This window comes from Anopheles nili, chromosome 3, assembly GCF_943737925.1.
Source record: "Anopheles nili chromosome 3, idAnoNiliSN_F5_01, whole genome shotgun sequence".
In the NCBI taxonomy this organism is placed as follows: Eukaryota; Metazoa; Arthropoda; class Insecta; order Diptera; family Culicidae; genus Anopheles; species Anopheles nili.
In genome coordinates, this window is record NC_071292.1 from 398,836 (window position 1) to 469,448 (window position 70,613).

At 45.9% G+C, this 70,613-nt stretch overlaps 5 protein-coding genes across 7 annotated transcripts; 3 read left to right on the forward strand and 2 right to left on the reverse strand.

Annotated features, from left to right (window-relative positions):
• Positions 1–922: 922 nt before the first annotated feature.
• On the reverse strand, positions 923–8,314 carry LOC128727371 (ral GTPase-activating protein subunit beta). Of its 3 annotated transcripts, none has more exons than XM_053821280.1 (16): positions 8,123–8,314; positions 7,829–8,048; positions 7,586–7,615; positions 7,100–7,498; positions 6,777–7,037; positions 6,264–6,698; positions 5,985–6,152; positions 5,539–5,643; positions 5,334–5,474; positions 4,721–5,258; positions 4,438–4,652; positions 3,962–4,123; positions 3,484–3,624; positions 2,865–3,422; positions 1,256–2,702; positions 923–1,187 (listed from the first exon to the last, which is right to left on the reverse strand). In XM_053821280.1, exons 1-16 carry the CDS (start codon positions 8,312–8,314, stop codon positions 1,073–1,075), a joined length of 5,127 nt encoding a protein of 1,708 aa, XP_053677255.1. In that variant the 3' UTR covers positions 923–1,072. The 3 variants fall into 3 exon arrangements, with proteins under 3 accessions (XP_053677255.1, XP_053677256.1, XP_053677257.1); XM_053821281.1 differs by having other exon boundaries at positions 5,985–6,142; positions 6,260–6,698; XM_053821282.1 differs by having other exon boundaries at positions 6,375–6,698; positions 7,586–7,659; positions 7,810–8,048.
• Positions 8,315–9,229: 915 nt separating this feature from the next.
• Positions 9,230–11,870, reverse strand: LOC128722447 (putative lipid scramblase CLPTM1). Its single transcript, XM_053816110.1, has 3 exons — positions 11,683–11,870; positions 9,965–11,603; positions 9,230–9,894 (listed from the first exon to the last, which is right to left on the reverse strand). The coding sequence occupies exons 1-3, from the start codon at positions 11,755–11,757 to the stop codon at positions 9,614–9,616; spliced, it is 1,995 nt and encodes a 664-aa protein (XP_053672085.1). The 5' UTR covers positions 11,758–11,870; the 3' UTR covers positions 9,230–9,613.
• A 551-nt stretch (positions 11,871–12,421) lies between these two features.
• Positions 12,422–13,295, forward strand: LOC128725203 (ubiquitin-60S ribosomal protein L40). Its single transcript, XM_053818927.1, has 3 exons — positions 12,422–12,452; positions 12,684–12,913; positions 13,007–13,295. The coding sequence occupies exons 2-3, from the start codon at positions 12,688–12,690 to the stop codon at positions 13,165–13,167; spliced, it is 387 nt and encodes a 128-aa protein (XP_053674902.1). The 5' UTR covers positions 12,422–12,452; positions 12,684–12,687; the 3' UTR covers positions 13,168–13,295.
• Positions 13,296–19,157: 5,862 nt separating this feature from the next.
• On the forward strand, positions 19,158–29,804 carry LOC128725677 (protein turtle). The gene is made up of 10 exons (XM_053819437.1): positions 19,158–19,626; positions 19,717–19,841; positions 20,806–21,088; positions 21,163–21,404; positions 22,122–22,392; positions 22,522–23,376; positions 23,479–23,559; positions 24,047–24,460; positions 24,933–24,999; positions 25,227–29,804. The coding sequence occupies exons 1-10, from the start codon at positions 19,158–19,160 to the stop codon at positions 26,953–26,955; spliced, it is 4,536 nt and encodes a 1,511-aa protein (XP_053675412.1). The 3' UTR covers positions 26,956–29,804.
• Positions 29,805–30,351: 547 nt separating this feature from the next.
• LOC128727638 (probable RNA methyltransferase CG11342) lies at positions 30,352–31,101 on the forward strand. The gene has a single exon (XM_053821568.1). The coding sequence runs from the start codon at positions 30,352–30,354 to the stop codon at positions 31,099–31,101; it is 750 nt and encodes a 249-aa protein (XP_053677543.1).
• The last annotated feature ends 39,512 nt before the right edge of the window (positions 31,102–70,613 follow it).

Sequence of the window (70,613 nt, forward strand, 5' to 3'; positions counted from 1 at the left end):
ACACACCAACACACACATGCACGTATATACGCACGAACACACATACTCATTCGATAAGCTTTTCTACATAATGTGGGCGAACAGCGTTGTACACTCTCTTCTGGAATTTTCGTAAAATCTAAGCGTCGGGAACGAAATACGGTTGATAGAACTTGAGCAAACAGAAATGTGCCAATAGTTAGGAAAATTTGTGTTTATCGTCCTTTGCATGAAAACGCAAGTTTCTTGCGTGCATCACTATATAGCAATATATGAACCACTTCACTTTCAATACATTTTTTAAAATCTTAATTGAATCTCACTCACCACCGCTGCACGAGCTAGGCACTTTTTGCCTTTCCTATTTACAACAATCTCATAGGTCGAAAGCTGATGCTGGTTGTAAGAGACACCGAAATCAAAGAATGATCAGCTCTTAAAGCTACGGACACTGGTTTATGCATCATTTAATTCTGGCACATTCCGGAAGCTGCATCATGAAATAGGAGCAACTGCTCTGTAACTCGTGAAGAGTGGCTTCACAAATAGCACGTAGATTCGTTAAATTTCAAGTCTCAGTTGCTGCAGACTCCCTTGTTGGTTGCCTACGTGGTTCCCTCTGTGACCGTTATATAGCGCGAACGAATTGGTACTAGTCCTGTCTTACAGCGAGAGCGGCTCAGAGACCCACACTCTTGATGCAACTTAACCTCTCGGGAAACGTTTTCTCACCACGACGTCTCAAAGCAAGAGAAGAAAATGTTAACTCACCAAAAGCGGTGTAACAACAGTACATCAAATACCCCCATGAAACTGTTGTAATAGGTACTTTTGTTGATTTTTTTAACGAACATTTTGCATTACAAAATTTATTTTATTGATCAATAAACCACAACTTAGTAAAGTCTTTAAATTTTAAATTGTTTTAAACAAGTTGGTAGTTTTAGAAAAGTCTAATATTGTGAGTTTTATTGAAGAAATTAAATAAAATACATATACCGAAGACAGCTATCACTTAACTTGGAACGGATCAGTTTTCATTTTAACAATTGAAAATTAACGCAAAAGCTGTTTTTACGCCGTATCTGGCAGCTTACATTGACGGTCTAAATAAATCGGCGAGCATTTCCGGTTCGGTCAAATCTTTTTTGTACTTTTGCATAATTTCTTGTATCTTTATGCGACGCCGAACATGCGGTGGTTGATATCTGGAATAGATGATTGAAAATATTATTAGGCAATAACCTACCAACAAGGAATCACGAGTGTATCTTACGAATCGTTGTCCAGTCGTTTCCTTTTCGCCATGTTGCATGCAGTTTGGCGAATCAACGATCCAATCACACGTTTGCTTACTACCATGCCGTCTATCAGAGGGATAGCAAAATTCATGCGACCAGCAGGTCCTTGCAATTTAACTCGCAATAGGCTTGACGAAAGTGCATGCAAATAAATGATAAAACACTCATTGGAGCTGATTGCACTGATGGGACCGTGCTGTGTTGAGTAGCCGGCTCGAGTGTAATGTAACAGATCATCTATCGGGAAGGTTAGGTGATCTTCGAAACTTTCCAACCATACGAGCAATATTTTCGCCGTCGGTGCCGTGTAAAGGGAACTGGGTTTAGAGGCACCCGTACGTCGACGTACAGGCGGAATCGGGTCGGCAGATTTACTCATCGAGCCAAATCGAGACGTTTCACTGTCCAGGGAGTACTGCCGAGATTGGTTGGATGAGACGGATGACGAGCGGGGTTGTATTTCACTTACACTGCGCTCATATGTCGTGGAAGGACAATTGTTAGCTTCATTTGTATCTTCGATGAAAACGTCCACCTTATTGCTGCGATTTGGCACAACGATCGCTATCTCCGAAGAAACATCCGCCCAATAGAGCACCTTGTTTTCGCCGTTAAGTTGCCATTCTTCAGAAGCATCGTTTTTGGCATAGCTCTGCTGAGGGCATGAATTGCTGTCACGTGGAATTTTCCAGCTGCTTCCAATAAAACCAGTCCATCCAGCGTGCTCCTGAATTATTACTGGCCATCCGATGGTGTACAACATTTTCCAGAAATGAGGATCAATTGATGACAAATTTTCGGGATCCATATTACCGATTATCTCTGTTTCAGTGGTTTGGCTGGCTTTGACGTAAAACACATGTATTGTGTCGCAAGTTCGAGGGGACATTTTGTCCAACAATTTTAGATCTAGACAAAAGTCCGGTTTGGATGTGTCGAGCGTTGTCAGCAGGGGAGTTGTGCCATCCAGTTTCTGCCCGCCGGTGTTATTTTGACCAATCGTGAGGAACCCGAAATGGGACAGAAAAAGTCGCGCTGCATGAAACTCGTGGCAAACGCTCGGTGGTGAAGCCTCTTGTGCGTGTCCTAGCCCGTCGACGGAACATTCTGTTTCAGCCCAAGAAAGCTTTTCGTACCCAACCTGTTGCTCGACCAATCTACCCAACTGCTTTGTGGACCGATTTCCAATTTTTTGCTCAGCCGAATCTAGCGTCGGTATTGAATAATCCACGATGCAGGGCGGTATGCGCTCGACGGAATCAGGAAAGCACTTATATTCCACTTCTTGGCGCATCATAATGTCATTCATCGGAACTGGCCGGCCTGGATTTGGTGCATGATATTTTGTTCCAGATTTGCTACGCGACAGATGCCGTAACTGCATTGTCCAGGCATGGCGCCCAAATGGTCCCCTAATAAGAACTGAAATTAAACACGGTAAAAATATTATAAATATATAAAAAATACGGTAACATATATAAAATATTTTCTAATATTTATAATAATAATATTATAAAATATAAAATAATACACGGTAAAATATATAAAATATTTTCGATCGACCATACATGTACTTTCACTTACTAGTAACAGTTGGTTGCGGATCTTGGTCGTTTCCGAGAGGCTCTTCAAAAAGTGCCAGTACAGTAGAATTTTCCGTGACAAAATATTTGAACTTTTTGATAGCCTGCTCCTGTGACAATTCACCCACATACTCTCCCGATGTGTTGGAATGTTTGGCCAGAACCACTTCATCGAGCAATGATGAGAGCGATTGTTTGCCACACTCATTTGGAAAATAGTCTATCTGCTCAAGAATCATGGTCAGCATATTCTCAGCCGCATCCCGCACCCGCATGCTGGCTGGCTTGAGCTCCTTCTCGTCTTTAAATTTCAGCGGTTCTCCCGGTTTGCCAGCACTTTTAGATCCTGATATACCTAACTCAACCACTTCCAAAACAGTGGTGAGACACTCCTTATCCTGCAACAAGTATGGATGGTTCATCAACCACGCAGAAGTGCACTGGAACGCTGCCACAATCATGCTGTGCAGATCTTTAACGTGTGCTGGTGGTGGTCTTGAGCACTGATAGCAAATGTAATCACAGATCCATTTAACAGCACGTTTGCACTCCAAGGTATCTAAAAAATAATATCCGAATTGTCAGACCCGACTTATATGTATACACACAAACTTGTTTACCTGAATCTTTTACGTGCATTCCTGCCAAACCAGATAATAATTCCAATGCTGCTAAAGATACATTGAGATCTGTTTTCCACGATGATATCAACCGATGACAAACCAGATAAGTTGCTCGTACAAACAACGCATGTGCGCTATCTGAAGAGGGATGTAATATACATCTTTGTTAGTAAGTTCAAACTTATAACGAATGAAAGGGGCGTTGCGGGTTACACGTAGGGTCTCATTGTTTTTTTTTCTGTCAAACAGTTGAACATGAGTGATGTTGAATGAGTAAAATGTAATACATCAATTGAAAGTTAAGTGATTACAAAGGAGCAAATAAAATAAATACATATTAAGGGAGTCAAGCAAAGCCTTATTACAAGCATAAGGAAAATCATTATACAACAAAAATGCTACAGAACGGCTCTGAATATTTGAAATATAAGGCAGGACGGGATTAAAGGGTATACGAGGATAACTAACTAATTACCATAAATTGCAGATGAACTCAATTCTAACTCATGAATAATATCGGATGAAAAATCATCAAAAGCCGGCAAACTAGAAGGTTCATTGCTAAGTGTTGCGGTACTGTGTCCACCGATGCTGGAATTGGCGCTGTTCATGGAGTAGGCACTCTTCTCGGAGCAGGCTAGCGCAGCGATATAAAGGTGCATGAGTGATACGATAAAATAGTGCAATGGTACATGTTTTAAACGGACGTTGAATAGACGACATGGTCATTGCATATGTGTGATTGTGGTTGAATCCACGCATAATTTTGAATCAGAAACAAATTTTGCACAAATACCATTTGCATGATGATTCGAAATATGAAAAAAATAAATAAATATTAAATTATACTTATCAAGTATGTATATAAATTTCTTCGACAAAATACGTGCCAATCGTTATCCAGAGAACAAAACGTTTTGATAAATAATTAATAATGTAACAGCTGCCTACCTGAGCTTAGAAGATTGGATACTTCAACAGTTGCATGTAGTGAGTTCAATGTTTCCGCGGATCCATTTTCCATGTCTTCGAATGTAACAGAATCTTGTACACATAAATGCAACCCACCTAATAGCATATGCGCATTATGCGAGTCCGTTTCTACTTGTAGCGCATTCATTAAAATGTTAATTAGCCGCGGTTTTAAGTGAATAAACGTAATACTCCTATGACATTAAAATCAAGATAATTAAATTTCTTTAACGTCTGAAAATGTATACAAGAAAAACATTACCTATCGTTAGGACCTCCCATTAGATCGCGAATAGGGAGAGATTGAAAGTGCAGTGGAAGGGCTAAGATGGATAGAAGGATGTTGATAGCTGCTCTCCGTAATTCCGTTTTATTTATGAATACATTTTGCGTTCGCATTTTCAAATCTTTTTCCGGCAGAATGAGTTCTAGTGCCCCAATAAATGATGGCAGCAATACCTGTATTCCTTCCAAATCAATACGGAACAAGTCAGAAGAATTGTACAAGATGCTTGCAAGCGTTTCCATACACTCTCGGTTGTCGTTTGTCTTGAGTCCTTGATGTAGGGCCATGTAGAAGCGAGCTAGATATACGGGAAGTATTTCTTCTCCCGTTTTCTTAGCACAAAATATGCGACATAGCGCTCCTAGAGCTTCTGCTTTCCCAGATTCGTACTTATCGATCGTTAAACCTGGTGCAACATCGTTCACTTCGGACAGTGAAGGTGGTTGTGACAAACTGCCTTTGCGATTGTCCATTATCATTGAGGAAGGACGTCGTTTAGCTTCAGCAGCTCTTTCTATAATTCCCAAATTGAAATAAATGCCTTTCTCTTCCTTGTTCGGCACGGTTATAACATCGTAAACAAACTTACTTTTAGTGTTTTGTATCCACGTTTCGCCACCGATATGGGCAGCATCAAATAGCCATTCTCCAAAGAGATGCAGGATACTATTACAACGGGGTCTGTTTGCTGCTAGCGGGAATTTATTTTCTTGACATAATGAAAGCATAGCTGCAAAACAACAAACAAAAAAAAAGTTTAAGGCAACGCTACTCACATTTTCATGGATACTTACAAGAAAATCCAGTTGAAGGCAAGGATGCTGATTGCAGAGTATTATTTGTTTGATTGGACACGCTTCGGCTGCTAGTAAGACCACTAAAAGAGGCTTTCGTAAATCCTGTAAAAAGAACATTTTCAATCATCTAAAAATTTGTCACATTTCAAATAATGGATGTTGATGCCGTGCTCCTGTAATATGTGCTGCGATTTAAGCTTTCATGAAATCGGCTATTGCCAACATTCTATCACTAGGACTACATTTTATTTAGGGAGATATAACATTGATAATTGTTAAAATTATATGTTACAATAAATTAAGAGGCTATGCTGCACATAAACAAGCAACGACAAAAAATAAAATACAGACGGGACAGCACGATTATAATAGGAATTGGCATGAGACTACTACAAACGAGACACGCAATCCAAGAAGAAATAGGAAACAAACAATTCACGCACCCTTAGCTTGTGCCATTGAGATAACAGCATGGGCTGACGGTAGCGATGGAGCAACACTGAAGCTCTTCGCTAAACGACGCTGTAATGGAGGAGTTGGTGAATTGGTGGACCCGTTTGGGTCAGCGATGAATAGAGATAATTTGCTAGTTCCATATCCAGTACAATCGACTATTATTTTGTTTGCAGAAAGTCAAATATTAAAAATTGGCAGGCGTAGTAATGATTTAGATTAGTTAGTAAAGAACCATTAATGCCAACAAAATCTAGTTTCTAATTTACCCTGGTTTGCTGCTATTGTCCCATTGACGTCATATGAGAATCCAAACCCTAGATTGGCGTTTCCTCCATTGCTATTACCCAGACTAGGAGAACTTGTAACAGCTGAATTACTTCCGAGATTGTTAAGATGGTTTATAGCGCCACCAACATTACCACCTCCGGTACTTCCGTTAAAGCTGTTTCCTATTGTAGATCCTAAGGAACCAGCACCAGTGATACTGCCGGTTCCAACTACGCCGAGTGCTGCTCCGAGACCAAGCCCTCCTAGCCCACCACTTGCTCGGAGAGCACTGGATTTTATGTCGCCCCCAGAGTGCCTAAAATTAATGACGCTCCCACTAGCAGTGTTAATGTGTGAACCACCACCTGTACCAGGAAAATACAGCTGATTGATATTATAAGTACCACCCTCGTTCATCCTAAATTGCGCTATGCCTTATATGAAATTGCAAAAGATCAACAAAACAAGTCAGAGCATAACATTTTTGAATCAAAATAACAACGTTTGCTCACCCAAAAACGCATCCACAAGTCCGGCAATTCCTTTCATTGTTTTGAGAAAGATTTGCGGTAGATTTAACAAACACGGATGATGTTGGGGTTCGATGCCTTCTGCGTTGACTAACACGGCCTGGATAAATTGCGGAGTACGACTGATAACTTGTGGGCAGCATAAATCAGTTGGAGCTCCCAAAATCTTCAGAAAGCGTATCCACGTCTGTGCGATACCATCATTTGTCATACCACTTGGAACCAGATGGGCATCTTCCTCAGCTACAATAAGAAAATTAGGCAGTAGCACTAATCCATAACATAACAAGGAATAGAAAGAATACCTATTTTCATCTCAGGGAAAGCAGGACCATAAGTGAATTCTAGTAACTTAGCCGTCAGAACTAGATTCACACGGTTCCATTGTTCAACGAGCGCAATACGATGACGCCAGGCAGCACACGACTCTTGGAAAGTTTTCCACAGCGAAGGCGAAGGAAAACATCTGCTGCAGGACAATAGCCAAACCTCAAACAAAACGCTCAGCACCCGTTCGCATAGTTGATCTCCTACGTCATCTTTTACGATCGGTGGAGCCAACAAAATTTCATTGATGGCCAACATGAATAATAGTAAGGCTTCCCATGTTTCTACCGTGAGCATTTGAGAATTTTGAGCTGTATCCTGCAACGTACGCAATACTCGGTGGCATAATACTGCTTGCCTGTTGATAGTATCCGTCCCTGCAAGAAAATGATATGTGTAATGTTAACATTCTCTTCTAAACAAATACAACAAATGCAAGAATAACAAAGTAGAAAAGCGTTCACCTAGTTCCTCTTGGTAAATGAAAGGCCAGACTTGAAACGAAGAGAGAGCGGAAATCAGTGCATGGAGATAGTTAGTGCCAATTGGGTGCAATGAGAAAAGTACTAGGACACACAACACGTGCACTTAATAATGCGCGGTTTAATGGTTAATGGTGCAAATCAAACGCCGATGCATATTCTTCAGAACATACTTCGGGGGTGAAGCATTAGATCAATCTGCTTATAACAACCTTCCCATCGTACCTTCTCCAGGGCGAGGTACAAAGAGATTGTACAGATGTTTGATTATTTTTCTAACATAAGTGTTCGGGTCATCAATAATTGGTTGGGGCACACTGATCTTGGCCTGGGGTAATACTGCGCTAATCCACTCGCAGTATATGTTTACACCATCCTTAATGATGTCGTGTTCTGAGAGTGGTAAAGACAACCCATGGCATATAACATCCATGCACCACTGAACCTGCAAGTCATATTAAATAGGAGGATATAACCAAATGATATAACCAACACTACAAATCTTCCAACAATTGTTACCTCCTGGTCGGTGTGAAGATTACTTGGTTCTGCATTATTAGTGATTCCTAAAGAGCTGGCCAGCTGCTTTATAACGACAGCTGCCACATCACGACCCCCAACAATGCTGAATTTCCCAAGAACGCTTTGCGTTTGGGCGTTATTTATGTTTTCCGAGATAATCGGAACTAATGAAGCCCATTCGGAGTACATTTTCCTATCCTATTTTAATTTCACAAAGTATATAACTATAAAATATAAAGCAAATAACTCTTATGTTTGAATGCCTAAATATTCTCTTTTCCTGTTCGAGCAATCAAAACACGACAGGTCAAAAGTAATCAATTTTTTTCAGCATTCCACTACTAGTTCGAGAGATCCCTTATATTCTCCATAACGCAAGCCAACGTTTACGGCTAGCTAAAAAAATATCACTTTTAATTAAAGTTTGTTTTTCGAATAAAATCGATAAACTTTGTAAAAGAAAATATTAACAAAAACATTGACCGCCCTACCCCACAAGCTTCACTACACGTAACGTCAAACGTGACACAAATTCAGATTATTTCATAGGTGTTCCACCGTCAAAAACTTAGCCGTTGAATTCCAAAAATTATAGAAGTAAAAACTAACACAAAATACAAAGGCTTTGCTTAAAACACTTCACTTGATGGGAGTATCTTTAAACTTATAATTTGCGGTACCTAATGAATCATTCCCATTGGAGACAATGACTGTGCGGAATTGAATAAACTTAATAACTAGCCACAAGAAAAACACAAGTACAAGAAAAAGGTCTGAAGAATTTTTGGAAGAGTGTGTTAAAGGATATTCGAGCGTTCTATTGGCTCTTTCAGTGAGTCAGTACTGATGAGCTCTATCAGTTGTATGACAGACTCAAGAACTATACTCATCAGGCTATGATTATTTTAAGTCGTTTTAGCTCGTCCACATGGACAAAGAATATGAGATAAACCTCCAAAATGAGCTGGAGTTATATCGTTGATTCGTTTGCCAAGATTAGCCAACACCAGAAGTCAGATAAAGGGGGATTCCGGAGTTACCTGTTCGTCGTCGTGAATGTAGTAAATTAATAAAACAGACACAAAAATATACCTATTTTTCCGATCATAAGCTGTTTGCTCTTCATAATCTTGCTTCAGATTTATTCTCTCACTTTTAGCACCACACTAATACGTACTTTGATCGTTGAGAAAGTATCATAATGTATTCCTTTCATTTTTACAATGAGTCTTGGTAGTCGAATGAACCCAGTAAAGCTTCCTTGTTATTGATTACAGCTATGGCTTAGATCTGCACAGGTATGCCAATCCTGCTAAGCAATATGAAACAAACTAAACATACTTCGACAATGAAAAACAAATTCGCTAGTACTATGAATCCTGTTAGATACAATTATTAGACGACAATAGTTGCTTGCCGAGCTAATTTCTCTCCCTACAAGGCAACAAACTGTCCTAGACATCTACTAACAGTGTATATTGCTTTCCATTAGTCATCCTTCTTTTCTGTTGCCGATTTGTTGCCTCCTTTGCGTTTTGGAGACGATTTTTTGTTCTTCTTCTTTTTCGAATTTGGAGATGAAGGCTGGCTTCCCGTATCCTGATGCTCATCGGTGCTGTTCGTTGGTTTGATCAACGCTTCGGGAGCTTCTGTCGACGCTACTGTCCCCTTTGACTCCAGCATATCCGCTGAAAATCCAAATTCATTCATGCGCTTCGAATCGACCTTGTAGATCCATCGTTGGTAGAGGAAGATGAAGAACACAATATCTGCAATAAAACGATTGAACCGCAATTCAGATTATTTTGTAATACAGCAACATTGTTGGAAAATAATTACCATCACGGAAGCAACCGATTCGGTACATCATCGGCATTTTGATTACAAAGGCAAAAATATCGTCAATAAAAGTGTTCAAAAATTTATACGTCAACATCCGCCATGGCAAGTGAGCAACTGATTTTAGCTTGTAGTTGATAAACAGCTGTGGGGTCATCATAATAAACCCGAAAGTTAGCAGATATCCGTATAGCATGTTAAGCACAAACGAATACCATCCCTTGTGCTCCTGATAAAATACACTGTACACGCTATAAGCGACCAGTAGTGGGAAGCACACCCAACCGAGATATTTAAAAGCCAGATTATCGTACTGTTTTGTACTAGACTCTACATACGAGCCCTTGTCCGTAAAGCTTATCCGAGGTAAGAATCCAAGCACACGATTTTCCTTGCTCACGTTGATGTTGACCACTTTCTGAATCTTCCACACCTCGATACCAAGACCCATGAAACAACTGATTTTGATCATAAAATTTGTTTCATTATCCAATACATAAAGCAATACGATCACCGACTGAAATACACCGAAAAATACTGATCGTACTGAAAGCCCTTCCAGAGATTTTCGATTGTTCCAAAATTGAATGTCATTTTTAAATGCAAGTAGCTCGAATACGCTATGCAGAATCGTTACCACGATCGTGACACCGAGCAGGTAAGGATTAGTATCAAGCAACGCCTCTTTTAGTGAATCCTGATCCTCGTCTGATTCGGAACCTCCTGATAGTGCTTCGGTGAACATGTTGTTGGCCCATTTATTACGCATCGTTTGTGCTGCGTATAGCTGCCACTTGAAGAGCGATAACGGCTGATACGACAGGTTCAGTTCCAACACGGGTGTGGTTTGGTTAATAGGCTGATAGTCTCTCATCATATTCCAGTAATCATTGAAGAAAACGATGGGAAGATATGTTTGGCCACCGGGAAGAAATTTGATGTACTCGTCCAGTGGAGGTGGAACAGATCCTTTCACCCAGTTTGTTTGATCCGTGACAAGATTAATGGTTAAATTGGGATGCCAGTGCGAAAGTATCTTGTCATCTACTAGCGCATCTTCCAGTTCCTTTTCGAATTTCTCTTTTTCTCCTGCGAGTAAATTATGCGTTTTGGTTCGTTTTATCCTCCTGTATTTGCTGAGCATGGACTTGGTGTGGCCCATATTTTTGCCAGCAAAATCTTCTCCTGCTGCCGGGTTCGGACTAAGGCCCGTTTTCGTGACGTATGTGTGTAGGTAAATTGAACCATTGTTCATGAGCGACTCGGAAGCTTTGATACGAGTATTCAATGTAAAAATACCATCCCCATTGGGGCCTCCATACCAGTCACCATAAACTAATCCCTCATGCAACCATATTAAACTGTTCGGGTCGTTGAAATCAACATTATACTGGTCTTCCGAAATGTAGACGTGCAGATCAAAAACGGTACCATTTTCGAATAAATTCCAGGCGTTGATTTTGGATTTTCCTGTGGATTGTTGATTTACGCCTGCATCTGGAGCAGGACGTCGGAAGAAAGATGAGATGAAATAAATAATCAATGCCCTGATGATCAGTGATTTGGTGATAGCAAAGAACGATTCAGCGCGTGACGGTTGTTGTTGCAGCTGCTGCGCAGCCTGGCCCTGAACGGCACCCTAAATATGGAAAAAAAAAAAAGATTTTTTCTCTTTCAGTGGAAATCGCATTTTATTATATATCGAGAAGACAGCTTACTTCAGGATTGCTTTGGTCACTAGGCGACAGCGGTTCGCTTTCCGAAGCGGCGGTGCTATTAGCTTCATCCGACATTATAGCTGGGAATGGTAGGGAGCACGGTTTTGTCTGTATGGTTGATTTCGAAATTCACAAACTACACGATCCGTACATTACGGGAAGGCCTGGGCACGTGTTTTGCAGCACAAATCTACGAAAAAAAATTCACGGGTGACTACCGGAGTGAGGTTGAGATGTAAAAATAATGAAAAAATATATAAATTTGTCATACACTCTCAAAATTAGCTAGCATACTGACATTTGCCGCATTGACATATGAATGACGTGGTGAACAAGTCTCAGTTTCTCGAGTATAATTTGTTATTTTGTTTCTTATTTTATTTCTGCTGGCTAATATATGAAGGTAATAAAATATTTGATTCATTGTGAAATGTTGATATAAATCCTTTCGCCACGTGTTAAGATGCTTGTATGGGATATAAGTAAAAAGGAATTAAAACGTTTATAATAACCACGGCTATGAGTGTGCCTGTCCTTGTCATATTTGTATTATATATTATCTATACGTGCTTATAATTGTTAAAAAATGCATTGGTTGAATGGAATAGAAACTCAAAATAAACTTAAATTTAAAGCTAAATAAACGAAGCGTTTATTCAAAAGTTGACTTTTTTTCGAACTTGAAATGACATTTGTCTATTTTGCTCCCATATTGTTGACCACTTGCTTTTTCTTTTGCTGTCAAAACTCGTCTGAGGCAGACACGTTGGGTGAGTTAACTTTAATTCTGTTAAAACTCCCCGAGTAAATTACTCGCTGCGCTAAATTTGTAGTATATCTGTAATAATCCGTACGTTAAAGAGCAGCACAGTAATTGATGTGCATTTGAATCGTTGTTTGTTATTATTTATGGACGGAAGCCACGCAGATGCTAGTGATGCATACATAACCTCGAACTTAACATATCATCCTAAAATCCAACAATGTGCTCCATTCCACAGAAAGATGCAGATTTTCGTCAAAACGCTCACTGGGAAGACCATAACTCTCGAGGTCGAGCCCTCTGACACCATCGAAAATGTGAAGGCAAAGATCCAGGATAAAGAAGGTATTCCACCAGATCAGCAGCGTCTGATCTTCGCCGGCAAACAGCTGGAGGATGGTCGTACGTTGTCTGACTATAATATTCAGAAGGAATCTACCCTTCACCTGGTGTTGCGACTTCGTGGTGGTAAGTGTTATTTGAAATTTCCATTTGCTGTGAAATGGAACTGTTGATGCGCTGGTAGAATTCTCGTTTATTGTGCGTGTTGTCTCGTTACAGGCATCATCGAACCGTCGCTCCGTATTTTGGCCCAGAAATACAATTGTGACAAAATGATTTGTCGTAAATGTTATGCTCGCCTGCATCCGAGAGCCACCAATTGCCGCAAGAAGAAGTGTGGCCACACTAACAATCTGCGTCCGAAAAAGAAGCTGAAGTAAACTTGAGGTATGCTTTTTGTCATATACTGTTGTTTCTCGCATTATCTGCGAAAACGAAACGGTTTAAACAAGATCCTGCTGCATCCTTATCAGCAAATAAAGCATCAATGGTGACAACATAGAACGTTGGTTTTAAAATACTTAATATTTTTACCCTTACAGTTTATGTATCACATTGAAAATTCAGTATATCTGACTTAGTTTCAACTTTTGCGCTTTTTTTATTTGATTATTTAAATAATATGATTTCAAGAATTGATGAAATCAGAACATATCCCCTATAATAGATAAGTCAGCATGCATTGATTAATCCGAGTGATAAATATCAAAATATTTGTTCACTTATTTCTCAAAATTGTTATTATTCTCTTAACATAATGCCCGAAAAGGCAAGAAAACAGCTTCATACTAAAACGTTAATCACGCCAGGCTGCCAAACCGGTTCAACGCTCCAATCTAATGGCCGTTTGAATCGTATTCTATTGAAGGGGGTTATCATTATTTTCGTGTAGAGTCAGTGCCACCTCAATTGTTTGACTATTTAACATACGAAGGTTGCGTACGCTTCAGTAGATATGCCATTCTGGTTTCGCCACGCCAATAATCCCATGTGAAGATGCTGGATTCATATGTCCCGGTAATTCAGATACAACCGAGAAAAAGAGAGCATGATCACTTTGTCCTTCTTGGGCCTGGCAAGATCTCGCGAGAGTCGAGAACGCGAAAAAGAGCGTTAGTTATGTTGGTTGTTTCCTTGCTCACCGTAACCAGGGTTTGTCGTGATCGAGTTTTTCGTCTGGATTTTATTTTATTGATATTTTGTGTTGCCGTTTTTAGCTACAAGCGTTTTAATCACATGGATTTGATCTCAATGAAGTGGATAGTCTAACGCGGTTCGTCCTGTTCAAAAACTAATTTTCCGAAACCTGCTATTCGCTCGTGAAACATATTTGTGTCCTTTCGTTGGTGCGTTTCACCAAAACGAACTATTTGTTTGTGTGGGTTTGCAAAGGTGTGCATCATGTTGCTGGTCGAATGGACACCAAGCAGCATAACGGCAGCAGCATAGCATTCTCCGGGCGTCCACAGCAGTGTGGCATTTGTCTTCCATTCTCGCTCACGCTCTGCTTTCGGTTGTCGTTTTTTTTGTGCGTGTTTGAATACCGAGAGAACAACGAGAATCGGTCGAGCGTAGAGCAACAAAAAATCGATACTAGCGTATGCTGCTGGTTTCGGAGTTCACGCATCGAGCATTTTCAGCAGAACATCGGTGTGGGCAGAGAGTTGTTAGCGAGTGGTTTGAAATTGTGATCGCTTCCATGTGCAGCATGTGTGCAAAGTGTACAGAAAAATGATGCCAATATTCAATACGCACTTTCGTGATTGCTACGCGTAGAAATAGATAGACAGAGGTAGGACTGTACGACGATTTAGCGTTCCTTGCGGAGTGAGTGGGAGAGAGGAAAGGTTGGTTTGTGATGCTTGCAGTTTTTTCGGAGGCGACCTGCTCTCTGAAGTTCTCTTTTTACATAAGCCCGCAGTTCTCTTGTAACGAAGAGAAGAAGTAAAAAAAGCATAACAAAACACAGGTTGGTGCGAACGAAGAAGCTGCTGTTGTGTACCGTTTCTTGGTCATCTCACACTTGAGCTCTCTATGCTGCTCAGAGACGCTGTGAGCTGGTGAGCCTGCGGGTCAATCGGTGGGTTGTGGAATTTTGTGGCTGTTTGAACGGTGGAAAATCCACTCCTGTAAGTCGCAGGGGTTCGTGGTTATTGAAACCCCAGTTGAGTGCGGTGGAAAACGTGAAAAAAGGTGTGACTTATTCTGTGACGAAATCGTGGTTCCACTGCATGTGTTTTTCATTCTTTTGGTGCAGTTTCATTGCAGGTGTAAACGCAGGGGTGTAATTGGGTTAGTGCGGTAGGTGTAGTGTGCTCCTGCTTCTAACATAATCGTGACATCTCATCGTTTAACTCGTTATATTTCAATGATAAATTGCACAAAAAGCTGCTAAGTAAAGCTACATTCCCAAACGGTAGCTCGGTTACTCGTTGAATGTCATAGGTGGTGAAGTGGTGTTGATTATTCAATACTCATGTGAGCCTTAGCAACCAGCTTTCGTACTCGCATGGTCCTGAATATCCTGCCTTAGGATTAAACTCTTCGTCGTAGCTGCAGTGCGTACCGAAATTTCGATGTGCAATCGAATTAGTGCTCCAGCGTTAGTGAGACTAGCGTAGTACGGCATGAATCAATGATTGAGGAAATCTGCAAAGGAATCGTTCATTTCGCGGTAAGTGTACAAAGTGATCCTCTTGGAAGGAACCTGTGAACATGCCGTACGTTGGCACCGAATTTCTTTGTAGAAGGTGTCCCCATGAATTAAACGAAACATGCTTTAGGTTCAAAAGAATTTCGGTGGTATGCCAAGCGGACATGTGCGCGTGTGTATATGTGACCAACGAATACCCATTCTCACGTTTTCTTTTCGGGCGACATAACCGACACGACAGAAGCTAGAGGCGATGGGGGAGAACTAAATATTATGCTCTCAAGTATTCTCGATACGGTTTGGTGCGGTTTTGTTGCAGTGCAAATTGGGAGAAAAGCACTCATCCAGTACTATCTGCCGAATACTGCGAGCATATGTGGTTGCGGACAGAAGATTGTGGATACGCTTGCATCCGATGTAATTTTTATGGTTTCTTGGATGAATTGATAGTTTTAGTTGCTATATTGCAGCTTGCTTTCTAGTAAATTAATAACTTTACTTGCCTATCACATCCTGATGAATGTATAATTCACCCCACGAATATTCCACTGGAACGGTTCAGAAAGGCAAGTGCAGCCCTCTGGTTAGTCTGTTATAACGCAGGAAGTATTGCTTGATGTTACACCAGTCGCAAGCATGAGCGCGAGGAACCTGGAAGGGAACCAGAACAACTTACTGACTCGTATAGGGTCAAGTAAAATGATGGAGCAGGCCATGAAGGAAAAGAAAGAGAATAAGTTAGGAACGAGCTTCGGGCGGAGAAGGTAGGAGAATGCACACGAAAAGGAAAGAGCCAAAGGTGGGAGAAAAAAACCTGAGACGGATGGGAAATGTTCGTTTTTCACTTTGCTCCTTTTTCCGTTGTGGCGTTGTTATGTGCACACACGCACGCGCGCGCGCGGGCACAGCCGGATTTCGTTCCTGGTCTCTTTTCTTGGATCGTAGCGTTTGTGGTTTCGTCGGGGAGATTTCGGCATCTTATGTGGTAAGGGTGTCGAAGGCATGGTGGCAATGTGATGAGTGCTTTAAGGCGGATTTTTATGGGGTTTCTTTCGAAGCCACTGCGAGAGAAGCATCGGAGGATTCGAAGATGCTTTCAATGAATTTCGTTTTTTTTTCGTAAACTGTGGGAACCATCGTTCAGAATCCCAGGCAAAAGAGGGCAGGAGAATGAGAAAAACATGGAAGAAAAAAAATAAAACAAACCTGTATGCATGCGATATGACGGGCTGCAGTCAGGAGGTTCTCTTTCATCTTGACTTCCGCTGGGGCTCCCAAACCGATTTGGGACAGGAAGTAGATGCCGGACTCGCTGAAACCTGTAAACTATGGAAGAATAGAGGATGCAAAATGAAATTTTTTTTTGTTAGCGAATGTTTCATTTGCTCACCACTTTCGTCGGTGTTGAAACTAGTAATTATATTGAACAAGCTCACAGCTCACACTATATTGGGATGCTTTATTCTTAGCTGAAGAATTAATGGTAAATTGATACGTGAAACAAGCGTCGATAATTTCAATCTTTTCCTGCATAACTCTTTGCATGAAGGTTTTTGAACCCTCGTGATGTTGAAATTTATCGATATGTATGGAACAATCGATGAAAAGAACGCTAAAGGAGCTAACGATCAATTTGTTTAACCTTGAACAGACTAGAGGTGTACTGTAGGGTATTCTCGTAAAACATCGAAACATAATATAAAAGGTTTTTAAGCAAATAGTTGCTTGATCGTTGAGGAGTAGCACCTTATGATAAGACCATCTGGTAATCCAACAGTCGAAGTTTGATTCATTCCTATATTGCACACCAAATAGTATCGTAAATGTTGATGTGGTTTGTTGTATTATTTTTTTAAGGCAAAAGGTGCGAATGTTCACAAAGTTTCACACTAAAATAAACCGAAACAAACCTGTATATTATTATTAACCTTATTAATATTATAATATTTTGATGTTAAATAAGCTTGCCCCTACACGAATTCGTGTCGGACTGCAAACAACAGTGAATACTGTGTCTTCTCAAAACGTGTCATCTATAGACGTAGTTCAGGATGTTTTTGTTAAGGTGATACATAAACCCTTGATAATTTGTGCTAGCCTGTGCGGGAAATCTATCTCATTAACTTGAAGGAAAACGAAAGAGTGAAAATGAGAGAGGCCTGTGACAATAGAGATAGGCAACAGAAAGAGAGCGAACAAGAGGAAAAGAGAGCTATATGAAGTATTTGAAGCGCATGATTGAAACGCAAGAAAACTGGGAGACGGGTGTCTGAATTCAACATATACTGGCATTAGCCGAAGTTGACTAAATTTTGAGTCGACCGGAAACACAGTAATTCCGTAATAATTTTTGATCCATCATGATTAAGTTCGGTTTTGTGTACACTCTGCTTTTTGTCCATAATTGTGCAATCTAGTAGACCTGATTGTGTTAAGCTCACCTAAGTAGCTCATTTCGCGGTAGCCCAATTTGAACAGGAAAAGCTGAAGGTAGATGAGCATGTCCGGGGAATGGATTGTAGCGTGAAAATTTGAGCAAAAGAGCATATTTGAACACATTTACTCTATCGAGAGAGTCTGAGAGCTCAAAGAAGAGATTGGAAACGCAACGAAGGAAACAGCAGGAGCTAAAGTTTTCTCGAGTTCCACCCAGGCTACAAACATCACACACAGTTCCAGCGCAAAATTTCCCCGAATAGTGGCGTAGCGACGGGAAAATTTCCTCGATAGTGAACAATAAAAAAATTTAGCCCATGCAGCCACTGAAATTATTGATCATTTTAGTGAGGTAAACAATAGAGTCAAATGAAAGTGATGAAAAAGATACAAGCGAGCCATAGCTCAACGTCCTGAAGTTGCCTGTGCACCATGCCCTTTACACCGTAAACCGAATAGTAAAATTCCCGACAAGTGCGTGTGATGACCGCTGTATGTGTGAATTTGCTGTACGAATGTGATACGCTACATTAACTATATTAATAAGAACAATCGTATATTATCGTCGAGGTGATATTTGATTTCAAATACTAAGAACTATCTTATTTCGAAGTATGCTGTTTACTGCATGATTTCGACCTGAATGTGATTCTACCAAATCCTGAAGTATGTGAGTTTTTTTTTCTAGTCCCCATACCATTCGAGTTTCTTTAAAATGTGCTTATGTGGTAGAAATGAAACTATAAACATTTTATCAAGGCTGCGCTCATTCCATGCACTTGCTGAATGAACCATTCTGCCCTGCTAATGAGGCATATATCAAAAATGAATTGATTGTTTCCAATAAGGTAGAATTGCTATTAAAAGAAAATAGTTGTTTCAAGGATAATCCGCAGTGCGATAGAATGTATGGGAAACGTTATATGATTTGAATTTGATTACGCGGGCCACACCCGCCCGTGTGCAGGGTAATAAAGTATCGCGGTGCAAAATCTGTATTGATCCGGGGTGCTCGGGTGAATAATGTTCCAATGTTACGTTATACCGCCTGAAAAGCAAGCGTTTAATTGTATTTTCTGTCAAACAGTGCTAGCCAAATGATAGAAGCGGAAAAATGGTTGTTATATATCCAAATCTAACGAATATTTTTGGTATTAAGTTGTCTTGTGGAGGTTGAAGAATGTGATAGAATGATGAAACGGTCGTCCTTGTATTTTTATTTTCCAGGTGAGGCAAGCGCCATGAAGACGGTACGTTAGCAGTGACTATGGGATCAGAGGCATGGGCATGTGCGTGGACCCTGGGGTTTTCCGGTGGTGTCAGGCATTAAGCCGGTCGCGATCGTGTGCCACAAGAACCACACCCAAAACGGACCCTCGGAATGTTTTATCAAGTTTGAAGGGTATTGCTAGACAAGCTAGTGCGCGAGGTAGTTACGAAGGATTCTTTGACGACAGACAAATAGCAACAATAAACGGAACAAATTCTAAAGTGCAAACAGCTAGCAATTATACCAATAATAATAATAATAATAATAATAATAATAATAATAATAATAGAGTTGTTTATGAACTTGAGGAAGACTCAGTGTGCTCCACGAAAACGGTATGTGGCCCTACCAGTGCACGGGTCCGACGTAGAACGCTGATTGACTCTACCGTTCAAAATGGTGATAATTCGTTAAATCGTCTGATTTCGTGTCTTTTGCTGGTATTGTATTTCACGCTGGGCAGCTGTACAATTAATCCACGTAAGTACGCGAATCACATTACATCTACGTGCATGTTACACAATGCGACATGGAGCAATTACATAATTATTGATATGTAACTTTTCACAGCTCAAGATGCAGTTCACATTACGGCGATCCTTGGAGAAAGCGTCGTCTTCAATTGTCACGTGGATTTCCCTGGCGATCATCCCGTTCCCTATGTCTTGCAATGGGAAAAGAAGGTGAGCGAAAAAGTACGTTATCAAGTGATCCCGGAACTTCTAATCATACTTTTTATTGCATAAAGATCGAAAAGGCAAAGAATGCCAATCAAAGATAACCGATGCCGAAGGAAACGAAAGCGGTTCCTTCGCATATGCGATAGCCTAAGTATCACACACTTTGTTCAACGAATTCAATTTGATATTTTTGTTTACTATTTAGCATTTTATACAATTTTCAATCATGTCACAGTATACATAATAATTAAAACAAAAAACAAGCAGGACCTCGAGCTGCTATGGCCAGAGTAGTTGTTCTTTAATTGCTTTATAATGAATTAGTTTGAATTAAATGTGTATGATCGTCTCGACATCATTTGCATTTTCGTATTTCTTTTTCTTTGATGTATGCTTCGAAGGTACGTGATATATAGCATGAATACTGAGATGTTATACAAGGTGTCGTACTAGGATTATCTGTGTGTTTATTTGATATGCATGCTACTATTAGTTTTTGGAATGTTTTATTTTTCTAGAAAAGTTCCGATAGATGAACCAATTAAACCATATTCTCTCGAAGTAATGTTTTCGCTGAGTTATGCTCTAGAGATTATGTTTACTTGCTTTTTGCCAGGCAGATTTTCTAGGCTTCGAGCGGCAAAAATCCGAAAATATGATAAACTAAAAATTTGAAATATCTGCTCCAAATTGCTTCATTAAGTTTGTGGTAATTAGGACATTTGAAACAACGGCTAATTGACAGTCAATTCAATGCTCAGGATTCATGGATGCTGTAGCGGTTTGTTCGTTCTTTCAATATGCATGATAATTAACACCTACATATCAATATCAATCGTTTTACAACACCTGTTTTTACAACATGATTAATCTCAGCTGAACTGGCTACACAAATTTATCACTCTTTGAATTCTGTCAAATGATGTGCTAATTCGTTCGTTTCCTTGTGCTGTTATTTGCGTATCCCGGGTATCTTTAGGGGCAGGAGATTCCCATTTTTATATGGTACGAAAGCTATCCAACACACAGCGGCGAAGGATACGAAGGGCGAGTTTCTCGAGTTCCACCGAACTCTACGTTCGGTGCTGCGTCACTGAATCTTACTGACATACGCGAGTCCGATCAGGGCTGGTACGAGTGTAAAGTAGTCTTTCTAAATCGGCCTCCGAAACAACATAAGAATGGTACATGGTTTCATCTGGATGTCCATGCACCGCCGAGGTTTAGCGTAACGCCTGAAGATATAATCTATGTTAACTTAGGTAAGTGCACATACTTCATTTCATCGTCATTGGTGCAATAGTTAATGCGCGTTTATCGGCACGTGTCTTTCCAGGTGATTCTATCATATTAAACTGCCAGGCAGATGGCACACCAACACCAGAAATTTTATGGTACAAGGATGCCAACCCAGTGGATCCGTCCTCTACTGTTGGTATCTTTAATGACGGCACCGAGCTGCGGATTAGCACAATCCGGCACGAAGACATCGGCGATTACACGTGTATCGCGCGCAATGGTGAGGGACAAGTCTCCCATACTGCCCGTGTTATAATAGCGGGCGGCGCTGTAATCATGGTAAAAATTTTGACTAAGAACGAATCTACAAAACTCTATTTTGAACCTCCGTATCGCTCCTCGTACTATGTGACTGCCGTATTTATTGTTTGGAAGTGTGTGAATGTTGTAATGAGTAGCTCTGTTACTGTTGTAATATTCAATCTTTTCACCATCAATCGATAATCACACCCATGTTAAATGTCTCCTTTCTGTCACGTGTACCGCGTACCTGCTAGCTATCCTCTCCGTGTATCTAGAGCACGATCGCACATTTCCTTCTAATAGTATTTGACTGCCAGGATCGGCAGCTGTAGTGTATTGTAAATTAAAAAAATGCGGAGCTCGATATCGTATATTCCCTCGTCGCACTTTGCCCATTGTTTAAGGTAAACACAGTTTTTCAAGGATCGATATATTGGTTATAGCTCCTTGTACGCGTTAATTTTTAAAATGCCTTCCTCTAGTGCCCTGCAGCAGCATGATTGCTTTCCCTGTTTTACTCTCTTCTACAGTATCATTTGGTTGCATCATAAGAACAGCTGTTCTATGAATGAGAGCACTGTACAGTATACCCTTTAGCGTGTGCAATAAATTGTTTGTTCTATAATTGTTTGTTCACGCATTTCGTATTCGCGGAAAGCGTGGAATACCGCCGGAAGAAGCTTAGCATCTGTGAATCTTTCTACATCTAGTCCGTTGGGTCAATATTATTTAGATTTCGTATCCTTCGTACAGGTGCCGCCCACTAATCAGACTAAGTTGGAAGGAGAGAAGGTGCAGTTTACTTGTGAAGCGAAGGCAATGCCGGGAAATGTTACAGTAAGATGGTTCCGTGAAGGTTCACCTGTGCGGGAGGTTGCTGCCCTCGAGACGCGGGTCACGATACGCAAAGATGGTTCGCTCATCATCAATCCGGTCAGCGCAGATGATTCCGGTCAATACACATGTGAAGTATCGAATGGCATCGGAGAACCACAAAGTGCTTCGGCTTATTTAAATATAGAATGTAGGTGTCGATTTACTTGCAGTGACATTATCGAAGCACTTGCAGGCACCGTTACACATAGCGTGGCTTAACCTTTGGTCTTCTTCTTATCTTTTTTTAAATATTATATCTATGGGTTGGCCATCATAGATCCTGCCAAAGTGACCTTCACCCCAACAATACAATACTTACCGTTTCGTTTAGCTGGTGTTGTACAATGCTATATAAAAGCGAATCCTCCTCTACAATATGTAACATGGACCAAAGATAAACGATTACTGGAACCTTATCAAACGAAAGACATAGTTATAATGAACAATGGGTCGCTCCTATTCACGCGTGTTAATCAAAACCACCAGGGGCGATACACTTGCACACCATATAACGCCCAGGGAACGCAGGGTTCGTCCGGTCACATGGAAGTGCTGGTACGGAAACCACCGTCGTTCACCGTCGAGCCCGACTCACTATATCAGCGAAAGGTGGGTGAATCGGTCGAGATGCATTGCGACGCCCTGGAGGCAGATGGCACATCAAAACCAACTATCCAATGGCAGCGACGAGATGGGCAGCCATTGCAGAAAAATCGTGTCAGGATCAATAGTGGAAACATCACGATCGAGAATCTACGGCGCTCCGATTTCGGCTACTATCAATGTGTTGCCTCGAATGAGGTGGCCACGATCGTGTCCGCCACTCAGCTAGTCATCGAAGGAACGCAGCCGCATGCACCATACAATCTGAGTGGAACGGCCACAGAGTTTTCCGTAACATTGTCGTGGATGCCGGGCTATAGCGGCGGGCCAGACTACAAACAGGACTATACGATTTGGTACAGAGAAGCGGGAGTGTCCGAGTGGTCCACTATTCCCGTGACTCCTTCCGGCAGTACTCAGGTCACCATTAATCGATTGTCTCCTGGAACTACTTACGAGTTTCAGGTGATCGGCAAGAATGCGCTGGGTGACGGTATGATGAGCAAAGTAATAACCATACGGACTTTAGGTAAGTTTCTCTTTTCGGCACATGTCTTACACATGTCGAACCCGGTCAAGGGAATTTGAAAATAATTCTTCTATAATAATTCAATCGCAAATGCACATCAAGACGCTCAAAAGGCTAAGAAACCTTCGACGACAACGGCGGCGCCCAACGATAAAGAATTCAAACATGCATCAGAAGACTTGGGTAAGAGGTCCTTAGAGGACATCTTTCCAAATATCTGCCTGCATTCCTGCTTGTCATTGTAACGTTCGCGAGTTCATTACATACGTATTTTTCATTCAGTTGCTGCCAGTTGCACCCTGCTGTTACATTACGCAGTCAAATAACAGCATCATCACCACACATTTCCTAACGATAGCTAACACTCACTCGTTAAATGATTTCACACAATGCATCGTCCAGGTTTCGTTTGTTGTCATTCCGTTTTACGTTCTATTCTGCTTTTCGTTTTACAGACATCGATAGTTATAAGAACATTTTATTTCCTACCGATTCAACTGGTTCGACTTTTTTCCCACCAATCTTCCGACCCACAGGTACATGTTTTACACATTATCATCTCATCGTTTCTTCCCGTAGATGTAGATTGCGCTTGCTCAATTAATGTTTTAAGATTCGACAGCATCACAGACTGGCCGTGAAATCACTAAAGTATTTCCTACTCATTTAGGTCCGAAGCCGGGTCAGCCAAGAAACGTGACGGTGGTGGAGATACCGAACGGATTCTTGATTTCATGGCAGGTCCCGCTCGAACGGGCTCACCTCGTGCAGTTCTACACGATAAAGTACCGCACTGATGCGCAGTGGAAGACACTCAACCGAGGCCAGATTCGACCGGAAGAGACATCTTATTTAGTGAAAAACTTGGTAGGCGGAAGGACTTACTACTTCCGAGTGCTCGCCAACTCTCTGAAGAGCTATGAAACAAGCGAAGAAATTAAGTTTCCCGTTCCTGCGCGGGTTAAACACAAAGCCATAACTGCTGGTGTTGTCGGTGGCATACTTTTCTTCATCGTAGCTATCATTCTGTCGATCTGTGCCGTTAAGATATGCAATAAGCGTAAGCGTAGAAAACAAGAAAAAGGTAAGCGCAGCCGTACATCGTATTTTAAGTGCCGTAGTCAGGGTGTATACTGTCCTACTCTATTTGAAACTAATCAAAAAATCTAACGGTTATGCAAAATAATCCTCTTTCCTTAGTGCTGTTAGCTAACCTAGTTATAGTTACTAAACATAGTCAATTTAGTTGCATTGTGTTTTTCGACAGCGAATGCTGCTCAGGTTAAACAAAATGAATAAAGTATACCTCGTATACCCTGGTTGGTTGCTTTGTAGCATAGCGCCACCAAAAGGGAATAAACATATTGAAACGCATGAAGCGAATTCATGGGTATACGCCTTGATGAGTGCAGCTATTAACGTCTCTATATAGTAAAACGAGCAATCCATTTCTTGCAGTCTCCTTCAATGCAGTTACTCACCTGAGATTGAAGGAGACTATAAGAATGGCTCGATACTACCTCCTTTTTTAATGGATAGAAATTATTCGATTGCAGAACTCAACATGGTAACGGCGAGGATTACGGATAGAAATGCACTTACTCAACCAATACCATTGAGAAGGTGAGTCTCATGCATTACTAAGTATCGCGGTTCTTATCCAAAGACTTATTTCTTTTACTTTCAAACATGCCTAACCTTTGAAGATAGACATTGAGGTAAAATAATGGATGAACGTTGAATGAATAGTATTGCTGCAATTTGTAATTTTTCCTTTTCATTTTTCTCATACTTATTTTTAATATTTTTTCATTTGTTGTTGTCTTTCTTTATTCGTTCTTGTGGATTAGATACATGCAAGGAGAAAGCAAAGCAAGCCGAATACCCGGCCTAAACATACTGATAGCTATATTACACTGGATTTGGCCACCAGGACGTTGTCAAAACTGTGATTCTATATATTCGAATAAATTAACGGGCGACCAATCGATGAACGTAGGTCAAATTCATCGCGCAGCCGATGGAAGGTTTGTGTTGTCGCAAGATCTTGTGGATGGCATCGTGTCGCTGCGCAATAGCATCGTATCGCAGTACAGCAGCAGCGATGATGGAGGCTTTCTGCCCAAGCGACTTCCCTCACTCACGAAGGCGTCCTGGCGACGGCCGCTCGTCTCATACCCGAGTCAACTAAGCCTACAGATGGAAGCTGCGTTCGGGGGCCGTGGAGTTTCTCGTGTTGAAGGTAGGATGCAAATGGCGCAACCTCAGCAATCCCTGTATACTAACACCATACCAGAAAACAACTTGATGATCTCCTCGATAAGCAACGCAGCATCCATACCGCCCACGTTGGCTCAAACGATCTATACTACCCCGTCTAGAGTATCTAAGGTTATCGCCAGCTCGCCGGCCACTTCTAGCCCGCAGGTAGTCAATTCCCCCTGGTCACCATTATACTTCAGTGATCTCAGCTCGGTCCACCATCTCAGTTCAGCTGAGCGTTCTTTTCCGACGCCACAGAGCATTCATTCAATGCATCGGTATTACAATCATGAGCTGCCAGTGCTGCAAAGTCTGCAGAATATGTCGTCAAGCCACCACCATTATCATCACCACCATCATCATCCATCACACGGGTTTATACCAGTGTCAGACGTCCCTGTCAGCTTGCCTTACTATTATGGTCAATCGAGCATACGGCCGTCGCTGCAGGAACCTGCAAACCAGCAAAACTTATATCAGAACGTACCATGGGAATACTACAGCGGATCTGGAGCTGCCACCGGAGGCACCTATTCATATAGCAATCGTGCAAAGCATCTGTCGCGATACCACACTCGGAGCATGCCAAGAAGCTTGAGCCGTGCCATTCCGGAGCTACGCTCGCCGGTTTTGAATCTAAATTTAAGCACAACTCCACTCACAGCCGGTGGAGCGCTGGAAAACTCGCCTCAGAGCTATTCTAGTTCGAGTGGCTTTGGAAGCAAAAACACGTCCAGCAATACGCAACCGAACGGCAATATCACCGTTGTAGGCGCTACTGCACCTGCGAGTATGAGCCACAATTTGTTGCGTGAGTGGCGTTATCTGCCACCGTATAGGCCACCACCGCCTCCACCAAGCCTACATCACGCAGCGCCACTGTCCATCGGTGGAGGTCGGTTTGAAAATCCACCGTACTCGATGTCCCACTGGTTGGAGCTAATCACAAGGCTAAACATCGCCTCGGAAAAGGCTAATATCAACAATACGGCTGACGTTGGCAGCGTTGATGGTCACTACGAGTTTGATCCATCTACGCCCACACCCACGGCTTCTACTCCGACGGGCATGATCCGTGACGATTTTCATCATTTGATGACGCTCCCCTCGACGTCGAGCGACCTGTTGTGGAGTGCTACCGGGTTGGCTGGCGTTGTATCCTCGCTGAGTGGCGGCAGAAAACGCGGCCAATCACGGTACGACAATATCGATGCACGTGTTCAGGCTATGAAGGAGGAGTTTTACGAGTACCGCAAACGACAGCAGCTGCAGGCCGTTAGTAGACCGAGTGCAGTGGAGCTCGAGAGTGCCTGCTAAGTGACACTTCCTTTGATTTGTAATTTCGGACAAACACTTTCTTTGTGTTGGTAGTAAGTATATGTTTCCAAAATGCTGGCCAATCGTGCGTCGTTTACAGCAACATCTCTGGCATTGGACAATGGGTAAATAAGATTCAAATGATTGATGCAATGGGTGTTTCCCGATACAGAGTTGTTTTACGTTATTCAAATTAAACCTTGTATGAGTACTGGAAGGTGCTGCACAAAGCAATAGCAACAATACTATTTGGTAAGGCAAAATTCTCTTCGGGTATGTTAGTTTATTATTCTATTTTCAAGTTGAAAGCCTATGCTTTTTATTTGTGATTTGATGTATTACAAGCAAACATACAAGAAATGCCACGCTGTTCTGCAGGACAGTACCCAACAATATTTTCAATAAGCATAAAGAAAACGATAAATCCTTAACATATACGATGGCGTAACTATATTGAAATATAATCGAGAAACAGATAAAAAGAGAGATAGCAAAAAAAATCAAGATTTGCCGCAGTGGGAAAGCAAACAACAAAAATGTTATTTCAGAACACGTATAGAAGCACACTCACCTTTACTGATACTAAAGTCACTCATTTCACAAGAAAAAAACTTAAATGGAACAATACCATTTGTAAGCGATAAAATAAAACAAATTTCTGCACATAGGAAAGCGGTTAAAATGGACATGAGATCATGAAAACTAGGTAACCACATAATTAGTATATATGTTCTTCAATTCGAACAATATTCACCTTCTCAGATGAATAAAACAAAAAGAAGATAAAAAGAAAGCAGAAAAAGCGAAAAAAACTAACAAAACATATGAATGATATAACGAACGACACAAGACAACAAAGCAACACGTACTAGTACATAAGAGGTTATAAGTAAGATATAATCCAGTAGCTTAGTAGTCGCAAATGCAAAGACATCGATGTCGTTGCGCATATGCCGTGGGGTCAATGATGGTAGTAGTGAATGAAACAAACATGATAAGAAACAAACAAACAAATACAAAAATGAATACAATTATTGTTGACTAGCTGGTGTCGGAAATTCCCAGCTTCAGTTGGCCGGTATTGGAAGGAAGCCATTCATTCTAAACTAGCAAAAAAATTCCAAATTATAAAAAAGAGTGCAGATGAAGGTAAAGTTGGAAGTGAGTAAGAAGAGCTAATGCTTTTCTTATAACTCCCAAACGCCGGCATCGGAATGCGTGGGCGACGGACGCTATATTGTATCCGGAAGCAACATGATCGTGTGATTTTGAAGAGAAAAAATTGACGATGCGTATAGTTGATACGATTAAGTTTTGATTAGTGCTTTTATTTTTATGCGCAACATAGTTATAGGCAATAGGACATCGGACAAGATAAAAGAATACTTTTAAGGGCCATGTAATGAACATGTGTTTTTAGGAAGACAGTCCACTAGGTGCGCGAAGAGCCTTTGGCAATACGGATGTTTACGGCGCAAGAAGCAAATCAATCTCATTCAAAGTAAACCTTGTTGGTGGGTACATTTTATTTACTTTAGTTATACAGAGCATTATACAAATAATTGAGTTTGTTTGCAATTTGTTTTCTTTTATTGTTACGTAATTTAAAATATTTATACGAGACATCGAACTGTCGTGATAAGCAAGCATTTATTTTCGTTATATTTCGTATATTTTTTCAATTGCGCGAGACTAAGCGAAATAGAATATCTTGGTAGCACCGCTTTACGTTATATAGTTGTACGAGCAAAACCAATGAAAAAATCAAACAAAAAACATGTTTACAAATGATTTCAACACGTCATTTCATACGATTCTCATGGGTTTCTGTTAAAAGAACCTCCGCAGTTGTGCTGGATTTGGTGAATATAACAATGCCGGGTTGCATTAAATTGTTTGTTTGAGTTCAAAGAATATTTGAAATATTTGCAACAGATTCACGAAAACGTTTTACTGGTTTCAGGGTTCACATACGGCGGGCGTTTTAATTTATGAAAGTAAAACAAAATCGTCGTAAGTCGACGTACTTGCGGGAAAGCATGGATCAATACCCATCAGACCCGTGATGATGATGATGGGTTATGTAACATCGCTGATTATTGATAAGAGAATCAATGATATTTCCACGACATGAAGAGCAATTGATATAACACTTACAAAACGATTGGCTAACATGATTTTGGACATATGAAAACGATCTATGACTAAAAGCATCGTAGAGAACACAACACAGCAAAAAACACACATAATAACACAGATCGTCTAATCGCGTAATTTGTACATATTCCTTGTTCTCGTATGATTTTCTATAACAAGTATAGAGGAAACAGAACCGACATACATACATTCCATTAGCTTCTAGTTTATATCGAATAAGGTTTAGAAGAAACACTTAAAATAATAACAATTATCGGATTAGAAAATGGATGCTATTGAATATGTAACGAAATTTAAAAGTATAAAAGCCAAAAAAAATTCTGATTATAATTTTCAATAAACCTATTAAGTTAGAACTTTCCGCGAAACAACTGGTTCGTTTAATACGCTTGCAAACTCCTCCTGTCGCAGTATTCGAACCTACAGTTGAAATTGAGATAAATTTTGCAAGTTTCTCTAAATGTGAGAGCCAACCTAGAGCAATACGCGGTTAGTTAAAGCAAACAAACTAATAAAAACAGTGCAAATAAGTTAAAGCAGTTCGTTTTACGTTCCAGAATTTTGTGACTGGTAAGATCGATATTAATTTATTGTTGCAATGCATTTATTTATTTATAAAATCAGCATTAGAAGATTAATTCTACGTAAAAAAGACAGATTGTATGATTTGTAATGAAAATAAATAAATCTAAAAGTAAATTGCGGAGCACTGTTTTCATCTTTTTAGTAACTAGTAAAGAGTTAATTTAATCTGCTTTACAATCCAATAATTATTGACACAGTTTGCATGGGCTGGAATTCCATTGATCAGATGCTACAGTGAAATCAATCTCTGAATTCATCATTAAGAAATATGGGTTTTTTATTTGAGCTGTTATATGTGCTATAAAATCATTAAATATATTGAAAAACGATGACGTGCATTTGACAACAAAAAATAGGTTAAATGACAGCTACAGTAGTTGCACAAATAGCACTAAAGGTAAATTTTGTTTAATAAACTGTTAAGAGCATTTTTAAGCTCCAATATCATGCGATTTCAAACAAATTTCATTCAATGTGTAATATTTTCATTGGAATGAAATTGTATATTTTCCATTGATTCTTTTGTAAGGGCCATAAGCAAGGTGAGTAACGGTTGAAACTTTGTCAGCCTTTTGCAGGTGATTGTGTGTTGACAGGATGCTGTCGAAAAGCAGCTGTTCGGCTAGTGCGTGGTTGAAACATGTGTAAACAACTATGGAGGAAAGTACTCTAATAAAAAATGGGAATTATCACAACTACTATGAGTTCCGGTCAGATGATAGTAGATCCCAGATTCTACGAAAATATTTAGAAAAGCTCTGGACTGCCCAACATTACGATAGGTTGACACTCAAGGACGGATCGATACATATGCTGGACATCGGCTGTAACACCGGACAGTTTACGGCAAAAGTACGCCAAATTCTCACTGAAGTGACCAAGGTAGGCAATGTTCGTGCCGTGGGTTTAGATTTAGATCATAAGTTGTGCGAACGAGCGAAACGCGGTTTCCCCAATATGGAATTTATTTGTGGCAACGTGATGAACATCGCCCAGTGCGATCAACCAGGAACTGAAGATTTAATTAAGCTTTGCTTGACGCGAATGGGAATACAACGGTTCGACGTAATCTGCTGCTTCTCGGTCCTCATGTATGTGCATCTGAATGGCGGGGACATGGGTCTGCGGAAGGTTTTGGATTACATTTGCGCAAATGGAATATTTCTGATCCTTGAACTGCAAGCTTGGCAAAAGTATCGTGATCATGTTCGACGTTTGAAGCGAGCTACAGGACAAAGCTATCCGCAATACGCGGAGCTCAAGTGGAAAGGAGGCAGAGGTATGCTGGAGAAGTACGTGAAAACCTATATACAAAGCAAAGGGTTTAAAATTCTGGGAGAAAGCACCGAGAAGAACGAATTCAACAGACAGTTAATATTCTTTGAGAAAAAATATATTTCATGATCACTGTATACGCTTTATAGGAAAGTTTATGCGTACATGTGATCCGAAAATTAGTACAAAGGCCGTACTAAATATGGGCCTTTTACGGTAGAACAGTTTATAAGGAAGCTTTTTGTGAGCTTGTCTTAGCTTTTAATCGAGCTTTCACAGTGGTAAAAAAGAGGACATAAAACATGAGTTACAGTAAAAAAAGATGAAAAATGAGAAAAATATCAGCAATGTGTGTTAGTTTCGAAGAGCTTGCCTATTTTAATTGATCATTAACCGAGTCAGCCCGGGATAAGGCTCTCTGCAGCTGTTGGGAGGAAATGCCTTTCAGCTTACAAAAAATAATTCAAATCTAAATACGGCCAGGCCGTTTGTAAATAAATAACAATAACAATAAATTGATCATTAAATATTTTTGGGATTCTGGGAAAATTTTCAAATTTTGATTAGTTGTAGAAATGTCAGTCTTCCATGCGATAACAATGTTGCTGTAATTTACATCGCGTAACACTTAATGGCATGTTTTTAAAATACCATTGCAATCGTATAAACTTTCAGAAATACGAAAATTTTATTCCATGAGCATGGCCAAGGTCTTCATTTATACGAATGCTCGAAATGATCATTGGTTTGGAAGCAATTAGCGGAAGTAATTTAGATATGTTTTTTTTTGTTTCTTTGATTAGGTTCTTTTTATGCGAAGGCATGCGTCGACACGATCGATCCTAAATCGGGCGTCTATTTTTTTGTCATTTTTGCACAAATGGTTTAGAAAGCGTCCATTAAAAATTTCCACCCTACCATCGCGACCGGCGCGATACAACAGTGGAAAAGGATTTCTCTATCGTCGATTGAACTGGCACACTTGTTGATTGGAAAATGGGAAAAAGGACTCGGCCCGCCGGTCTAAGGAGTGGGATTTATCGCACATGGTGTGGTTCTCAGTGTGGCCCCTGGACATGTTTCCATGGAATGGGTAGAGGGGGTTGATTTCTGCGGTGTGGAATTTCGATCAAAATTCATGATCACGATTCACGGTTCTGCCTTGCTGTAGCCATCCACTCGAGGGAAATCCCGTTTCGCTAATGGATACGCTTTATTTTGAACAACTCGCACGTGTTTATTGACACTTACAATTGGAATTAGGGGCAAAAATAATGGGCTAATTACGAATGTAAAGAACCTCTTGAGCCGTAACGATTTGGTTGTTTGTGTGGCGAGAGCTATGAAAACATTGTGGTCGCATCTATGTTATATATGTTTCTTTCCGCACTTCCGTCAGCCATAGCTTCGTTTTTGATGACTAGAATTTTCACACTCATTCCGTTTTATTTGCAAGATGTCGCTCGGTGTAGCTTATTAAATAAAAAAAACTAGATTGAATTAGCATGCAGCCATATCGCTAGAAAATCAAATGTCACACTTCTTCAGGTCAACTAAACGAAAAGCCCAGTGGAGGATCGCTATTGTTGTCGGAATGATGCAGCATGTGCACTAGGTCTAGTGAAAGCAGACTCACATTCCAAGGGCTTCACACAGCGGTACTTACGATAAACATCTTTAGCGCGGTTCCGATGTTGCCTTCGAAGGAACCATATTCCAAGCTGGGCATGACCGAAGAACGGAAGGGGAAATCGCGTGGTCATGCCTGTGCTTGGGATGAAAAAGTTCGAATGGTAATGTTTCCCCAGATAAGATAACAATAAAATGCTTCCAACAGCAAACCAGCGAGCTTTCTGAAGCACGACCCAACTTTGATTTTGGCACGCTGTGTGATACGCCGCAGGACTTCCGCGCACTCAAATGTCCTGAAGGGCGAATTGGTCGTTGTTTTTCACCTCGTGGCCCAACTATCTATAGGCGTTTAGCATTGGGTGCGAACGTGGAACAGGCCTCGGTATGTCTTTGATTTATATGACACTCTGAGCTCAAAGAAGATGGTTCAGGATCGACTTTATGGGGAACGTCACTCCAATTGTTGAGTGGACAATGCAGGACAGTTTATTGGCTGGATAGTCACGTTTCTATTTCCGTTATTAAAACGAATGAAGCTGCTGTTAAACTTCCTTTTGATCATTTATCGATGGCATTTATCGATGGCCTTGTCAGGGAGCTGTGAAAGGTTGAACATCTAAGTTCAGCGGACAGCAGCTATGCAAACATCACCATGCATCGTGTTGCATCATGCATCGTTAAAGTGAACGGTGAGTGCTTTAATTTAGAAATTAGTGCAAAGGGACGCGGAAAACGGGCTGCAGAGATGGTTGCGAAATAATTAATTGAAACGAAAACCACAAAATGCTAGCCACTGTGCAGGGCCATGCTAGGGGACGATTCATGGCAGCACATGGCATCGCTCTGTGAGGAATGAAGTGTGCAAAATGTTGAAAATCGAGCATTTCCACAGGGCTCGTAGGATGCTATGTTAGTGTTAAAAATGGTTTAGAGTTCCCTGGGGTAGTTAAAGGTGGTTTAGAGGGGTAGCTGGGTGTTTCCAGCGTCCAATAATGGGACCGAGTGTGATGGTTGCGATGGGCTAGAGCTCATGCAATTCTGTGCGGTTTTCCTCTAGGAATAGCAGGAGGTCAACCATAAGTTGGCAAGCAATTTAATTTACTGATGGAGTTTAACTGGGTGGTCTTTCGAGAACTAACTTCCGCATGGACGAAGTTCGGCGCGATATCCAGTAGGATTTTTGGGACGAGCGACTTCCATTAATGGGAATGGACGGCCGACTTCTGGTTGATCGCAGGTCGTCTCCCAACGTATCGTAGGCTTATAAGGGTGACCGTCCAGGTCCCGGACCTGCAGAGGGTGCGTATCGGAGAACACGACGGCGGGTGTGGTGATGATAATGATGAGAATGATGAAACGGAAATTTCTCCCATTCCCCCAAAGTATTAGCTTTTATCGAGATTCAACCAATTTGCATTTTACATCCGAACCGCTAAGAGGACGTAAAGTATTAATAGCAATTCAAAATCAATTTTCGATCTTTCGTCGAATTGAATTTACGAGCTTTTAATTGATCTTCAGCACCTGTATCGCCGAATGCAATCGGTATATTTATGAACATTTTTGGGGTATTTCGCGCGTATCAGCTCAATTATGGTGTCGTTTTCCAAAGGTAGTTTTGTTTTTTTCTGTGGTCGCCGATATTCAGCAGCCGCAGACGCCCCGCAGATCATTCATCACATTGACCTCGGTAAACGAACGCAGGATGTGTGAATGCATTGTTCCATGTGATTTCCTTTTAGCCCTGTTTCATTCCGAAGCTGCCCATCCGCGTACATTGCGTGTTCATGGTTGAGAGAACTTGACATCGAAACTACTGTAGGCGTGAGCATTGCGTGCTGGAGGTGGAGGAGCTTTTTCCAGCCCGGCTGAATAAAACCCGGCTAATAGCAGCGCTCCGAGGATTATGTAATTAAAATTTCTGCTCCTACTTCAAACAGCACCCAATTAGGATTACCGGATATGGCCGTTCTCGTCTTCGTTTCGTTTGCCACGCACATTTGTGCCAGCCGCGTCGTTTCTGTTGTTGTGCCATTTTATTTTTCTTATTTGAAATTTCGCTTTAAAACACCTCAAAACGGCTCTGCCTTCAAACGCCGCACAGAACGCTGTGCAAGTCGTGATTAATTCAGTTTGTATCTCTCTGATTAATTCTCTCCATTTGACTATCGAACTCTCGGGTTGGTGTTGCTGTTTTCCCTTTCCGGTGGCCCTTTCCGTCATCGCGGTCACGGTCCAGGAGCGCAATGCCAAAGCACACTCACACACAAACACACACGTACACCAACATCAGTGGTGCTCGGGCTCAGTCGCTCAGCGATGGCAAGTTTCTGATTTGAAAAACAGAACAGTGTGGGAGAAATCAATTAAACAGCGTGCCATGCCTTCGCCATGGCAACACACCCGGAGACGGTATCAATTTATTCATGGGTTTGTGGGTACAGCAATTTCCCGGTCCCGAACGTCAAAACTCTAGCGGAATCGAGGACTTTTTGTTTTCCGTCGCGGCTCGCCTCCGCTCCCCTGCCTACCGGCCTTCCGGGATATGAAATGAAATCTGCCTCGAGAGTTGGGCATCCTCCTCCGATTAATGCTTGCCGAAACTGTTTGCTTCCTATTCCTTCCTCCCAGGACTCTCCGGTCGAAGCACCCCACTATCCGGTCGACACCGCCATCTGGCGGAGGGAGAAGTTTGTAGAAAGAATTTCGACAACATTGGCACGGGCGAGCCTGGGCATCCGGGGGCATCCGCTAGCCAACGACGCACCAACGAGCTAGCGGCCGGTTGTGGCGTCGGCGGCGGTGCTCGAGCGGGTCCTTTTGGGAAAGGCCCGGATAAAGTTTTCAGTTTGTGTTGGTTCAATTGATTATAGATTTTGTTTCTCGACCGAGTCGAGATCTGAGAGCATGGAAATCTGACAGATCCTATTGAACGGGGAGCACGGCGGGACCTTGCCTGAGTCATCATTTAGCCTCGAGGATAACTCACCGGCAGCCGGAGGCCGGTCCCGCAGCAGCCCCAGTGATGACTCTTCTCTTTCCGGTATCTTTTGCTGCGTCGGCCATGCTGCCCCAATCACGGCGTGTTTTCGAAGCTCAAAGACACACCGACAAGTGACAGGAGGGAAAAAATGAACCGAAACTGTTAACGATTTTCCCCTGAATAAGACGAACCGGAGCTTCGGATACAAACAGCGCCAAAGCAAGAGAGCCTTTCCATGGGAGGAAGGCGCGGGTGTGTGTACGCCCGCTAGTCAATTGATTTCGGGACACAGGGTGGATCCTTTCGGCAGGTGCTCCGAAGCCGCTTGGTCGGGCCTTAGTCGACCGGAACGGAACGGCTCACCGGAGGTAGTTATCGAGCTTGAACCCCACCGGTCCGTTTGGTGCGTTGGATCCACTCAGCGAGGGAGTGTGGTGGGAGTGAGGGGGCGCGAGAAAAAAGCGACGAAAAGGAAGGAAAAGATTGTGATTGTACGTATTGAAACGACATGGAAAGTTTTCGGAAGGGATTTCCTTCCAATTTCGCTGCGACACAACTCACTTGTTAGGGGATTATGTGCCCTAACCTGTGGCGCGTAAAGTAGGTGGTTATTTAGTATTGCGATCGTGTTCGTGTGCGCCGCCCGGGCTCGCCTATAACTTTCAATTTTGCGGTATATTATCTTCTTACATTTTATTTCCGTAATCCCTGGGTAGCTTTCAGGTGCTCATCGTAATGCGGGGGTTGGAATTTTTATCGATTTTATTTGCATATAAAGAACCGATGTTTAGTTTTTTTTATCCGAGCCATACGCCCAGTGGCATCGTCGGCTGCTGCATTGTTTCTCGTGTTTTACACCAGCCGTCGCCAATCTACTGGAAGCTTCGTAGAAGGTGTCGAGAGAAAAAATAGACAGCCATGGGCCACAAATAGGATTGGCGATTTTATCGATCATTTCTTGATACACTAAGCGCTTGGGAACTTGTTGAAAAGTCTCTACAGTTTATCACCAGGCAACACACCGGGCAATGTGTGTTTGTATATTTGGCACTTGGGTTTTCGCAAAAATTTTACTAAATATTAACTGCTATGAATGCTAAACCGACATAAGTTACGTATTCTTTGCCTATGTTGGAACGACCAACAAAAGCTTGCCTTCGAGTGGATTTTCAATCGAAAAGGAGCCAAGTGATACATCCGAGATAAAAAAAAGTTACAGATCGTTAGTCGGTTATAAATGTTTAATACTATCTAAATTGGGGGCCCTTTATGCGCTGCACAGTGGGCTGTTTTATAGCAGGAATAAAAGATGACAAGCGTTGCTCGTATAACTTCTCGGGCGTCTGGAAAGATGAGGCGAGTGCAACTGCATTAGCGGTGGAGGTTAATTTTCAATTCACAACTGACTACTCCCGGGACCGGTCTGGTGCGCGCCTGGCGGAATATGAAAGTAACATAGCCCAGACAAGTAGGGACGGCTCGAGAACGCACACTCGACGAGCTGTGCGGCAAATGCTGCCGACAAATGTTGCCGGCTTCGAAACGGTACCACCAGCAAAGACGCAGGAAACAGAAACCGGGAGAAGCAAAGCCGAAGAAATATCGACCCATCGGATGCATCAACTTTCGCTTGATGAAACTTTTTAATTGCTACAAAATCCGGATTTATGGTTCGTAAATAATACACGAAGTGAAATAAAAACGAAGCTGGCCGAGGGCGGAAACCTAACCGTGGGCGCCACCGACCCACTGGGAAGGGGGTGGGAAAAGGATCGAGGAAAGATGGTGCGGGGAAAATAAAGTGCGGTAGGATGCACTCGCACAAGTGCATTGCGATTCTGCACCGACGGATGGAAGTCATCCTCGTCGACGCGCGCCTTTGGAAGGCGAATCTTTTCGCACTGTGAACGTGTACGGGGAAAAGAAACCATGGGGAAAGGCGTGCGACGGGCGTGAAAAATAACGGGCCAACCGTACACAGCAATGTGAGCCTCGCTTTGCTCCGGTGCTATTAAGATTCAACACTCATCTTGAAATTTTCCGGAACAAAGTTCGCGGAGCAGACCTCGGCTGGTGTACGCTTCAACTCGTTCTCCAGGGTGGTGGAGACACGATCCGGCAGTAGCTAGCAGGGCGAGAAAGTTTTCACTTGAGAGGTGATACGATGATGCTGCAAGCTACGGGCCCACCATCGAGGTTGGGTGCCGTGCCGCTGGTGCAAGCCATCAGGTCACAAATCCGAACGAAACCCGGCCAAGCGCGGCGGCTGTGGCTGTGCACGATGTAGGCGAGTCGACTCGGCCAGCTCCCGAATGAATGACGAGAAAGTACGCTTCCGCTACACGAGCTGGTTTTCTTTCCGCTTTTCCGAGTGCACGATATGCACCAGGAGACGCCGGGCCATCGTTCATAAATTGTTAATACCTTGCCTACTTTTAGGCGAACTTTCGCTCCTTGCTTTCTTTCTCTCTATCATCCTGAGCTGCAGGTCGAGCTAGGAGCAGAGCTAGCAGCACCAACTGACGATAGTTGCACCGGCAAATAGGCCATGTGGGTCGCTAGTATAGTGGTCCCGCGAGTGAAGTGGGCAAAATATTCAAATTGCACCGCATTCCATTTCTCATCGCACGGCCAACCGGGTGGGCATCGGTGGAAATAGTGCGAGCTGCGAGTTGGCCACTCGACACTCGTCAATGGTTGCGAGGTTGCGGCAAACCGCACCATCCAGCTGGAACAACCATCCAGCTGGAGCAACAGTGGAGCAGATGGGGCAGCACCCGGAACGAACACGCTCGCAGCAACCAGCGAGACCTCCGAATGGGCTCTAATATAAAAATTTGATTTGCATAAAATACGTTTCCGATGGAGCGCCTAGATTGCCACCTACTCGTCGACAGGGCTGCTGAGAGACGGGTCTGGCAGCGAGGAGGTGTCTTGTCTGAACCTCATTTGAAGGGTGCGCAACCTTTGGCTTCCGACGTTTTAGTGTGTGGCTCATCCCTCAAACGTGTTATTTACGTTCATCAGGCCAATGCTTACCGTTTGGGTCGCTTCGGTGAGTGGTCCGTAGTTGTGCCCGGCTTGAACGGACAAGCAGGCCATCGTCGAGGCATCCAGGGATAGGGCGAAAGAGAGAAAAATCATCATAATTTATGCTGTTTCATCAGGACCCGGTTATTACTCACATCCTCGGTAGGCCACATCGAAGCTCCGGGTATCGAGTTCATATGATTAAGTCATCAGGAGTCCTCTCCGCGGGCTCCGTGCCCTGCCAGGTGGTACGCTCGGTTGCACTTCTGCAGCTTCTGGTGAAGGAGTCCTTCGCCCAAGGGGCATGAAGGAGAGCGAGCTGGGGCATTATATTTATCGCGCGAATTCCAACAATCGAAGCCCGAGCGCTGGTACGCGTTGAGGAATGTCGAAAGAATGCGGCCGGTGCGAGACGGAGTGGCGTGAGCCATGAAATCACGATGGCGGCTGAAATTTAATTCAAACTTTGCTCCATCCTTGTCCGGTGTCATTATGGGATGGGCCGGCTTGATTTGTAATTTTAGAGATTAGAGCACGCCAAGTGAGGGGGAGAGCTTTCGAAGCGAGTCTTTGATGATAATGTGGCACAGAAAGGCAGTGGAAAGCGCCCATTTCTAGGACAAGGAAGCTGTGCTTTTTGAGTCGGAAATAACACCTAGAAACAATTTGCTATGAAAAACAAGAAAGTGACAATGGAGCATAGGAAACAAAACGACGCCATGTAGATGTACAGTAGCATGAAAGGTATGACGTACGGCCGTACGAAAAGCCACACTGGGCGAGATTTAGGAACCGCTTTTTGGATGTAAAAATAACAGTGGCTTGTTGGGCGGCTTTCAAGGCAAAGTAGAAACTATTGCAATTTGCCGAATGAAAGAATAACAGCAGGATACGCCTTTGAGCTGGCGGTCGCTAGAGCTCTGGGAGCAATGTATTTGTGGCGGATAATTATATCCCTACTCACTGGCAGCAGCAGCAGAAATAAGGCAGAAAGGCACCCTGGTTCCGAACTTTAAAATTATGCTACGCTTAAGAGAATATTTGGCCTCTGCCCCGATAATCCCGAACTTTTGCTCTGCATTGCCGAAAGCCGGGCATCTCGGGCCGCATCGTGCCGCACTCGTCCACTTTTACCATCCATTAATATCACCTTGGAGAGTAAACCCGACGGCTAATCTCAACTTTCGCAAGTTCTGCTTTCGAAGAAATAGTACAAATTGAACCTAAAAGATAATCTCTTTTCCTAATCCCCACGACTAATTGATGGAGGCTCGGGGATGGGCTCGTTGCGACGTTGGCCCGGGGATTGGCATCGGCAGGACGAAAAGGGTCACCCGAACAATATGCGCAACGATGCGTTCTGTAGACAGCGGATTGCAGAGAGAGGGTAGCGCTGGCAAGCAGGAGTTGAAGGTTCGAGAGTACCAGCAGCAGCAGCAGCAACAGCAACAGCAGTATTACCATTAGCAGAGCAGCAACCTTCGCAGAGAAAAAGAACGGTAAGAAATGCGGAAACGAGACGCGAGATGTGCGTGAGACAGGGAACGCGAGACGTTCACGAGAACGAGATCCTTTGAGGAAATGAGATTTTCAAGTACAAAGGTAAATATCTTGAACAAATTTAAATATCGTGGTGGGTTTAATTTCCAAAGTCGTTCCCCAGAAGGACTCGGGCCGGGTGCTTTGCCGTGGTTTCTAATTGATGGTGTTGGGTGCCGGTCGTACTTGTCTCTTTGGGTGGAAAACGGTAGGCCTGGACACCGGCACCCGGAATCGGTGCAGCGGCTCAGTCCGACGGACCGGGGCGTTGCGTAATGAAAACTTTCCAGTCCGTTAAAATTAATCAGTGTTCCGAAAGTGTTGTCTACAGCAAATATCGGTGCGACATTGTATTGGATGACAGGGAAGGGCACTTTTCCTTCCACCTACTCCTCCTCCTCTTCCTCCTCCTCCTCCTCCTCCATACACGGGGTCGGGCGGCTCCAGTTAACTTGTTTCGCTTGAAAGCTTAACTAAGCGTACCGGCGCTGGGCTCCCGTGGGGAAAAAGGCCCACCATCACTGATCTTACCGAGTGCTATATTCGGGATGGAGCGGAAAATTCGGCGCCGAAATTCGCCACCGGAATTTGGATTATTATTTGATTTGCTTTTAATTTGGCACCCCTTGGCATCTTAGGATACGACACGCACACACGCACACATACACACACACACACAACTGCGTTAATATCCCCTATTGGGAAAGACCTGCTTAGCGGCCCAGTGCGCGGCCCTTCAAAGGCCCGCTGACAGGGATAACGTATTAGGTTGCATTTGACAGACATTGAGCAGAACGGGAAGCCCTTTGGGCAGGGAAATTCACCGTCCGCCGTGTGCGTTTGTGAAAGTGCCGTGGGGACCGTCACATTGGACCAGAGGCACGTTTGTCTCCAATTAAATTTCTATCACAAATGAATGGATCATGTTAGCCTTTGATTCTATTGATTACCTGGGGCCTGACGGGCGAGCCCAGAGGTGGCTTGGTTTTATTTGCCAGCCCAAGGATTTACGAATCCCGGTGGAGTCTGCTGGACCGTGCTGCGGCTGTTGATGCTGCCGTTGCTGCTATGTAAGCAGTCGTGTTCGTGGAATTCGTCCTGAGCGGGTCCGAACGCACCGGAACCCGAGCGGCTAGCTTGGTCCTGGTCGTGTTGGGTGATTTGCCCTGTTCCACGTGCTCACGTCGTGTGGCCGTCAAATTTCAAAGGGAAAACACCATCAACCGGGGGCCAGCAAAAAAAAAGGAAAAAGGCCGAATGTCAGCAAAAGCGACCGGTCGAAGAACAAAAAAGTGCACAAAATGAAATCACGTTGACACGGACAAGCTTTGATGAAAATCATTCTTCTGGAAAGAAAAGCATCGCTTCCGGATGATTTTTCATTTCGTTTTCCCCTGCGTCCACGTGGGCTCGTGGTTCGAAGATCCACTCGCATGGACCGGACATGTAGCTGTGGGCGAGCGAACCAGCCACGGTGGGTTGGCGCCAAAAGGAAGAATAAGCCCTACGGCGGATATATACGCAGCAAGAGCAACAACAAAAAACTGCCTCTCACATGGGCAAATCCTTTCACTGGGTGGTTGCACAAAAAATATCACTCCAACTCACCCCCCTCCTTCTACCTATCTCTCTCTCTCACACACACACTCACACACTTCGAAACACACCGAAACGGATAAAAGAAAACGAAGGGAAGCAGGAACGATCGATTGCTTCAAAGTCGCGTTTTGAGGCCGGCGATGGACCGCGCGTTAATGTCATAAAAACGAAAACGTGACATCGTCAGTTGATTGGTTGGAATGGCGAAATCGGAAGCCAAAGCGCCTTCGTGTGTTTGTGTGTTGGTTCGCCTTGTTGTTTCGTTTGATCACCAGAATTTCTTTCACTTTCGTGTGGCGCGATCGATGTTTTTCTGACTTTTCATACGCCTCACGGGGACGGGCCGATGCTAAGAATATGTCACGCTGGTGCTGGAAATCGAACCGCCGAGGAGCCCGGAAAACCCCCTTCCAGTGCTGGGGAAATACTAATTAACCAAATTCAACGAGAACGGGAGCTCGGCGCTGAGCTACTGAATAACTTCCGGCTTGCTTTGATAGGCAGCGGGACAGCATAATTCGTTCGCATTCGTAGATGACTTCTTGGGCGGCAGCACTGGCATTGGGCTAGTGTTTTTCTGCGTGTTATTTTGTTTTCCTTCGCTTGGCAAATGATTTAGAAATGGTAATGGCAGCCACAACCGGAGCCGGTGCGATTTCGTCGCCGTTGGGCTCTTGATTTTACTTAGATCTGGAAAATGGAAATCGAAAATAGTAGCCGCGCTTGGGCGGGCGTGGGAAGCGTGAACACGGTTGGCATTCGCGAAATGTTCATAAATAATGGAACCTTTTTTGTTTCTGTCGCCTGGTGCGCATGCTGAAGAGTTCGATGTTTTCACCTATGGCTGTTTTTGCGACTCCGCTGGAGTGCTACGGAAGCGAGCAAAAGGGCTTTTTTCTCTGCGCACTCGTTCGCCCTCGAGCCAAGGCTGGAAAATGGGAATGTCTGGCTGGCTGGTGGTGGTCGAGCGAAACGGGTCACGGGGGTTGTGTTTTGGGGCATTTCAATTATTTCCATACTGTGCCTTGTGTGTATCACCTCGTTCGTGGGCCTGACCGCTTCGACCGCTGACAGGCGGGCCCAGAGGGCGACCTAGAATTGCGTTTTGGGAATGGTTACATATATTTTCGTTAATATCCCGTCCGTTTGTATGGTCATAACTTTTAATTTTGTGGCTTGCGGGAAGGAAGCATCGTTAATATTCATAAACGCATGTCCCAACCGCTGTTCGACGTTGACCCGGTGCGCCTTGACCTTGACATCCTTGAATCCTTACCAACACCGTGGCAGCTAGGGAGCACCAAAAGCCGGACCCTGATGCTCGTTCCAGGTTAGGCCACGTCGGGTCGCATTCTGGCCTAGGAGCTCCCGGAAGGGACCGAGATGCGTTGTCGCCGGGCGTTATTAAGACGTCTTAATTCCCGGCCATTGGTGCCGAGTCATGGTGGTGAGAAAATCATAACTTGCGGAAGAAAATCAACTTATACGATGACTGGGCGGAAGTGGTAAACGAACTTCCTTAAAAACTACTTTTCCCTTCGCGCGAACGAGAGTTGCTAACAGATTTAGAACTCCCAGCAGCTCTGGGGCGGATGCGGTTTCCGGCAGAGGAGCTGGCTAGAAACTGCTGACTGTAATATGTTGAACGAATTAATTTAACGCTTGGCCAATCATCCGTGAGGCTGTTTTGATTGGCATCATGTATGGGGTGGTGGGTGAGCGCGGGTGGGTGTATGTGTGTAGGTCGCTGTCCGCAATCTATTGGGGATTTGATTGGGGTCTCCAAGGAGAGTAGTCGATCCTCCCGGACGGTCGCCTGCGGTGTGGGTCATAGAGGATTGTGTAGCCGAGACGAGCTAATCTAAATATCAACCCCATTTTCAGGTGGATGTGATGTCCCTTAGTATATCATCGCAATTTTATGTCCTCGGGCAACAGTTTCAATGCCAATGGCCGACGGTATACTGCGAGTAGGTGAAGGGTTTGTGCTCTTCAACGAGAGTGGGCTCAGTAACACCTTTCGGATGGCTACAAGTGCACTGACCAAGTGTGAGCGGCTGGTGCAAACCGTCAGCAAAAGTAGATTAGCCGTTGAATTCTCATAAATATCTAATTGCATCCAATTATTTGATGTGCTTTCTGCCGGACTGTTTGATTCGAGCACGATTTAAACTGTATCTTCTGCATGAATCAACAGCCCACCAGAACCACCAGGGTCGCCTTGAGACCTTCTCCAGTCCTGTCGTCTGCTCCGGCCGGGCGAATTGTTAACAACGTACGTGTTGGCGCCCGGTCAGCACCACTAGCATCGTGTACTCATCGGCTAGAGAGATACCCAATTCCGGGCCAGCTTCTGTCGATAGTAGAAACTCGTCTCCGTCGGGCTGCCCGGCCGGGTTCTCACAAAACCCCTTTGAAGATCGTAGCTGCAGGATCGAGTAAATTGCCATATACATATCCCAGAGCTTTTAACGGTGGGAGGAAAGCAGTTCCGTGCCTGGCCCTTTTATAACGTTATTGAACGGAAGCTGGCGAAGACTCCGGCCGACGTTCGTTCCGACCGTTATGTGTGGCTGGCGTCCCGCTCCATGCTCGCCCCCGGGGTCGTTCTGGTCGTTGTGGCGTCGGGGTGAGCCATTGTTTCCCAGGTGTACTCTGGGGGCCTCTTTCGCCCGCATGGACTAGCCGCGGACCGCCGGAGTTCGTTTGCTGGTAAACAAAATCCTTTTGTCCCTGAAGTGATTCAAAGTCAATTTACACATCTATTATTCAGGGGCCGGTGGCATGCCTGGTAACAGCGTTCAGGATGAATCATTTATGTACTTTGCTCGCCAATACGCAACGTGCGGATGCTCTGGCCAGGGTAATTGGCCTGTGGGCGGAAGACGAACCGGGCGGCCGACTTGGTGAGGCCCTTTTGCTGGAAACTTGGTCAAAACAAAACGGATAAATTTGAGTGCAGTCGGATGGCGGAACCCTGGGACGCTGGGATGGCAATATTGTTTAGCACCATAAATGTCATGTCGTTGTTTATTGTCTCTCAGTAGCTTCCGTCGTGCGAGCCTGCTGCCAAGGATACTGCTGCCATTTTTGCCTATTGGTGCCAGATTTCGCAAGTGGACTTGCTCGGCAACTGCCTCGAAGGTGGCAAAAGCCACGTCACACAGGTGGAAGGATAACACGGAAGGGCAGTGACGGTAATCGAATGATTCCAACAACCGTAATTGTGCAATGTACACCCTAACCGAGACAAATCATTTATGAAGCGTCCATTGCTTTGCTCTTCGTATTTGTGGTCTTCTTAGCTGTGCGCTCGCTGCATTTTTTTCTCCACGCCTCCACGCCTGGCATAAAAGCTAATACGAATGCCAGTTCGTAATAGGGTTTCCCTTTGCGGAAAATTATTCGTAATTGAAGCTCGTGCTCTGGAATGGAGTTGATGGAGCGTATAATTGTGCATGTTAATCTTCCTAATGGCTGCTCACCGCGTCGTCTACGTCTGAGGAATTGGATTCGAAAACTCGCTTCGAGGTTTGGTTTGCGTAGTTTTCGGGCGTTCAAGGAAGTAAGCGCTTCGACCGATGGACATACGCTGCCAACGTAACCACCTCGATGCAGTAATGGTGTGCAAATAAAGAGTGTGTGCACTTTTCGGCCAGATGCCCAGGGCCAAGGTCTCATTTGCTGCCTCTCGAGCGTCCTCTAATGCACCCTCGCCACCCCAACATGAATCGATGGCTGGAGTCCGTCGACGTCGAGTTGTCGTCGTTTGGAGAGGTCACCATCGACCCGGGACCAGCAGCACCAGGATGCTAACAGTTTTTAAAAGCTGAAGTGAAGCGCCCCCGAGACCAGACGACAGGATCCGAATAAGTGCACCACCGTAACTGGTGGTTGCTCAAAGCCAATTTATAATTTTAAAGTTTTCCAGAGCCACCTACCGTGCCGGGAGCCCACCGACAGCAGCTCCAGCTGGAGTAAGACTCTGATCGCCAGCGGGTCACTGATGCTCCAGCACACCGAAGCTTGGCTGATATGGGGCGAATGCGAATGCCGGTCGGTCGGAAACACTGCATTCCCCAAAGTGGAAAGATATAATTTTTCAACCTTCACCAAGTTTGACCTGACTTTTTACGCGTCAGTTTGGGGAAGACACCGAGGAAGCGTCCTGGCGAATGCTCCCAAGGATGGTGCAGCGTTAGGTGCAGCTTGCGTTTTCATTCAATGAGATTCCGGTGCACGTGTGTGTGTGTGTGTGCTTGCTGGTGGAAAGGATGTGTTTTTTTTCTTCTTCTTTGCCTCGACTGCCAACACTATTTCCGCCGGTTTGCTCTCTTTCTCTCGAGCTCGATTCCGGCTTACCATTGCCGGTTTATCGCCTTCGATTTTTTTTGTGCTCCCTATCCGGGCCACTCGAAAAGCCGGGCGAAAAATGGTACAAAGTATGGCGGTAGAATTTCCTTCGCCTCGGCAGCACCGGCGCCTGGGAAATGGTACGTCTTCTTATGCTGCTCCTTCTTTTCTCCCACACACACACACACACACTCAGGAAATGGAACAGATGGCTCTCGATTAAAACGAAACGATATTTTGTGCTGCTTTTAAACCGAGCTGCAACCTAGACGAAAGCTGTTGTCAAAATATATATTTATAAGCATTTCGGTGCGATCGTGGCCCCGGGCAGCCTTCTGTGTCCTGCGTTTTGCGTCCGTTGGTGCACCTCACGCGGCGCCTGGCAATGAAGAAGCGATTTTACGGAAATATGACGCGGTGACAAAAAAGTTTGGCCCATAAAAAGAAAGCGTAGGAGTCACTGGAACACATTGACACCCGTGCGGAAAGGACGAGAGCGAAAGATGGCTGCTGCCGCCGTCGCACGGGCACAGGCGAATGAAAAATGTTCGAAAAGCCCGGCAAAGGGCAAGCATAATTTAATTTTCATACTTTCTGCAGCAGTCACGAATGACAGTGACTGTCGGTGGTGGCAGCGGAGGCGACGGCTCTCGAGCCTCGGGTGAGGGCACATTCAAACACTGCGCTATCCGAGACCCGGGCTGCACCCGAGCGGCGATGAAACGAGCATAAATTTAACTTTAGTTTACTGCAACTAGTTTTCCTTTTCGCCGCTGCTAATGACACAGAATGGCTGCGAACTCGGGTGGTTTATTACGAGGCTCTGGCAGGCTAGCCGGGACACCAAGGTGGCGAGGGCGCACAAAGGGAATTTCCGTGCTGGAGCAAACCCAACACGCGCGGTGGGTGGTGGTGGGGCTTGTTTGCCTTGCGGAGAGTGCGTTTCCTTTCCCCGTCGATCCGAGTCCGTTGCGCCATCCTAGCCAAACAACCCGCGCCGAGCGCTCGAGCCCTTACCATTCCCGGCTGATTGGCAAGCAGCCGAAGGCGGCAAAGTTGTATTTTAATTCGCAAAAAGCAGCACATTTGCGGTAAAATTTTACCTCGTAATTGCTTAATCTAAAGTTAAGTGAATAGCACTCAGCATTCTGCTGCCGTTTTTTCTTTCTCCCGGCGTCCACCGCGTCTACCGTGCCGTGTCGGCTGGGGGAAGAAAAAGAGAGCGCATAAATCGTACCGGCGTTTGGGTTAAAATGCAAAACTTTCCACTGCGAAGAATGTTGCCTTTTTTCGCCTGTGACGATGATAAAAATCGTCGAAAACAATGCGATCCAGCAGCTGAGTGATGGAAGGCATCGTCTCGGTGGCGCAACCGCTTCAGGAATGGCGAACCTCGGCTGGGTGAGCCTCGTGACGTGCCATTTAGCGTTCCTTCGCCGCCGAGATGCGTATTTGCTTGCGGGAAAGCACCGCCCATTTTCCGCCCAAGGCCAAGCCGCTCCTCCGGCTGACTTCGGGTGTTTCGCTATTTGGTTTTCATTTGCTTAATAACATCGATGGAGCCCCGTTTCTTCTCGTTGCGGTGACGTTGATCAGGACTTGTGGAGATGGCCGGCTAGGTGGCTAGTGGAGCAAGATTAGTAAAGTGAGTGTTGTTATGGAAATAAAACAGTCGGGTGGTGTAAGTCGATTAGCGCGTACGGACTTAGAGACGCGGTGAGCTCGAAATAAGAACGGGTTTTAATTTGCGCGTTCGCTCCTGCTGGCTGAGCTGAGCGTTTCGTCCCGCATTCTGGCGCCTCCGTGACGCCCTCTAGTAATTAATGCGGCAGAGTTCCGTTTGCCCCTCGCAAGGATGCCCTGCCGCACGAACCCCCAGGCGAAAAAGGAACCATTAGAAAGGATTAAGCGGTAATGCAGATGAATTTGAAGCACATTCGGGTCAAAGTTTCGCTCCGCTGGGACTTTGATTGATTCACGATAAGGTCCTGCCGGCAAAAGGTGAGTTTATCCGAGCATAGTGCTGGGCCCGTGTAGCACCACGGGGTGGCACCGTGATGAAAAAAGTTTGCGGCCCAAAAACCGGCGCCATCCACGGCATGGTTCGTGTGACGTGGGATTAGTGGAACAATGTTTCACTCGCACTCGCGCTGGCCCTGGACCTCACGCGGAGGTGTACGCAAAAATGAGCTCGCAAGAGAGGAAACAAAAACAGAACCGCCGGAAAGAATAAGCGTGCCGAGTTGACAGGCTCCGGGAAAGTCAACCCGCGGTCGCAGGCTTTCTCCTGTTCAAATATTTGCTTTTCCACTTTCTCGGGGCTTTCGTGCGGTGCGCTCTTGAGACGGAGCTCTTTGGGGTTTCTTATTATGTTTGGGGCCCGTTTTTCTTACTTACTGGCGGCTTTTTTGGAAATGGGTGCGAGTCGACAAAATGGTTAATTTATTAACAAGCCAAAGATAGAATTACCCACCTTGTTTTCTTACCAGCCGTGTGCCGGTCGTGACCGGAGCAGGCGGCCGCAGCTCGAATTGGCAGATGAAGTAAAATTAAAAATTAATAGGTAGACTTTTGTGTCGGAATAAAAAAGGGACGCCGGCCGAGCGCCGTGGCCCTTGCGGCCACAGGCGGTGGTTTTGGTGGTGGTTGTTTTTGCATCGTATATTAATTTTTGCCGTGTTTGAATACTCTCCCGATGGAAGAGCAACCCTTGGCCAGCACCCGCTCGAAACGCACGAAGCAAAACAACAAAAAAGGCGACCTACCCATAGTCATACAGTTAAATTAGAACCCATTTTCGGGAGAACTGATGGAGGTTCGTTGATGAAGACAGGCTAGCGAGCGTACATTTCATCCCTTCGCTTGCGGCCGTCTTCGGAAAGGCTTTCGTTTCGGGATGAGTTGCTTGTGTCCGTGCTCGGACGATTGTTGTTACATACACTGCGGTAATCGTACGAAAAGTAAAGAATCTGTTTTTTTCGAAACATGCGGAACTTTGCAGGCAGTGCCGCGGCGTTCAAGCGATTGCATCGCCAGGTAGCTGACAAATTCCGGTCTTTCCGGGAGGAAACAGATTCTGTGAAATCATTGTACGATGGAAAAATTGAAGCTCCATCCACTGAAACTATTTATCGTTCGTTGCTTACCGGCTTTCCCGCATTTCGTACTTTAGTAGAGAAAATTTATTCCCCAACGTTTTCCACCGGGAATGGTTGCCATTAAGCTGCCAGCTGGCGGGTTTTATGCTTCGATTTTCCCCAATCAACTCGCTGATTATGTACATATCGCTGCCGTGGGTGATATTTGGCTATCGTTTAGGTGGTTAAATAAAACTCGTCCTTCGTTTGCTTTTTGCGTCATCCGTTGTGCTCACGCTCAGACTCAGAGATTGGATGCTCGGATGTAGCGTGTGTTTGAGCTGCTCCAGCATTCACGGTTTGTGATCGAATCGAGACGGAAGAAGGGTGTACGGATGACGAAAACGAGCAGCGGAATGTCTTGTGAGATGATGATCCGCTCTGTTTGGGTTCCGTCGCTTTTGCCGTGCAACGACGAAACGTTGTGAATCCTGACGAAGCGACCAGGTTCGCTGTGGGACTTGTAAAGGGCATTCGCTTGCCGCCCAACTGCCATCGTAGCGAGTGAGAACCACAAAATGATAGCGGCGAAAACGGAACGATCAAAGCGGATAGCTCAAGCATAAATAGAGCAAATATTATTTCCATTTTAAACGAGAGCGCTGGATGTATTGCAGCGCTGGATATACACGCTGCAAAAAGCAGAAAGCATATTTCCAATCGAGCCACACTTTGCACTAAAGCTGGCTACACTTTCCCACAAATAAGGGCACAAAAGTGCACGAGTGAAATAAAAGACAAGCATATACGAAACAGTTTGCGTGATTGATGGGTTCATTCGAATGCGCAAGATATGGAGTTAAGATGTAAGAAGCATCCGCGGGAATTCACGATTCCAGGAAGTGCGGCTACCTGCGATGGAACAAGTCGATACTGGAAAAGAATCACAATGCATCAAGGGTTTGCTGTAGCAAAGATTCGTCGATTCGTCGACGTCCTCGAGATCCATAAGCTCGTGTGAAGTTATGGTACGTGTCGGGATATATTGTTTCCAGGAGGCCATGAGGTGCCGTCAGCAAACGTAATTGAAATGTATCTTCATGCAGTTTGGCAGAATTATTCGTCCTGTCAGCTGAAGAATCCGACACATGTTCATGTACACGTGCGCAGTGAAGCGATGGTTGCATGTTTAGCATAAATAGTACTGTAAAATGTGTTCACCCAGCGAATTGTGAAACTTCAAAACCTTGACCAAATGGTGTTATCTGTATCGTAATCCATCCTTACTGGCGTGGCCGTACGTGGCGAGAGTACTGCAGGTTTTATTTCACGCTTACCATTCCAGGCGTGTGAGTATGCAAGCTATAACCTCTCCTGATTATTGGGTGTGTGCGGCTCACCGATCGGAAATCAATAGTTTACGTATTTCCTCTGAAATCGCTCGCCTTCCGTTCGACCGTACGTTGATGAGGGGTTGATTTTCATTTTTATGACTGTTTTATGCATATGAGCCTGGTGACGATGGCGAGGGCGTATCCTGTGAGTTTTGCTAACCAATTCCTACCGATTCCACTGCAGAAACGTGTCGGAGAAAGGAAACGAGCAGCCCTACTGGCGATGGGTATTGGATGGGAATGAAAAAGAAAACAGTCGGCCGGGTTTAATAATGTGTAAGATATAAATATTTCGATTTTGTGGTTATTGCAGGGAATGAAATGCGGACGGATTTTTATGTCGAGAGAGCCCAGAGAGGTGCCAAGTCGCATCGCAATTCAGTGAATGAAACGATTGATTTTCAATTTTGCTACATACGGCCACGCCATGCCCCGATACAAAACCGCGCCGGTTACCATCTCAATCCTTCCGAACCGGAATGCGTATTTTACTGCCTTTTCCCTTCAGCGGGAAGCGACAGAAAGTGAGAAGCTTAAAGTATAATAGAACGCCGCAAGAATTCTTCGTAGGCGCGAAAAGATACCCGCATCGCGTCAAGGGCAGCGGGAAGATTGCTTACGTCGTGGGTAAATTTCATCATCATCATCATCGTCATCATCGCGGTCATGATTCCCGCTTGAAAACGGGTGGCTCAGTCACGGAATCATACACGGTGTTTGTTTCGCCCTTCAAGCGTAAAATGAGGAGCTTAGTGAAGAGCAGCGAAACCTCGAAAAGAACGCTCCGCGTGGCAAGTTCGAGCGTGTCCGTGCGCCCATGAAAAGGTTGGTTCAAAATGATAAATTATGCTCCGTGGCCCGCGAGGGGTCTTATCGTCGTCATGATCATCATTATCTAGAAGGAAGGGTTTTTCTCGTGAGCATGAATTGAGCGATTTTATTGGAAAGCGGACGAGCTCGTGTGCGGGTTGATCATAATCACTGCAGTCGGAAATTCGCGTGGTTACCAGCGACGTCAGCACGAACCGTGATACTCGTGCTTTTCGGTTGGTTGGGAACTCTTTCTTTCGAACACGAGGGCGGATTTCGTGGTCGACGGTTCCGTGTGTGGGATGAAGGCTGCATGGAGCGAGGTGCGCTTGAAAATTGAGATGTTACATGAGCGGAGGATTATGCTCACGTAGGATGCTAATGAGTGCTGTAAGATAGATTGATTTTCAACAGTTCAGCCGAGTCCAAGGCAGGAGCAAATTTTATACAAATTACAGACACGAAATTGTTAGCTTTGAAGGTACAATGGAGCGAACAAAAACTTGTATGAAACTTGTGCCAAGTTACGAAAACCTCGCCATGGAATACAAATCGTAAGCGTAAAAATGCTTCATTTAATTCAACTGTAGGTGGCTAATTGATAGCCCAACGACCTCGTCATGCGTGGAGTGTTTTGCCAATACAACCCCGGGACTAGTTACAATGGCAATGGGATTATTGTCGCGTGAAAAGATACAGACACCGGTGGCATTAATTTGACTGAGGTGGAGGCGCCCAGTCGGAAGATCGAGCGCTGTTTGTTGCAGAGTGTTGTTGACCGGGAAGCATGGGATTTACGCGGGAAAGGAAAACACCGGTCCAGGTGGATCTTTTACAAGCCGTCAAAACGTTACGCAGGATGTGCGCGAAAAGCGGATAAATATTCTAAACAACAAACCCATCACCGTCAAATGGCATGATGCCGTAGAGCGCAGGGATCGACACGAGACGTAGACACATTTACGGTTAACGCTCCGTTTGCGCGGCAGTACGGCATCGATTGTTCGCTGTTGGCGCACCGAAGCGAGTGGCGCATTGTCGCCTGTTCTGGCGAAGGGAATCGTGATGGTTGCAGCACGGACGTGCGCGCCCGGTCGCGAGGTTAAAATGAACGGTTCCAATGATCCGGCACTAAGCCGAGGAACATCGCGTCCGGACATTCCTGGGGCTTCCGGGCGACCGTTCTGGACGGTGCGGACCGGACGTAGCGCTAGTTGCAAGGTGCATTTATGCACCTCGTCCTATCGTTCGCCGATTGTTCGGTTTTGCGTTAAACCTTACTTGATATATGTATACGCACGCTCGCCAACCGTATAACTGCAGCAAGTGTCGAGGGTGAACGAGAAGTAGCGCGTGTGTGTGTACGTGTACAGGAGAAAGCGAGGGGGCGATATGTTTTAAACGGGGCAACTAACAACGACAACCGCTTCAGTCAAACGAGCGGCACAAAAATGGCAACGAGCGTCGACAAGAAGACATCATTATCAACAGAAACGACTGACGGGTCACTTGCCGAAGGGAGGCCAGTTGGGCACGGGACGGCAAGCAAGGGGTCAGGCGGGTGGATTAGCAATAAATCAACCGGGGGGCCAATGATGGCTCTAGGATTTGATGATTCCACCACCGCGGCTGACATTCGGGAGGCTTCTTTGAATTGTTAAGCTTTCCACCGCGTTGCACCGTTCATTTTAGCGGAGTGCAGCAAATTTCGCATCCTTGCTCACATCGAGGGCGGTTGGGTAGTAAATAATTTGTTTTAAAACCCCAACAATACAGCTTCTTTTTTTCCTGCGAAAGATAAAACCACTCGCAAGGCGCGCGGGCGGACGCAAATGGGTCGAGAAAAGGGGATAAAAATGGCGCGAAACATAAAATATCAGTGCTCCGGTGTGTACACACATTTTTCCGCCTGGTTCGGTTTCCGGCGACGTGTGCACGGTGATGTCACGCAGAGTGCTTGCAGGCGGAAGGTGTTTCCCGATCCTTGTTTTCCCTTTCGGTGTCGAAGGCCTTTGCCAAACTCCTACCGAGGGGAAATGGATGTGGAATGTTCATTTATCTTATTTCAATATGGTTCACGAGCGAGCGCGCACAGGGAAGTGGTCGAATTGGCCAGACAGATTCCGAGGGTGTGTGGTGGTGTGGCCTATGAAGCAAATTAATTTATGATGAATAACACATTGCACCGCATATTACGGCGAGCACGATCCGCAGGAAATTGCGCCGCGCGACATGTGTAAAATGTGTGTCAAAGCGTTGTTTTCGCCCGCTTTTTCGCGCATTTCATTTGCTTCCTTGTTTGGCTTGGTTCGTTCGGCGCGCGTGTTCCTGCTGCGAGGCATTCCGTGACCCCTCGCAGTCTAGACACCGGTCCGGGGCGATTTTTAATAATTTTTCCATCCTCCTGCTGGTGCTCAGGTGGAGCTGGCAGTCTCAGGTCCCCACCAGCCGTATGGTAGAGTCGGCGATCTTTATTATTGAATATTTAAAATTCATTAATCGATCGCTTATTGCCGAATCGTGTTTTGCGTTCGATGAAGTTCGAACACCGATTCCGTGTCGCTCGCCCGTCAAATGCGATGCTTTCCCGTGGCGATTGTTGTCGTGAATGGAACGCATCTTTGCGACTCGCGGCGGAGAACTCGTAACTCGGAACCGTTGTCTGTTTTGCGAGGAAATTGCGGCGTGTTCTACGAAGCAGAAGGGTTCCGCCTGCGCCCTGCCGGCTGGGCAAGATTCTTGGAATTATTTCGTCCTCCTGAAGCAACTCCCCGCCATCGAATCTGTGCCTGGTTCGTGTGTGGCGGAGCGCGAGCGGAACAGTTGAATAAATATTTGAATCAAAACAGAATCCATTCTAGCGGGACCGCACGGGCGGGCGCTCGGGTTTGTATTGGTGGGCATTGTTTATGCAGGTCGTGGTGAATTTATAATACACACCCGCGCGCATCCTTGCGGCTAGCGACGAGTCCGCCGAGGATCGACTGGCGCAAAAAGAACTCCCCCATGGAAGACGTCCGCTTTGAGCGGCTGCAGCGATGCTGGCTTTGCCAGTCGGTGTGCCTTAATCCGATGGCCACCTCGGCTTTAGTAAGGGCCGTACCTCACCGGCGGGGGTGGGCCAGTTTGGAGCAGTTTTAAATTGCAATGTCAGAAATCACGGTCCCTTGGTTGAAGCGCGCGGGCTCGCCCTTTGCGCGGTTGCCGGACGGTTGGCGTTTTGATTCCCCGGGGGAAAACTTATTTATGAATTTAATATATTGTCAGTGCCACTTCTGGGTGCATAAATCAGGAAACTTGTTCCGTGCACGAAATTCAAATGCAGCCCTTTTTGCGCTATAATTTATACACGCTTATTGCGCAATCTGTAAAGGTATTTCCTCTGAATTATGAAAAAGGGGGCATGCCGGCGTGTAAAAAACGTGGCGGCCCCGAGGTCCCTGGAATGTCTCAGGGACGCCCCGAGACCGGGTGGAATGTTGGCTGGCGAAAGTTAGCCCCGAAAATCTCGCCCAGAAACTGCACCAATCCCTGCCATTCGCCATGGCGCGGGTCCTTGTGCACGTGATGCATGTGCACGGTAACCGGGCGAACCGCCCTCTGTGGCTGGGCTGGCTTTCCAGTGCAGCGAGTGAAGGGTGGGTGCGATTCTGCGGTCCCTTCGCAGATCGTGAATTGCATTGGGGGAGACCGGTGGACGGGGCAAGAAACCATTACATCGCTTATGTATGGTTACGTTCCAGGAGCACATAATCTCGATTTCGTGTGCGCTTCTGGGATTGTAAATGCAGCGCCGGAAATCAAAAGCATTCCCGTGGCCAGAGCGCCGCTGCCGCCACTCGCCATCGAAAGTGCGGTTTAATTTTTCCGTTATGACGTCGAGAAGGCGGGTAAAAATTTTACTTCTATTGAATTTAATATTACGGGCATACACGCGGACGGCAGCCACTCGCCGCACAGAAGTAAGTGAGTTATTGCATTACAAATTTAATATTGTGTGCTGCTGCGGTTTCTGCTCACTCGTAAGCCTCACCGGGACCGGGGGTTGACTCCTGCTTCGCCTGCTGGGCGTTGTGTGAAAATTTCCTGCTAACGATCATTTGAATGCTCCCGAGGCGGAGTCTCGACGCCGGGGCGCAGCTGTTTACGGCGCGAGCTCAAGTATGGGTGGGATTTTTCCTCCCGAATGCGGTTGCCAGCGCGTTCTGTCATTTCCGTTGGTGCATGTAAGCGCATTTCTGGGGCCATCTTCCTGTCTGGGGACGTCGCCAGAAGAACGCTCGACAGAAGCCAACTAGGCTGCTACGAATGGTTGCGGCGCAATCAGCAGAAAATCGATCGTCCAAACCAGCGGGTTATGATCGAACGTGGGTGACAGAGCGTGGGCTAGGGTGCCTTCATACCTTGACAGGCCCATTCCGGTTGCATCTTTGAGGTCGCCTGCCTTGCTTCTTGCGCCGGTTGCTCTGGAATGCATACGAGAACCAATCAGAGCTTCAACGGGGAGAAAAATCTGGGGAGCGATTTCGGAAAACCAATGATTTCTGAAACGAAACAAACGAAGGTTACCATCCAGACGTGACGGGAATGCCAAACGGCCAGCCCGCTATGTGCAGCGGTCGGTCCGTTGTGGCGAAAGAATCGAAAAGCATGCTGCTAGTTAGCTAATCACCTTATGGCGCGACCGGGGATCGGGCAGCAGGCAAACAAGGCAGCCCTCCGGGGACTAAGAACGAAACGGTAACACAATAGCACAGTGCTACTGAAAGCGGTAAAACGTGGCAGACGCATGCCCGAGCAGATAAGATGCTACTTTCCGTCTCCGGTAAAGATTTGTTCCGTACGCGATGGAGACGCATCGATGGAGACGCCTGGTGGCTCACGTGGCAGTGCTCTGGAAGGGAGGCTCTGCTGGTGAGCAGGGTCAGTACTCACCGTGGGTACTTAACGTCTGTCGGAGTGTTAGCGATTTGTTGATTGATGCGTCGTTCCGCTCCGCCTTACCATGGCCATTATTTATGTGAAGCGGTTCAATTAGACGCGATGCAGCTCATGCGCCATCTTCAACGGGGGTGGTAATTTCTAAGGCGGGGTTGAGAATCCCCGGGAGGCATTTCCGCATTCGCAGTCGTGTGACACCATAAGAAAGCTTAATTATAAAGGCAAGAAAAGCGAGCCCGTCCGCCTGCCTGCGTTTCTGTAAGCTCGAGGGGGATTTCGCCCGTCCGGAAACGAGGACGGCGGATGTGGAATTTTAAGAAAACATCTTTACCGCATAGGGCACCGACGCCGGCAGCGGCATCAACACCCTCCGCACAGATGGTGATGCACGATTTCGTTTGGCATTTTGAGAAAATGTTGCGTCGAACGGTTCTGCTGGCGACGCAGCGTAGCCAGGATCGAAAGAACGAAAGAAAGAGAGAGAGGTATAGAGAGAGCGAGACCCTTGGAAGATTGAGTATTCAGAGTACGTTTGCCTCACACCGGCACATATTGCATTTTCGAAGCTTGACTTTTTTACCCTATTCCCTGTTCACTGCCTCCCGCATCCTGTCGGGTCACTTGCCACCGGGAGATCGGTGGCAGGGAAAAGAAACAGTACCGAAGCATAAGGCTAATATTTGAAGAGATCACGTTCTTCTGCTGGCAAATTCACATCCGTTCACATCGGATTCCAGCTCCCAGTTGGGCCCCCCGAGAGAGAGAGAGAGAGAGAGAGAGAGAGAGAGAGAGAGAGAGAGAGGGCGAAAGTGAACCGAGCGCGTCTCGTTTCCCTCAGTGTCGTCCTTTTGAATGCGGGTTGTAGGGTTTTGTGTTTGAATGCCGACGCCAAATAGGCATACTCCCTCACACACACACACACACACACACACACGTGCACGAGCGCACGTACACGCACACGAACGTGGGCACGGTCGCTTGACGCACGTCTGCATATGTGCATGTGTACAGTCGTTACTTGTTGGTCATGCATGGCCCACACGTTCCTTCCATAAATATTCAAGCTCATATTCCCATGGTACGGCTCAATGAAGGAAACATAAAATGTCATCTATCTTCAAGCAAATAATCTTCCTTTTTTCATTTGCCACTTGGGAATAGCGTTTGAAAGGCGATAGGATGGTGCAAAGGAAAGGCAGCGCAGGTCGCCGATCCGAGTTGAATCGAGAGGCTGAGAGGATAGGGCCCAACTGAGGCGACCGAACTGAGCGAACATGGTCGAATGACGAAAGGGAAGATGAAAAGCGAAGAGGTGAAAAAACACACCAACGCCATACACACATACGCACACACACATGCGCCACATATGCGCCATCGAGTTCGGCCGAATAACGAAACTTCTACATGGAAGTGTTGGAGGCACGTTTTTCGCTTGGATAAAGCAAATATGTACACATGCTTCCATTTATTTGTCCACTGTGTAGATATGATTCCTGCTGCCGCTGCTGCCGTTGCTGCTGCTGCTGCTGGTGGTGCCGGTGCTGCAGCTTAAGACTGCCACTTCAATGACGTTTGCACTGCACACCGGTAAATAGCCGTAGTACGTGTGCGGTTTGTAGTATCCTGTTTGCCGTTTGGGATCCACCCGACCGCCGGAAGTGGACTGGCGGTGTGCTGGCGTAATGATTGCTCGTGGGAAGGACGATGTACATATCTTCGGGTTCGAGCCGGGCCGATCTGGGCCACGGCTTGCCCTTCTGCCCCATCCTCCTGGGGCTCCTAACGCCACCGCCATCCGGTTCACCCGGGGTCGACGGTGAGCTGCCCTCGGAGCGCTCCCTTGAGGAATCGAATATCATGCTGATCAAACAATCTGTCAGGGACGCTTTCGTTGTCTATTTTGTGCACCACCAAGGACACTGAGCCCCAGGAAAGACAACTGGACACTGCGAGCGCTGTGAGCAGTGCCGCCGGTGTTGGGCAAGGGCTCGGTAAGGATCTTGATACACACGTCGAGCATCCTCCGCAGCACATTCCGGGACATTCCGGTTTCTCGCCGGGCAGGTCCGTCTGGTCCGGCCGTGGCTTGGCTTCGTGCTTGGCCCCGGAGCTTGGCTTTGGAAATGAAGTGATTATCTATTGCATTATTTAGCAAGGCTCCCGTCCATTGAATGATTCGATTAAAGATACTAAGCCCCGGCCGGCCATCCATAGCGCAGGGCATGAAAAAGTGAGTTTTATTTGCTCCGTCAGGAAAAGGTCGGAAATTCCATCTCAAGAATCCTTCGCTACCGTGCATGGGCTGCTGAGATTTGCGCTCGTAACAACCATGGCAACGCATCGGAACGTCGGGTGCTAGCTGTCAGATAGCCTTGCGACACTTCTCCCGGCACCAGAAGGTGGGCTTAAACCCGTGCTCTCGACTGCAAAGTAAATGCACCCTGACAGGCCGAAAAGCGACTGCGTGGCTATCGGACGGCCGGTAAGCCGTTTCGGCTCCGTTTTTCCGGCTCCCGGATCTCACTTCTTCTCCGGGACGGCTGTCGGGTGGGGCTATACATTTTCATCCACTCATCGCATTAGCATGTACGGCAACATTGTTTGTCTGGTTCGGCCACGCCGGGTCCGGCGAGCCTGGCTCGGCGGAGCACGAGTGCATTGGAAAGCGACCCCCTCACCATACCTTTTGCCCCCCCCCCCTATCGTTTATGGCGCTTTTCGCGTCTCCGGTGTGGCATCGCGCGGTGCGACTTCCGAGGAAGTCATCACCGAAGGCATCCGCATGGTGTGAAGTGAAATATGCGGCATGCGATAGTGTAAAAACGGCGACAAGAGCTTAGCAGAAGATTTAATAAACGCTCCCGAACGCCGCATCGGAGCGGCCAGCGCCGTATTTCTGTCCGAAAAGAATGTCACTTTATGTCGTCATCTCGCAGCTTCTCGGTCGCTTCTGCGCCACGCCAGGATAAGGGTTGGAATTTCGGGAATGGAAATCACAACCTGCGTCGGCTCTGTGGCGGACTACATCGTTGAACTTCTACTACGGCGCCTCCACCGCCGACGCGCTCGGGTTCATAGTGTATGCATGACATGTATTAAATTGTACTACGATGCATAATAGTCATGTAAGTGGAGATGCTCAGTCATGTTGGATGGATTATGCATTCAGCAGGAATTTCTCCGTAGTAATCATTTGTCACTTGTTCGCTCGGTAGGGGACCATCAAAACAGCAGCGAGCATTGTGCAGTGAACCGCTGGCAGTAGGCCGTGGTGACACCGTGCAGCAGTGTGAGTGTTCCTGACGCAGTGGTGTCGCTCTTATCAGCGGGTGCTCGAGCCCGCAGAAGGGGCGTGAGAGTGGGTAATTTTCAACACCAGCCACTCGGAACCATTCGAAGTGCCTTTCTGTCACGCGTAATGTGCATGTGCAGTGTTTGTGTTTTATTGAATGAACGTCGCAAATTCGTCTAGCGTCTGTGACTTGTCCTTATTTTTTTGTGCCAAAATTCCGCACCCGGAAGGCCGTTCCACTGCAGTGTTTTTTTTCGTCGTTTCCAAGCCGTCAGACGGTCCATGGTGAAAGCGCAGCGTAAGATGCAATTTATGTGCGTGAATGTGCTGCGGCTTACTCGCCTTGTCCGCCGTCTCGTCGCGAAGGCGCCCCGGAAAGAAGATAAACGGTTGCCCATTGTGTGGAGCCGGATGCAACATCATTCTTCAGGCCGGTGGTCAACGTCATCCGCGATCGATGCGATTGGCAGTGTGCGAATCAAAGCATGCTCGTCATTAGGAGCAGCCTTCGAGGCAGCATTTTCCGAGCAGCTTGGCTCATGGAACGAGCACGACTGATGCGAGATCTATTTACTAACTTTGTCCCTTTTCCAGCGTGGGTCTGGAGGGCGCATTAGCGTAAACCTCGCTATAAATTGACCACAAAATATCGCTCGACCTGACCCGGATGCACACCCGATAGGACAGCTTGATTGAAGGGCTAGTAATCGTGGATTTGTTTACGAGCGCCATTTTGCTTTGGCCCCCGTCCGGCCCTTGGTTTGAACAGTTAAAGCCGCTACCTTCTGGAACGGCTGCGTGTGCGGTTCGCCATTATGCTGCGAAATTAAGCCATCGCTTCTTTCAAATCGTAATAATTGGCCGCCTACTGCCTGGCGGCGCTAACCTAAGGCGAGGCAACCTTGGGCTTGGGAAATTTCGAGAACAATGGTACAGAACTCGGTAGGTCCCCCGGCAGGATACCAGCGCAATTCTCCGCCGGCACCCCGCTTGGGCTGTAAAACTTGTGTTGCCGAAGCCTTTACGCTGCTTCGCTTTTTCGATGCTATTTATTTTTCACATCAGCGCCGCTGTTTGCACATAATCAAAACCCTTGTCACCGCTCGTAGGGCACCATGCGCCTCCTTCACTCCTGTCGAGCAAGGCGAATAGCAGTCGTCGGTGGCGCATTCGGGTGGTGCTCAACGAATCAACCATGCCACAAATCCGTCGCCTGCGGGTGGCCTGAAAGGTCGTTCCCTAAGAGCTAAGCTGTTAAGAAGACAAGGGGACACTCGGCCTCCCCTTGTGCGCTCGAACCTCTCAAGCCGGCCTCTGCTTTGCGGCAGCTCGCCTCCACGCCACTCCACGGGATCCTTTCTATCATTTCCGCTTCCGTTGGCAAACAAAAGTTTACGGTGCGCGTGAGTATGAATGACTGGTCGCACCTCGCGCCGTGAAGAGCGCTGCGACGGAACGAAGGTTTTGTTTTCCACAGCTGGCAGCCTGCATACATGTGGTGTTTTGTCTGGCCTCCGCAAGGCGCCATTTGCCTGTCGTATGTGTCCTGGTGGGAATGCTGGGCTCCCTCCCTGGAAAGTAGTGTGATTGAAGCGACAGGTGCCGGAAATATGACAAGTACGGCATGAACCCGCCATGCTGTTCTCTTAGTAATTATTCGGGCCCCTGCATTGTAGAGCGGGTCGTTGCGCATGAATGATTTCGTTTGTTAGGCAGGACTTTGGTTGCGTTCGCTTCCTTCCCTCCTTCTCTAATGTTCTTTCATTCTTCTTCGCTAGTGCTCGGATATCGGTCCGGGGCTGCCTAGATTGAGCTTGAGTCCGTGCCGTGTTTTGCAGCAATTGCACTCTACGGATATTTAACCATTTTGATAATTACTGCAAACGATGCAAGCACCAGCCACGCCGTTGCCATGATCCGGCTGAACGGTAAGACGTCAACGGGAAAACTTCTGCTTCTCGTCCGACAGACCAACGGACCGACCGCGAATATTCAACGCCGAACTATCGATCGTAGATAAATGGAATTTCTGTGCATGCCGTTCCCGAAAACACACAATTGAGATTTTTTGTTGTTCCGTTTGCTCGCAACAAATGTTACTTTCCTTGACGTTCGGGGGGCCATTTTCATTGGCTCGAGAGAGAATTCCACCCGCGCCGTTGTGGGACATTTTTTCAGGGAATGTTTTCGTGTGACGTACGCGAGAATCAAGCAAAACTTTCCTTACGACGTCGGTGTTTTATCGTAACAGCTGGAGAAGAAAAGCTGAATCGGATTAATCTATGTTTCCACTACTGCTGCCGCTTGTATTTGCTCGTGGCTTGTTCCGGCAGACGCGGAACACAATTTTTCCACCAACACGCTTCGAAATGGAACGAAAGGGAAGTTGTGCTTGCGCTCTCTGCGAGGCGGCAAACCCCTAAAATAAAGAACGAGGTGAAAAAGTTTGTGCAGAAATGTGCAGTGACAAGTAAAAAGTTTCCCACCGCTTCCATTTATGTTTCCCTCGGAATGGCGGCGCGAACGTGAGGCAGTTGTTTCGGTTTTCATTGATTTACTACATTGAAACTATTTTATGTGACTTTAAGACGAAACCGGGCGTGGGCTGGCAGTGTGCTAACCACGCTAACCCCAGCAATGTAACGCAGCGTTAATGGTTAGTTTGATGGTTTCGTACTAATCAAAGTTTGCCAGCGTAAATTCCGCTCACCCACCGTACCACCACTGCTCGCTGTACAAAAAGGGTTTCTACTAATTCCTGTTTTGTGTTAGGCGATTCCACGAACACATAAATTCTCGGGTAAATCGAACCAACGTTTCGATTGTACCACGATCATTCTATAGGTCGCATATTTATTACGTTTAAAATACTGCGCTTGTTGGTGCTCATGTGGTCGGGATTTATGGAAAGCGTTACGCAAGGGTTCAGGGTAATCAAATTATAGGGCTTTGATTTTTTTTCGCCCCCTTTTTCCTCGAATCGCATAAACAACGTCGACCAGGGAACATCCCACGTTTCACGCACGTGGGCCGATTCTTCTCCATATCATGAATTTTTGGTGCGTCTTTTTCTCGTCCGTTCTAGACGGCGATGATATATGCCCTGCTAGAGCCCACAATGAACGCCCGGCTAGAGCCAACTGGCAGCAAATCGAAGGGAAAAACGATGCAGACGAAGGAAGGAGGGAGGGTGGGGGAATGGGGTGGAGAAAAAAACGGATATTTCATAGCGAGCTTTAGCCCCACAATCTTCATCGATCTGTTGGTTGGTGCATGCCTTGCGCTAAAGCCACCAGCCGGAAAGGACGATCAGCCGGCCGGGCGAGCCTAACGCGTGCGGTGAAGGTCCTCGCAAAAAGGATACGGACAGGCGGACAGGCGGACACCTCAAAGGTGAGAGATTTTTATTGGAAATTTTACGGGTCGGATAATTCAGTTTTTGAAACGAAGCTCTCCTTTCGAAGACGATGATTTATGGGAGAAAGATTTTTCCCATTATGATACGTAAGTAGCTTTAAGTAGGTGGGTATAGGCATTGCTTCTAAGGGCCGCCAGCCATTTACGGGCTGCGTGAGTGGGTGGTGGTGTGTATTTTTCTGGATTATTTATGGTGGCTCAGGTTCTGATTGGTTTGAGTTTTTGAATATTTTGATAATCGAAAATCTCCTGACCCGTGCGTTCCCTTCAATCCGTCCGATACGAGCTGGAAACATCGTTTTGCATATCGTATGGATTTAGTTTTAAATACAACCTCTTTTATTCACCTTGTTTCAGACAAAGTACAGCGCTAAAGTGACGTTAAAAGGAGACTTTCCGAATGTCAGATCTCGCTATTCGAACAAAAGTAAATGAAGACAGTGACATTTTTTCTCATTTCGTAAGATAGAGTTTTACTCGCCGCTGAGATGACGGTTGAGCGGGGATGAACTTAAACAAGCAATTTTGCAATATTCACCTCAATAGCTCAAATCCCCGCGGAGCGTCTAGGTTGCTACCGTGCGGGTGTCGAATGTTAAGGACCGCGTGCGAACGTATGATACCCGATAATGTGCCGCGAAAGGTAAAGCATGTGCGATATATTAGAATCGCATTTGTTTTATTCCCCCGTGAGACTTCGGTCCGCGGCAACCATCCACGTGGTGCAACTTGCGGTGCGAATACATCTGAGGATAATGAAAAGCATACATACATTGAGGAACCTGTTTAGATATTAAAATTTCATGAATTCATGCTCAAACGAACGCATCATCGTCGCGGTATCGAGGTCGCATCGGTGGTCGCAGTCTGCTGTCGTGGGCTCGAGTTCTCGAAGCGGCGTTCATTCCGCGCGCGATCACGTTTCGCAGATCGTTCTCTGGCCCTGGCGGGCTTCCGAGCCGCGCAAATGTGCCGTAATAAAAGGCGAAAAGTAACACTGGAAACGGAAACGTAGAGAACCATGTGCGCTATAATATTTTTTATGCAAATGCTACGACCTCCGAGCACATTTACACACGATTTCTAAAGCAGGGCGGGGAACACTTTACAACAGTGCTGCTCCTGTGAAGGCGCGAAAGCAACGCACGGCGGCCGGGTTGTCGCCTCCTTTTCGGCGTTGCATCCAGAGCGTGAGATGCGGAAAGCGAAAAAGGAACACACGCCTGCCATGTTTCAAATTTGTTTCCCAGGGAATTACCATTTCTGTCACGAGCAAGCAGCGAACGGTAAGGATTTTCTTTCCATTTATACACATCCGCGTCCGGTGGCTTATACTTTTTTTATGCATGCTTCGTCCCGTTCGCACGCAGCGCAAGGGAACCGATGGAGTGGGTGCTAAGTGAGCGGGAAAGTGCAAGTACATTTCCATGATTGCTGTCGCGGGTCGGCCGCGGGAAATGCATTCTTCATACTTGATCGGCTGTGAAGGGATGTGTTTTCGATCGGTGCCGGTGCCGTTTACGACTCTGGTGCCGTTTGTAAGGGGGCGGCTGAGCAATTCTCATCCAATCTATATTAATCAATCGAGAATGATTTCCTCTCGTTTTTTATTTGGTGCAATCTTTTCCGTCTGTTAGAACACCTCGTCGAGGGAGAGCTTTTGCTTGATAAGGTTCGTTGCGGTTGATTTTATTACCGTACTCGGACGGGTCGCAGGGTCGGTTTGGTGTTCTGTTTAGAGTTCTTCTTTACGGCACTACCGAACAAATCCAATCTCTCAACGAGACACAATTTGAGGTTTAAACCGGTGAGGTTTACGTTCGTTCGAGCGCCACGTTCCAATGCAGCTTGGTTGATGAGTTTTGATTGGGCGCGAGGTTTATAAGGTGAAGCAGGATACGTTTTGTGGCGCGTTAGTTGCATTTGCGCCCTACGAGGTATGATGGGAGTAGGTGACTGCGGATTTTGCTCACAAAAGACGACCGAGGGACTTGTTACGGAGTCCCGCGTAGTGCGCGCTGTATTACGTAGATCCTTCCGTTCCGACAGCTCATCCCCCGCCGGTGCCGGACAGATATTGACCTCTGATTTCTTCCAAACCTGCCCCAGTTGGATGAGCACCGGGTAGCCTTGGGCTCGTTTGGCGCGGTCGTGATGTAATAAAACCCAAATGGCTCAAGTAATAGCGATGAAATATGCTCTCCTCGTCCTCCATAATCGAGCCCTCGGAGGACTATGTCGGTGGTAATGATGTTTTGTGTACTCTCGTGGACGAAGGGCTGGATATGGTTATGGTTATGGGGCGAATGGTGCTCTCTCCACTCGTGATGTGATTTGTTTTCGGACAAAGTTGTTACTGCAAACGGTGAGTCGACACTGGCTGCTGTAGGAGTAGCCCACCGGTCCAACGGATGCTGTTCGTTGTTTTATTTCTTTCCATTCCATCTTTCTTATTTTACGCGATTTCACACGAGTACAGCCGCCTTCTAGGGATCGGCCATCTCCACCGTGGTAATAGTTTATGCTTTATCAAATTACTCCGTTACAAATGGCGGCCTTCCATCACCGGATCAGTCGCATTTTAATTCAATTTGTGCCTTCTCGACTGGCGCGACCACGTGCTTTTCTCGGCCGCGTAATTACATCACATGATGTATGAGGATGGACTTTTTTGAGATGCACGCAGAATCTCCAACAACGTAAGGTGAACGCCGCTGGTTCAGCTAGTCTTTTAACGACCTCGCAGTGCCTGCCATTGTTGGCCATTCGACGCGAAGATGATACCTGCAAATGCTTCACAAACATTCGTTGCATAACACCCCCGATGCGATGCTTATCACCGAGCCGAATGAGTTGGGCATGGAGGGTTCCGTAGCATGATAAGTTCATCGTTCTCGTTGGGCTCGCCCATCGGTAGTAGCTGTGAGCGCAACTTATCCACGCTGCACCCTCCATTGCGAAATTGGAAACCGAACGGCTTATCTTGATCAATGTCATCCTGGTGTTGGCCTTGTTTTTCACATTTACCCCAAGCTCCAGAAGATCGTTTCTTATGAAGTTGAACAAAATATGCCCATCAAAGTAAATGCGCGGCTCAGTGCACTCAAGAATTCGAATGTTTTGAGTTTGCTTTTGATTAGAAAAACATGCACGCTACCGCCAAACCGTTCACTACCGGAGATTCCTTTTTAAAACGGGTGGACTGGAATAGGGCGGATCCAAAATATACCGCCCGGTGCTGTTTGCATTCGTTAGTGAAGGAAATTACTGATCTGCATGCTTCGCAGCAGCGAGGACTCCTTCTCGCAAGAAGCAAAAGGACAATTGCAGTCGAGATTACTGATTATAACGAACTAGTGTACGTTCAGACAGTAGTCACGAGCGGGATAGCACCACGCACCGTATCCTTGCTCTAGTTTCCTTCTTTTTCGCACACTCTTGCACCCTGCGCTGCACACTCTGCTCAATCCATCTCTTTACAGCGAACGCCATTTCTCGCTCTGTACTGCAAACTCATTAAAAACATAATGAAATCTAAAGAAAGGAAAATCAACATAAAATTAAGTCGTCAAAACGGACATTACACGAGAAAGTGGAGCGGGCAATTTTCTTTTTTTGCATCCGTATTTCTCCTGATGCTCTTTTTTTCCTCCTCTTCGTCCTCCTCTTGGCTCCCATTTGGTTCCATTACAATACCATGATTTTTTAATGTTTGTATCCCACCCCCTTGCCCGAGGGGCGTCCCGTGGGTCCAATTTTTCCGTCCCACTCCGGAGTGATTTTCGAGCGAACGAACGAACCACAACGTTGCGAGACCGGGCCGGTTGGGTTAGGACGGCTATAAGATGGCTCGTGTTAGGCAGGAGCGAAGAAAAGAAAGATATCAGAAAAACAATATGCATCTCCTTAATCCATGGCTTCTTCGCTTGGGTTGGCACGAACGAAATACGATTGCCGGCACTGTTGTACAGCGGTCATTAAAACCTGACAATATCCGTTTGATTCAGTATCGCGCCGCACCGCATGGGAGAGATTGTTTATAGCAAAGTTTGCGATAATTTTATTTGATGCCATATCATGTGTAAAGCGCTGGTGTAGAGCAAAACCGAGCCATGAACAGCGAAACGATGCCTCTCGCAAATGCCGAACCGGCAGCTTCTGGCACGCTCACCTGCGGAAGAAGCCGCTTTTGTTGATTTTGAGTACAGTTCGTGTTGCAATTGGAAACCCATTCCCATTCGAAACCTTAAACGTTTGCACATGTGACACAGGTAGTGCTGGTTTCGAGTTTCATTTCGCTTATTGCTGTCCGGGAACGAGGAGTCCTTGGCAGGCTGTTTGTTCACGGGGCATGGGTAGGAACACTGTGAGCAGGAACGAAGCCGCGGGAACGGGACCGAGGGCAGAAAAAAGAGCCACAGCAAACGGTAAACTTTATATAATCTTCCACCTTTACCTAGCGGAGGCCGTTCATGGCCGATGCTTCACTTTTCTTGCTCTCGGTTCGTTTTTCGCAACGCGTGTGCAAAGGTAGCTAGCGAAAAAAGAACATCAATCCATCGTTGCGAATCGCCCGGTCGGCATGCGGGAGCATCCTTGCGACGGAGGTTCTCCGCACGGACAAAGCGTCCGTCGAGCGCCTGGGAGTACTCGAGTTGAATTTCGAAGAAGTTGTTTTCCCGTAAAGCGAGCACAATGGTGCTTACACGGCTTGCCGTATTTCATTTTCCACTCGACCGTGCTAAAAAGACACAAGAATGCTGTTGACGCTCCCGACGGTGGTGCGTTCGTTGTTCTTTGTCTTAGCTACATATCCTTGGTACGTGTGTGTGTGTGCGCTCTTTCGACCCAGGGAACGAAATCTTTGAGCAAAAGTCGTTATTTTGATTGATATTATTCTTTGTTTTTTTTCTTCACCATGCGTAGCTTGTTTTCCCTCGAATCGGCGCCGTTTGGCTGTTGTTCTAAATTTAATGACCAATGACATTGCTCCTGGGGAGGTATTTCTCAATCCAGGTGAAGTTGCCACGTTCACATCCGTGTACTGTGTTTGCGTCGTCGTTGTGGCTCAGGTGTGCGAGTGGAATTGAAAACTCAGCGCGGGCATATTTCAGCTATGAGCGTTAGCTCCGCAACACGTTTCGCTAACACTGATGGTGATGAAAAACAAAATAGTTCCCTGGTAGCTACACGGTACCGTAGCCATGCGAATCGCAAAGAAGAGGTATATATTTTCCCTTGCAGCCACAAGTAATGGCTGGAAGCTATCACTGCGCTTTCGCATACGTATACGTGCGGCGGGTACACGTGGGTCTGTTACACGGCATCGCTACAAACACCTTGTTGTAAGAAGCCCTCAGAAGGTGCACAACCGGGTGTAGCAGATGGCGAGAGCTATTGTTAGCTTTCCTGTGCGATACCACGAGAGCACCGATATCCGGATTGATGCAATGAACTATGACATGCCTCAGTGAGCCGGAAAAAGAGTATAATGCCACGGTCAACCACCATTCATACACCACATGTCAATCAGGCAGCATAATTCCGATTTCGTGCTCGGTTATTTTATTTCAAACGTGTTGCTGTCGTGCGCGTGTATCGAACGAAATCTGTGCCGAGGTCCAGTCGAACTGCGGCGCTGCAACGTGAGGATCTTGATAGCCGAGGCGAGCCGAGCCGGGCATTGGAGTGTCCCAATTTCCATCCGCTCATCCGGGAGCTGGGCGTATCTTTTATTTGGCTTAACGATTACGGCGCTATAATTGTCGGCGATGGGGGTTGAACCCGAAGCTCTGTCTGGTCCGGTACGTGACGCGGAGGCGATGGCTTATCGCACATACTGCATCGTGGGGGAAAGCCGATACAGCAGCGAAAATGACCCGTCAGAATCGGCGATCGATTCTTCACGCTCCGTGAAAGCGCTTAAGTGCGGACAAAGCACCGAACCGCCGGATTCGTAAGATTAGTATCTCGGTACGCGGCGCTATCGATCATAACACATAATGATGACGAGCGAATGCACCGGGATTTGGTCACTACCAAATGGGGCGGGACGCGTGCCTGCGTCCCGATAGTGATTAAATTGTCTGTCCACTAAAAGCAACTGGCAAGCGATGAACAATTACGATAACGATTTCATCGAAGCTGAAAAAGCGCCGGTTCCTCGCCTTGTCACGGTGTGCTGAATTGGCTGGGGCCGCGAGAGAAGGGTGCTGGAAGAGAGGGTGCGTCCTGGTGGAGGTGGTAGTGGTGTTGAGAGGAGAAAAATTGCCGCTACGACGCCCCATGTTAATTGTTATCACGATCGGAAATAATGGAACATCTGGTTCGGATCTCACGGAGACACACTGGAGAGAAGCGAACGAGATAGCAGACAAAAAATGTAGTCGGAATGGGCCCACTTCCGTCTCGGTTGGCTAGGAGCTTTCCCGGATACGCTGGGTGGTCCAAACGCGCCCAGCGAACGAAAGAGAGCACCAGTGCGAGCGACAGAGACAAGTGGAGAGTTGAATTTTTTTCTCAAACCCAGCAACCAGCTCAAGAGATTGGACCATTTGTGAGTTGTTGTTTCAGAGGATTTCCATTGTTATCTTATCGTTTCGATGGAATATTATAATTCGAACCATTCGAAGCATCGCATTTCGCCCACCCGCCCGCAGCGTACGGATTTGGAAACATCAATTTTTCAAACAAACACACGGCGCAAAATCTTATCGTATTTCGCTCGATGCCCCGGCCCGGTCGCTCCTCTAGCACGCCCAGGCGCTTCCTACGGCCCCTGAGAGGCTGTTCGCGAAACCGAATATTCGAACCGTATCGATGCTAACGCGGCCCGTTTTTGTCCGCCCTTGTGCTAGGGCTCCGCGTTCGTGCTCGGGACCGTGGAAACGTGTTGCGCACACGCCTCACGATGGCAACCGAATATGATAGGCGGCATCTGCTATCGTTTTTCCATTTAGTAGCGGAATACATTAAAAAGCTCCGGGAAAATTATCATCACTTTTATGCCGGAGGGCGCCCCGCGCGGTCCCTGGTGACGCCCGCGATCCCTGCAGCGCTCGGCGTTCTAATGGGAAATGTTTTCTACCCGAATCCGGCCAGCCCGCCGCTACCGTCGCCATGTGGCCCCAGGAGCCATCAAACACCAGCCCTGCATATATTGTGGTTTTTGAGACTGAGACACTGGGATCGAATGGCTCGGCCGGGCAAAACAGCCCACCAGAGCACAATGGGGAAAAAGGTTTCACCACACGCGGGAAAACCGATTGTCTTACGAAACGACGTCCCTAAACTGCGTCGATGCCGCTGCCGCTGCTGTCAGATACGATTATTGCGAAGGACGTGTGTCGGTGTGGGCGGCTCGATGGTGGAAATCTTGCCGAAAACGGGGGCATTACCATTTTCGCATTCACTGGGAACCCTATCGGAGTGCCCACACGGAGTGGCGTGGGCCCGGGTGGGCGAAATCGATGCACGTTGGTGGCCACCGTTGGCTACGCGCATCCTGTGACGCGTGTGACCGTCGTGTGAGCGGTATAGTTGATAAAGCTGCCGTTTTGCGGGCACATTTAAAT

Excerpts from the sequence above, each read along its gene's own strand:
- LOC128725203 (XM_053818927.1), top strand. The coding sequence starts at position 12,688 with ATGCAGATTTTCGTCAAAACGCTCACTGGGAAGACCATAACTCTCGAG. Across the intron at positions 12,914-13,006 it reads GGTGTTGCGACTTCGTGGTG|GCATCATCGAACCGTCGCTC; the intron begins GTAAGTGTTATT and ends GTCTCGTTACAG.
- LOC128725677 (XM_053819437.1), top strand. The coding sequence starts at position 19,158 with ATGGGCATGTGCGTGGACCCTGGGGTTTTCCGGTGGTGTCAGGCATTA. Across the intron at positions 23,377-23,478 it reads AATAACCATACGGACTTTAG|ACGCTCAAAAGGCTAAGAAA; the intron begins GTAAGTTTCTCT and ends ATGCACATCAAG. Across the intron at positions 25,000-25,226 it reads CAACCAATACCATTGAGAAG|ATACATGCAAGGAGAAAGCA; the intron begins GTGAGTCTCATG and ends CTTGTGGATTAG.
- LOC128727371 (XM_053821280.1), bottom strand. The coding sequence starts at position 8,314 with ATGTACTCCGAATGGGCTTCATTAGTTCCGATTATCTCGGAAAACATA. Across the intron at positions 5,644-5,984 it reads CTCAATGGCACAAGCTAAGG|GATTTACGAAAGCCTCTTTT; the intron begins GTGCGTGAATTG and ends TTCTTTTTACAG. Across the intron at positions 1,188-1,255 it reads AAACGACTGGACAACGATTC|ATATCAACCACCGCATGTTC; the intron begins GTAAGATACACT and ends CATCTATTCCAG.
- LOC128727638 (XM_053821568.1), top strand. The coding sequence starts at position 30,352 with ATGGAGGAAAGTACTCTAATAAAAAATGGGAATTATCACAACTACTAT.
- LOC128722447 (XM_053816110.1), bottom strand. The coding sequence starts at position 11,757 with ATGTCGGATGAAGCTAATAGCACCGCCGCTTCGGAAAGCGAACCGCTG. Across the intron at positions 11,604-11,682 it reads GTGACCAAAGCAATCCTGAA|GGTGCCGTTCAGGGCCAGGC; the intron begins GTAAGCTGTCTT and ends TTCCATATTTAG. Across the intron at positions 9,895-9,964 it reads AATCGGTTGCTTCCGTGATG|ATATTGTGTTCTTCATCTTC; the intron begins GTAATTATTTTC and ends GTTTTATTGCAG.